The sequence below is a fragment of the Lathyrus oleraceus genome, chromosome 1 (assembly GCF_024323335.1).
Source record: "Lathyrus oleraceus cultivar Zhongwan6 chromosome 1, CAAS_Psat_ZW6_1.0, whole genome shotgun sequence".
NCBI lineage: Eukaryota > Viridiplantae > Streptophyta > Magnoliopsida > Fabales > Fabaceae > Lathyrus > Lathyrus oleraceus.
Genome location: NC_066579.1, coordinates 119,695,614 through 119,767,702, shown reverse-complemented (window position 1 = coordinate 119,767,702; position 72,089 = coordinate 119,695,614). Strand labels below are relative to the sequence as shown.

The following is a 72,089-nucleotide window of genomic DNA, read 5'->3' as shown; positions in this document are numbered from 1 at the left end:
TACGACACATGCTTGCTTCTTGCATGCCCACGACACTAGTGCATTCCCGAGAATGTGACAAGTACCACTTGTGCTTTTCCTATCGGTCTTACATCCTGCATAATCAGCGTCAGAATAACCAATCAAGGAACATATACTACCTTTTGGATACCATAGTCCGACGTTCGTTGTTCCTTTGAGATACTTCATAATCCTCTTCACAGCGGTGAGATGCGATTCCTTCGGATTTGCTTGAAAGTATGCACACAAACATACACTAAACATAATGTCAGGACGGCTTGCCGTCAAATATAGTAATGAACCAATCATACCTCGATATTTTGTGATATCTATTGAAACTCCGGATTCATCTTGATCAACGTACGTTCCGGATCCCATAGGATTGGACATCACTTTGCAACTATCCATATCGAATCTTTTCAACAATTCCTTGCAATACTTGGATTGGTTGATGAAGATTCCATCCTTTGTTTGCTTGATTTGTAGTCCAAGAAAATAGTTCAATTTTCCCATCATGGACATCTCGAGTTCTCCTTGCATCATAAGTGAAAACTCTTCGCAAAGATCTTTGTTCGTTGAACCGAAGACGATGTCGTCGACATAGACTTGAACCAATAAGGTGTTACCTTTGATCTTCTTTATGAACAAAGTCTTGTCAACCTTTCCTTTTACAAATCCCTTTTCACATAAAAAGTTGCTGAGATGGTCATACCACGCTCTTGGTGTTTGCTTTAAGCCATATAGTGCTTTCTTCAACTTGTAAACATGTGAAGGATTCTTGAAGTCTTCAAAACCCGGAGGTTGTTTGACGTAGACTTCTTCATTGATGTAGCCATTCAGGAAAGCGCTTTTGACATCCATCTGAAACAATTGAAAATTCATAGAACAAGCATAAGCAAGTAATAATCGAATTGCTTCTAACCTTGCTACCGGAGCGAACGTCTCATCAAAATCGATTCCTTCCTCTTGGTTGTATCCTTGTGCGACCAATCTTGCTTTGTTACGAACTATGATCCCATTCTCATCAAGTTTGTTCTTGAACACCCATCTTGTTCCTATGATGTGCTTGTTGTTCGGTCTTGGTACAAGACTCCAAACTTGATTCCTTTTGAATTGGTTGAGTTCTTCTTGCATTGCGACTATCCATTGATCTTCGCCTAAGGCTTCATCGACTTTGGTTGGTTCTATTTGAGATACAAAAGCCATGTTGAGACAAGCATCCTTGAGATTTAGTCGTGTTGCAACACCTTGGCTAATATCACCAATAACTTTATCGATCGGGTGATCTCTATGAGTTCTCCATTCTTTCGGTAGATCATGATGTTCTTCAATGATTGGTGAGTCATCTCCTTGTGGTATTGGTTGATAATTTGGAACTTCCTTTTGTTGTTGTGACATATCTATTATATCATCATCATCAACAACAATAATGTTATCCTCTTTCGAGGGGTTAGTTTCATCAAAAGATACATGCATTTATTCTTCAATAGAAAGAGTTCTTTTATTGAAAATTCTAAATGCCTTACTAGATAGGGAGTAGCCAAGGAAGATACCTTCGTTGGATTTCTCATCGAACTTACCAAGGTTGTCCTTATCATTGTTGAGGACAAAACATTTGTACCCAAAGATGTGAAAGAAAGATATATTGGGCTTCCTTCCTTTGAATAGCTCATACGGAGTCTTTTTGAGAATCGGCCGAATGTTGACACGGTTGCTTACTAAACATGTTGTGCTAACTGCATCCGCCCAAAAATATTTAGGAAGGTTGGAGTCACTGAGCATTGTTCTTGCGAGCTCCACCAAAGATCTATTCTTTCTTTCTACGACACCGTTTTGTTGTGGTGTTCATGGTGCGGAGAAGTTGTGGGAAATTCCGTGCTCTTCGCAAAATTCTTCAAAGAATGTGTTTTGGAATTCTCCACCGTGGTCACTTCTTATGGAGGTTATTGTGAGGGACTTCTCATTTTGAATTTGTTTCGCATACTTCTTGAAAGCCTTGAAAGCATCGCTTTTCTGCACTAGAAACAATGTCCACGTATATCTAGAGAAATCATCAACAATAACTAAAGCGTAAACATTACCTCCGAAGCTTTTCGTTCTTGATGGACCGAAGAGATCCATGTGTAAGAGTTGAAGTGGCCTAGACGTAGATACAACATTCTTGGATTTGAAAGTTGACTTGGTTAGCTTTCCCTTTTCACATGCGCCACAAAGCTTATCCTTGATGAACTTAATCTTTGGAAGACCAACAACTAGATCATGCTTTATCAACTTGTTCATGTGCTCCATGTGAATGTGAGCAAATCTTTTATGCCATAGCCAAGCCTTGTTGTTGTTCGCCATTAAGCATTTTACCTTCAAGGAAGAGTCATCAAATGAAATCATAAAAATATTATTAAACCTTTTACCTTTTAGCAAAATGTCATGGGTGACTTCATGTTTTATTAAACATTCATCCTTTGTGAAGTTGATTCGGAACCCTTTGTCACACAATTGACTTATGCTAAGTAGGTTGTGCTTTAGGCCTTCAACATAAAGGACATCTTCGATGATGGTAAAAGGAGTTGCTCCAATGGTTCCTAATCCAAGGATATTTCCTTTATTGTCATCACCGTATGTAACATATCCTTTGGCCTTTAAAGATAGATGTGAAAATTTGTTGACATCGCCCGTCATATACTTTGAACAACCGCTATCAAGATACCATTGATTCGAAGTTGTCTTCAAGCATACCTACAAAACCAAATCAAGTTTTGTTAGGTACCCAAATTGCTTTGGGTCCTTGGTAGTTAGTGCCCTTTTTACCCCACACATAATTCCCTTTTGCAATGCCAAAGTTTCGCACATAACAAGCATTAGGTGTGTGTCCTTTGATTCCAAATAAAAACAAGTAGGTTGAAAATGACTTCTATATCTAGGAACATAATTCTTCTTCTTAGCAATCATTTTCTTTTTATGACTTTGATGCACACTTTTAGAATTGTTTACTTTCTCTTTAACAACTTGTTCACTTGCTTTAACAAAAATGGTCTCATTTGTGCTTGGTTTGGAAACCTTAGAATATCCTAATCCACTTTTATCATTAGAATACCTTTGGTGCTTAAGAATTTCCTCCAAGCCAATTTGAACTTTTTCATATCTTTCTAAAACTCTTTTAAGTTGAACAATTTGGAAAGATAAAGACTCACAATTCTTACATACAAGACTTTGTTTTTCATCCATCAACTTTTGTTTTTCACTTTCAATATATTTTTCCAAAGCAATATTTTTTTCTTCTAAGGATGAAATTTGTTTCTTTTGGGATGAAATACTTTTATACAACGTCTTGCATTCTTTTAAAAGTTCATCTATTACATCTTGTGTGTCATTGTCATAAACTGAAAAGTTTCTACTAACCTCATCGATTTCTTCATCGGAGTGATGTGAAGCCATAAGAGCCATGTTCGCACATTCATCGCTTTCCAACTCCGAAGATGAACTTATCTCATTATCGTCCCAAGCAACATAGGCCTTCTTCTTCTTGAATTCCTTCTTTCCTTTGAATCCTCCTTTCTTTGCAAGTTTTGGGAAATCCGGCTTTATGTGACCTTGCTTTCCACATTCATAGCAAGTGACGTCTTGCATTGATGTGGATGCTTCCTTTTTCCTGAAATGTTTATTCTTTTTAGGAAGAGGAATTTTGATTTTATTAAAAAAATTACCAAGCTTCTTCACAAGAAGCATAAAGTTCTCATCTTCGGACGTCTCATCATCTTTGTCATTTTTTGAATCAACCTTCAAGGCAATTCCCTTGGACTCCTTTTCTTGACTTTCGTGTTTCTCGAGCCTTCCAAGTTCCAATTCATGTTCTTGAAGTTTGCCAAATAGAGACGCGGATGTCATCGTTGAGAGACTCTTCTTTTCCGAAATAGCGGTCACCTTCGGTTGCCATTCTCTTGTCAAAGATCTTAGGACTTTCAGGTTGAGATCATCGTTTGTGAAGGTTTTACCGAGAGCAATCAAGTGATTTGTTAGATGGACGAATCTCTTTTGTAAGGCAACTATAGATTCACCGGGCTGCATGCGGAACATCTCGTATTCTTGACTTAGAGTGTTTAGCCTCGATCTCTTCACTTCGGTGGTTCCTTCATGTGTTTCTACCAAGGTGTCCCAAATCTCCTTTGCCGATTTACATTGAGATATACGAAAGAACTCGTTCATACTAAGAGCGCTTTGGAGTATGTTGATTGCCTTCTTCTCATTTAGAATATTTTTCCTATCATCTTCATCATATGTGTTTTTTAACTTTGCGGTACCAACTCCATTCACCACATTCACCGGTTTGTGTGGATCTTCTACAACTGCTTCCCATATACCTTCTCCTTGGGCCTCAAGATGTGCCTTCATTCTAGTTTTCCAGAAATCGAAATATTCTCTGGAGAAGAGTGGGGGCTTGTTTCTACTTCCACCATCTTTGAAAACCGGGTTTATGCTTGCCGAATCCATGCTGGATCTCTAGGAACAAGTTACTTATAACTTGCTCTGATGCCAATTGTAAGTTGTAGATGCGCCTAAGAGGGGGGGTGAATTAGGTGGTAAAAATTTCTTCGATCTTGTTTCCGGTTTTTGGTTATTTTTCGTTAAAGTGCGAAAAAATAAATTGCGGAAAGTAAAAAGACACCGGAATTTATAGTGGTTCCCTTCACACTCCGAAGGTACTCCACTCCCCTTTCATCTCGAAAGAGATTTCACTATAGTTAGAATTATTGTACAACCTACTCACACCAATGGTGATGCTTACTATCTAACCTATAGATAATCAAGTGTGCAAGAACAATCCTCTTGCAACACCAACCCTTGTATCCAACAATCCTGGATCACAAGTCAAACAGAAATAAATCTTCTTTGATGATTTGAATAAAGTGTAATACTATCAATCTTCTCTTGATTGATCTTCTCCTTGGATAAATAATTCACTCAAAGAATAATATATAAATGTTCAACAAGAAATGGAATAAGATGAAACAAGAATGTTAAAAAGTTTCTTCTCAAAAATTGGTTATGAACACTTTTATGAGAAATTGACAAATATAAAAGAGTGATTATCTTGAGTTTTTTATGAAAGTTCTTGGAGGTGTTTTTTCATTTTAAGAAAACCAGAATTTATATTGATCAAAACACCTTTTCAAAGAGGTATAATTTTCTTCATAAAAATTAGTGAAAAGGTATAAGTATTTGAAAACATTTTTCATGAAAAGAGGCCAAGAAAAACCAAAACGAACAGTGTTAACCGGTTAACCAAATGGGTTAACCGGTTAACGCATATAACGTTAACTTGAGAAGTTCAAAAACAGGGCCGTTAACCGGTTAACCCATATGGTTAACCGGTTAACACTGTTGAAACATAGAAAAATATTTTAAGAAAAATATGTTTTTCATTTCAACATGTTAACAAATGGTTAGGTTAAATATGGAAATGCAAAACATGATTGTTGAACACTTGTATACTAATTTAAGAGTGAATTAGATATACCTTAGAAGTGATTCAACACATGTGCAAAGATGTTGGCTTGATAATGAAGCTTGAACCAAATGTTGCTTATGCATATGTGGCTTGATTAACTTGATGCTTTGCATTCTCTTGAAGCTCTTATCTTTTTGCGTTGATACATGTTGTCTTCATCAAAATTCTTTTGGATTGAAGCATGCTTCTACAATATTCAGAATGTAGAAGACTCAAATAAATCATTTAAGTTTTAGACTTTAGAAATTAATTAGTTTTGTGTTGGTTTTTATGTTTTCCGATCCGGTTGGGATTATAACTTAATTCCTTGTTTCCTTATATCTAGTAGCAGTCGTACTACTGTTCATTACCTAATTCAACATTCATGAAATTTGCTTTGCTTTGTAATTTTCATGGAGAACTAATCCCTAAGGAGAATTCTGCTGATTTATGGGTTCCACCGCTTTGAGGTTATAATAATGTCAATTCAAATTCTATTCCTTTCAATTTTATTATGTGATTCTTGCATGCTTCATTCGATTTTCATATAGTATATTGATTTAATTTGATTGTGTGTGATCCTTAACTATAATCACGTTAGCATAGCTTTTTCGTTGTCGTGTTTGATTAAGTCGTGTTTGCTTAATTCGTGAGAGCTTAAATCCATTTGCTTAATTCGGATAATAGGCACTTACATCACACAATACCAATTGCGCTTGTCAATGAGTTTTGTAATAGAATAGGAATAGATAATCCTCTTAGGAGATTGGAATTGTAATAGCCAATGATAAGTCGGAACCCAAATCAGTAGGATTGACCATTTTAGCTTATTTGGAATCAATTATTTGTTATCGTTTCCTTAATCTTACCTAAACCCCCATTGTTCTTTCAGTTGGTAAAACTCAATATAAGAGTCCTTGTGATACGACACTCGAGTGTCGCTTCCCTAAACTACAGTTTTTAATTACTCGTTTTTTACTCGTGTACGATAGCGAATCAAATTGGCGTCGTTGTCGGGGACTCTTGTCGAATTTAACCATTATTAGATTCATAAGTGTTGTGTTTCAGTGTTCTTGCCCTAGTGTTCTTGCGTTCTGGACTTTTCATATTTTAGCGTTTAAAAAATCGGTTTTTAGGAAAATCGTCTCAAATTAGTCTGATTTTTTACCGATTCATTAGAAAAAAAATCATTTTTCTATTTTTTATGATTTTTTTTCTTTTGTTTTCATAGTTTCAGAAAATTCCGAAAAAAAAATCTCAAAATTCTTATTTGACTTAATTAGATTAAATTTCGTGTTTTTGTATTTTTTTTTCTTTTTTTTAATTATTTTTTTGTATTCCAATTGTTTTTGCTTAATAGAGACATTGTCTGTATTTTCTTTGTTGTTGCTACATTGTTGAATTAGTTCTGTGTTTTCTCATTTTTTGTTGATTCTGATTTTGAGTTTAACATGGCTGATCAAAGAACTCTTAGAGAACTTTCTGCCCCTGATGTGAATCATAATGCTTTATGTATTGAATATCCGTATTGTTGTACCTTTCAAATTGAAATCTGGTTTAATACACTTGTTGCCAAAGTTTAAAGATCTTACAGGTGAGGATCCGCATAAGCATTTGAAGGAATTCTAGTTTGTGTGTTCTAAACCTTTGAGACCTGAAGGAATCACAAAGGATCACATCAAGCTGAGAGCATTCCCGTTCTCACTACATGGTGCTGCAAAAGATTGGTTATATTGTCTTGAGCCTAATTCTATCACAAGCTGGAATAAACTAAAAAGAGTGTTCCTAGAAAGATTTTTCCCTGCCTCAAGAGTTGTTAAATCAGAAAAGATATATGTGGTATTAGATAGGTTGAGATGGAGTCATTTGTCGAATATTGAGGGAGATTCAAGCAGTTAGTGTCGAGTTATCCTCAACACTGGATTTCTGAATAATTTCTAGTTCAGTACTTTTATGAAGGGTTGTTACCTATTGACAGAAATATCTTGGATGCTTCTAGTGGAAGAGCCCTTGTTCATAAGACCCCACCTGAAGCTAAGACCCTAATCGAAAACATGTCACTCAACTCACAACAATTCACAACTAGAAGCAACAATATGGTTCTAATAAAAGGAGTGTATGAAATCCAAGCTTCTTTTTCCAACAAGGCTTTAGAAACCAGGATTGATGAGCTTACTTCATTGGTGAAAAAATTAGTAGTAGGAAAAACTCAATCTAAAAGATTATGTGGCATTTTCACCTCCCCTGAACACCCAACATATACTTGCCTTGAAAAAGGGTGTAAATTCTGACTTGCCTCAAGCATGCGTAGCAAACATCTACAACCCTCAAAGCGACAACTAGTACAGGTACAACAACACTCCTGACCTATCCACTAACATGTACCATCCCAACTGGAGAAACCATCCAAACCTTCAGTGTGGTAATCCATCCATATAACAACCTAGTCAACAACAGTTGGTGCTACCGCTACCACCACCACAAAACACCCTACAAGTAACCACCTATGCACCTCTCGGACCTTTACTAGAGGATCTTGTCAAGCAAATAGTTGTAAATAATCTCCAATTTTAGCAGCGAACATATTCTAGTATTCAAAACTTGCAGACATAGATTGGATAGCTTATCACTTCAATGAATGTCATGCAGCAAGCTCAAGGATCAAACCAACTACCTGCCCAAACAGTAGTGAATCCAAAAGGCCCTAATATGAGTGTAATTTCTTTAAGATATGGAAAAAGTTTTAAACCATCCCTAACACCATAAAAAATTACAAAGTTGTTGATCTCATACTTGATCCCATACCTAAACATGATTCTGATGTTGTGATAGAAGCTAAAAAAGAGAAAGAGTATGTAGCACCAATTCCTTTCCCATAGAGAGTAGTGAAAAATAAAAAGTTGGATGAGGAAGATAAGGATAAAGAGATATTGGACATATTCAGAAAGGTGGTGGTGAACATTACGCTTCTTAATATGATTAAGCAAATCCCAAAATATGCCAAGTTTCTTAAAGACTTATGCACTCACAAGAGGAGATTGAAAGGAAATGAGATAGTTACTATAGGAAGAAATGTTTCAGCCTTCATTCAGCCCACACCTGTATCTAAAAAAGTCATAACTGAGCAAAATGTCTCAGCTCTCACTCAGGCCATGCCACAAAAGTGCACAGATCTTGGAACTTTTGTTATTCCATGCACCATTGGGGATAGTAAATTCAAAAATTGCATGCTGGATTTAGGAGCTTCTATTAATTTTATGCCTACTTATGTTTATAATAATCTTGATCTTCGTCCTTTGCAGAGTACAGGTTTAACCATTCAGTTGGCAAACAGGAGAAATGTCTGCCCTGTTGGAGTAGTAGAAGATGTACTTGTTCAAGTTAATGACTTGATTTTTCCTGGAGATTTCTACATTTTGGACATGGAAGGAGATACTAAGTCAAATAAGGCACCCATCATTTTAGGCAGGCCATTCATGAACACAACAAAAACAAAAATTGAGGTTGATGATGGAATAATGTCCATGGAGTTTGGTGATATCATTGCTAAATTTAACATATTTAATGCTATGAAACATCCCATGGAGGAAAATTATGTTTTTCATATTGAATTTGTTTCTGAGTTTGTTGATCATACTTATCCTGACTTATTTTCAGTTGATTTCCCATCATTGTCTGACTTTGATGATACTTACTATTGTGGTTCATGTACTGACACTAACCTTTGTTCTATTTGTGCTGAGATTTTGGTTGTCTTGTAGGTTGACATTTTTCCTACAAATGAAGTTGTAGATGAAGCTCTCGACATCAGGGCTGCCTCAACAGAAACCTTCCATTGAACAACTACCTTTTTTAGAACCTAAACCACTTCCTGAGGATTTATATTATTCATCGAAGCTTGGATTTGAGCAGAAAGAGAAATTATTGCAGGAACATAAGAAGGGAATTGGATGGACCTTAGTTAACACTCGTGATATTATCCCATCCATGCGTATGCATAAGATTTCACTTGAAGAGGGAACAAAAGTAGTCAGGCATCCCCTTAATCCTTTGATTCTTGATATTGTGAAAATGAGATGGCTTTCACGTCCTCATTCGACACTTTTACTTTTTAAAGATCCTTCTTTGATCCTGGAATAAAAGACGAATGCACTACTAAAATTTCAAGAACAATGGACATTGCCCAAAGCTACTCCATGAGAGTCTCACTTTAGAAGAAGATATTTAAGAAGAGCTCTCTTTGGGAAAGGCTTCTTATGCGATCATCTATCTGCCTTGACTCCTCGAGTGTGTCCTTTTCTATCTCTCCTCTCTCTTATTTTATATTTATGTTCTTTCATTAAGGACAATGTGTGTCGTAAGTATGTGGGGGAGGGGGGATCATTTACTTGTGTGTTTTCTTGTTTTCATTTACTTACTTGTTTTTTTTTTAATTGCATGATTTTTCATTGGTTTTTTGGGTTGCAAGTGTTGTGTGAGTAATTTCTCTCTTTTATTGATTAAAGACTTATGGTGTTATGTGATTGATTTGCTTGCATTCTTAGTATGTTAAGTGGGACTAAATTTTGAATTGTGTGTCATTTGTAGTTGATCAATACCCTTTTGTGAGATTTTGAGCCGAATAATGGATAATATTAAAAAATCCATCTTTTGTTTCTTGTGTGTTTCACCCATGTTTATTAGTCTCTAGAACTTGAATTGACTCTTGTTGAAGCTTTTGTTTACTTGTGCACACTGATATGATAAAGGAAACTTGTTTTTGTTTTATTTGTTTTTTAGTCATTTAGCCAAAAAGTCAACCCTGAATATATCATCCCTTGTTTGAAAACCCCTTGAGCCTATTATCCCATTATTTGTTTAAAACTCATTACAAGCCGAAAAGTGAACAATACTGTTATCACTTTATTCAAAGGGTTGAAGAAGTATTGTTTAGAGTTGTGTGGGGTTGAACTATTATAGTTGTGTTACTTCAAAAGTTGGAAGAAAAGAAAAAATATAGAAAGAAAAGAAAAGAAGAAGAAAATAGAAAAAAAAAGGAAAAATAAAAGAAGGATGACAATACATATTCCTTATGAAAAAATAATAAAATGAGAAAACAAAAGAAAAATAGTTGCAAGGTTGTTTATTGAAAATGAATGAAGTTTTTGATAGTTCAACTTCTGTGGTTTCTTTCTATTTTCTTTTTACCCTTTGAATTTTAGCCTAGTACCCCTTATGATCTATCTCACCCTTACCTTAGCCAAGTTACAACTTGAATAAAAAGTCATTTTGATCTTTGTATGCATGTATTTCAATTTGGATATTAGATTCTTTTCAAGCTTATGGTAGTACTAATTTTTATGATGTTCTTCGAGTGTAAACAGTAACCTAAACACCTGAGAGTTGATTGAATTTTATCATTTGAGGATATTTCTGCTTATGATGTACTCTTTGGTAAACTGTCTTCTTACTTTCTTTGAATGTCATTGAATTTTAATCACTAACACCATGTCTATTGAAGCTTGGAATGAGGATTATACTTACACCCTAGTGATTTTGAAAGTCTTTGAATTTGCATGCTCTGTTCTGTTTCTATTTTTCTGTTTTGAATTTTAACTTTAGAATTTTCCTCGGAGTGCAAAAGTCAAGTGTAAGGGAATTTGATCAGTGCATTTTCATGCATATTCTTTTACTATTATGTTGCAAAAATTCTAGAGTGTATTTTGTTATTTCTATTATTTTAGTGTCTTTCCTTAGCTTAGTTTATTGTTACATTTATTTTAATTTCGTATGGTATTTTCTGAATAAATAGTTATTTACATTCTCTCGCTTCGTATGTCATAACTTGGGCTACGAGAATTAGATTGACGCGATATAATAGGCTTTGGAAAGCTGAGAGGATAAGATAAAAGTTTCATGTTTAAGTCAGAGGCAGATTTGGAGTGTAGAAGACTCGAATAAATCGTTTAAGATTCAGACTTTAGAAATTAATTAGTTTTGAGCCAGTTTTGGGCCGGTTTTTATGTTTTCAGGCCCGGTTGGGATTAGAACCTAATTCTTGTTTCCATACATCTAGTAGAAGCCACGCTATTGTTTATTACCAAATTCACTATTCACAAAATTTTCTTTGCTTTGTAATATGGAGAACTAACCCCTAAGGTAAGTTCTGTTGATTTACGGGTTCCACCGCTTTGAGGTTATAATAATTTCAATCCAAATTTTATTCCTTTCAATTTTATCATGTGATTATTGCATGCTTAATTCGATTTTCATAGAGTATATTGATTTAATTCGACTGTGTATGATCCTTAACTATAATCACGTTAGTGTAGCTTTTCCGTTATCGTGTTTGATTAAGTTGCATTTGCTTAATTTGTGAGGGCCTAAATCTGTTTGCTTAATTTAGATAATAGGAACTTACATCACACAATACCAATTACGATTATCAATGAGTTTTGTAATCGAATAGGAATAGATAATCCGCTTAGGAGATTGGAATTATAATAGTTAGTGATAAGTCGGAACCCAAAGCAGTAGGATTAGTCATTTTAGCTTGTTCGAATTCAATTATTTGTTATCGTTTCCTTAATCAAACCTAAACCCCAATTGTTCTTTCAGTTGGTAAAATTCAATACAAGAGTCCTTGTGATACTATATTTGAGTGTCGCTTCCCTAAACTATAGTTTTTAATACTCATTTTTGATCTGTGTGCAACAACGGATCACCCCGAAACCTAGATGGTTGAAGAGTCTATACATGTAAAATTTGATTACAAAGGGCCTGACCATGATACGTCAGAGCTTATTGAAGGTATTGCAGATTTATAAGTTTCTGAAGAAAATTTAAATGCTGGATCTTTAGAAGTTAGTATCATAAGAGTCAAAGAGTCAGCTGTTGTTGTACCAGAAGTTGATCATGTATCTGAAGCTCTTCTAGAAGTGAGGATTCAGAAGAATCCCAAGATGTTTCAGAAATGTCTACACAAGCCAAGAAGTCCTTCAAATATAAAGATTCTCATTCAAAAGATCTAATCATTAGAAATAAGAGTGATCCCTTAAGAACTAGATCGACTTTCAAAAATGATAACGACATGCTAGGGTTTATTTCCCTAATTGAGCCAACTTATGTGGATGAGGCTTTATTGAATTATGGATGGATAGTGGCCATGCAAGAAGAATTGAATTAGTTCCAGAGGAATAATTTTTGGGATTTAGTTCCAAGACCATATCAAAAGAACATTATTGGAACAAAGTGGGTGTTCAAAAATAAGCTAAGTGAACAAGGAGAAGCGCTAAGCAATAAAGCTTGATTGGTAGCTCAAGGTTATAGTCAATATGATGGTATAGATTTCTCTAAAACCTTTGCTACAGTAGCAAGGTTATAGGTAATCAGACTTCTTCTCTCTTATGTTGTCAATCATAATATTATTCTTTATCAAATAGATGTTAAGAGTGCCTTTCTGAACTGAGTTATTTATGAAGAAGTATATGTCAAACAACCTCCTAGATTTGAGGATTCATTCCACCCAGACTATGTGTTTAAATTAAAGAAATCACTTTATGGACTCAAACAAGCTCCTAGAGCTTGGTATGAGAGACTAAGTAACTTCCTTATGGAAAATGGTTTTGAAAAGGGGCGAGTTGACACAACACTGTTTAGAAAGACTCTGAACAAGGAAATCTTAATTATTCAAGTTTATGTTGATGACATAATTTTTGGTTCCACTAATGCCTCTCTATGTCAAGAGTTCTTTAAGACTAAGCATGTTGAATTCGAGTTAAGTGTGAGTGCAACTTCCGTTAGATGTGTTTTGTATGATGTCAAAAATAGGATACTTTAGCATTAATGTATATTGGACGATATGCTCTGATTCTCTATGTGCATCTTAGAATTAAGAAGTATACAAGTATTTGGAAACAATTTGGTAAAGGTCGCATGCATCAAACATGCATGAAAAATAGCATTTCAGGTCGACACATGCAATTACAGGTCGACCTATGGAAATTGTCTTTTGGATATAGATCGACACATGCATTCTATAGGTCGACACGTATGCTGCAGTATTAAAGCATGTAGCTTTTATCTCATGTGTTGACTCTTCGGGTCGAAACATAGGGAGCGCATAACAGTTATAGGTCGACACATGACTTTAGACAGGTCGACCTATGCATCGAACAAGTCGACAGATGACTTTTATAGGTCGACCTATCTGATGTATTTTTTCAAAAAATCATATTTTTCTCAAGTCCTTTGCGTTCCTTTTTTTCCTAAATAACCGATGCATATAAATACTTCATACATGAATCATATTCTAGTAAGGTTTATAGAGTGAGTAAAACCTACATGAATCCAGGATTTCAAAGCATTCACATCATCTTTAACTCCATCTATGCATACACACAATCAAACTACACATAATTATTTTTTGATTGGGTGTCATCTAGATTAGGGTTGATAACGTCCAATTAGGTTTGTTGTACCGAGAATATTGGGTTACAACTTTGAGGGATTCAAATTAGAAAAACCGAGTTGGGGTTTTCCTTCAAGATCGTTTAGGATTTGGAGGTTTTTGACAAGATTGTGCAATTCGGATCTGATCGAGAGAAAGCCTTGAGATAAGGGGTGCCTTGCAAGGGAGTAACATGAGATGGTGGATCGTGTAGGCAAATCTTGGGTTTCAACAAGTGTGCGCTTGGGATTAATTCAACCGGGTGAAAGCCTTGGGACAAAGAGTGCCTTACAAGGAAGTAGAAAGAACAGGTGAATTGAAGCGGCATTGTTGGTTACTTAATCAATCTTTGATCAAGGGTTTTAGAGGTGGTATAGTCAACATCAAACTTAGGGTTTGTAGAGTTCGATTTCTTCATCTCTTGTATACACACATTTTGCAAAGTAATATTTATTATAATATCTCAATTTCGAATTCGAATTGAGTGCAGACGTACCCATAGCGAGGTCGATTGGGGAACTGCCTAAACAAATCATTGTGTACTCTCTCTCTCTCTCTCTCTCTCTCTCTCTCTATATATATATATATATATATATATATATATATATATATATATATATATATATATATTTATCTCTTTTATTTTGTGGTTTGCAAATTGTCGATTGCATTGATCATTCGATCAATATTGTTTGGATCATAATTTTGAATGCATTTTGAAATTTATGTTGTTGTGTAGATCATAAACCATTTAGTTGTGATTGGATTTCTAAGAACAACAAACCCTACATAAAGTTCCAAACATTGTTGATCGTACACTAAGTGTTCGACAAATTACTTAACTTAAGTTTTTGTGTGTTTTGATCATTGGAGATAGACTTTTCCTATTGTATTGTATTCAACTAGTTGTGATTAGCTAATATTGATTGACTTGCGACATTGTTGGTTACTTGATCAATCTTTGATCAATGGTTTTGGAGGTGGTAGAGTCAACATCAAACTTAGGATTTGTAGAGTTGAGTTCTTCATCTCTTGTACATATTTTGCAAACTAAGATTTATTATAATATCTCAATTTGAATTCGAATTAAGGGCAGACGTACCCATAACGAGGTCGATTCGGGAACTGCCTAAACAAATCCTTGTGTACTCTCTCTCTCTCTCTCTCTCTCTCTCTCTCTCTCTCTCTCTCTCTTATTTTATGGTTTGAAAATTGTCGATTTCATTGACCATTGAATCAATATTATTTTGATCATAATTTTGAATGCATTTTGAAATTTTTGTTGTTGTGTAGATCACAAACCATTTGGTTGTGATTGAATTTCTAATAACAACAAACCCCACATAAAGTTCCAAACATTGTTGATCGCATACTAAGTGTTCGACAAATTGCTTGACTTAAGTTTTTGTGTGTTTTGATGATTGGAGATAGACTTTTCCTAATGTATTGTATTCAACTAGTTGTTATTAGTTAATGTTGATTGACTTGTGGATTATTATCATTACGTTGACACCTCTATGCATATTTGAGCTTTTCGATTTTATGTTCAGTTAGACGATTTTTGATCCGATAAATTTTTGAAACTTTCTTTTGCGCTATAAACGTTTTCCAAAACCAATTTTGGTTCAAATTTTAACTTGTGATCTATTCACCCCCTCTAGATCTTGGCCTATCGTCTAACAAGTGGTATCAATGTCTCTGGTTGATTTCGTGCTTAAGATTTGCTTATTAGATCATGGCTACCGAACCTAAAGGGGCGTATAATAGAGCACCTATTTTTACTGTGAGAATTATGGCTATTGGAAAGCTTGTATGTGTATCCATATCAACTTCGTTGATAAGGGTGTATGAGGCGCCATCATCAATGGCCCTAACAAAGTTACAATAACCAATGGTGAAGGCGTCATCGTACCAAAACCAGAAGGTCAATGGAATGATAATGATAGAAAGTTGTGGTCATATGATTGGAAGTCACAAAATATTCTCATATCCGTTTTAGGTGTTGATGAGTATTATCGTGTTTCCGATTGTGAAACCGTCAAAGCTATGTGGGACACATTAGAAGTTGCCCATGAGGGAACTAATAAGGTCAAACTCGCTAGAATCAACATATTGAATCAATAGTTTGAACTCTTTCGTATGAAGCAGGGTGAAACCATTGGTGACATGTAGAAGAGATTCACACATCTTATTAACCGGTTGAATGCTCTAGGTAAGCCTATTTCAAATGGTATTGCTAATAATAAGGTTTTGAGATGTCTTAGCAGGGAATGGAAACCCAAGGTCACCGCTATTAAAGAGGCGAATGATTTTAAAGTACTTGATCTCACTACTTTGTTTGGCAAATTGGAAGAACATGAGAAAGAACTCCCTTTCTTAGAAAAACATGAAAAATGGTATGAAAAGAAGATGAAGAAGGAGAAAGGTAAAGACAATAAGGAAGAAAGGAAGTCTATTTCTCTAAAGACTTCAAGCTTAAAGCCCTGAAATAATGAGCAAAGTGATTGTGAAGAAAGGGATGACAAGAACTCCAATGATGATGATTTTGGGTTATTTGTTCAAAAATACCAAAGGTATATAAGGAAGAACCGAGTCAAGCACTCCGAAAGGAACTTAGCCAAATTTAGAAAGGAATCCAAGTCCTCAAAAGATGATGAGAATAGGCAAGGTAAATTGAGAAGATCTTCTTATAATTATGATGAAGTTGGTCACTATAGACCGGAATGTCCCATGATTAAGAAAGACAAGAAGAAAGGGCATGACAAGAAGTCTATAAGAGTATATATTGCTTGTGAGAGTGCAAGTGATTCCTCAAGCGATGAAAGATTTACTTCGAGTGTAGAATCAGCCTGAATTTGTCTTATGGAAAATGGAAGGAAGAAGAAAAATGTAAGTATTTCTAAACTTGATCTTACTAGTGATTTATATTATTCTAAATTACAAGATGCTTTTGATAATCTTCATAGAGAGGCATTGAATGATTTTAAGAAGTTAGCTTCACATGAAAAGATATTTTTACAATTAGAAACTAAGGTCTTAGAATTGGAAAAGAAATTGGAAGAAATTAAAATATCTATGCTAGATGTTCAAAAGGACAAGATTGAGGATGAAAAAACTTCTATGTTTAGTTGTGAAACTTATCATCATTGGCAAGAAGAAATAAATGTTCTTCGAGTCAAATTAGACAATGCCTTACAACCAAATATTGCATTTGCCATTGATCCATCTACGTTTGGAAGGTCTTTGAACCTTTCACAATAAAAAGCATAAAATTTCAAAAAGGGTTCAAATGGAAAAAGCACATCTCATCATAACGTATCTTGTCATTATTGTTACAAGAAATTTCATACCATTGAGAATGTAAATTTATGAAAGTTGTTGTTCCTAAAGGAGCTTCTCAATGGTTTCCTAAATGTAACCTTGATTTCACTCACTCCCAAGGACCCAATGAAAATTGGGTACCTATTTCCTTTGTTTAATTCTACAGGTTGAATGTCTTGACTCTACGAAAAAGATATGGTATCTTGATAGTGGATGTTTGAGACATATGATGGGTGACATATCTCTATTCATTGACTTTGTGTCAAAGAAGAAGGGGGTTGTCACTTATGGAGATGACAATAAAGGAGCTATACTTGGAAAAGGTTGTGTAGGTAATCCCTCATCTACTATTATCTCCGATGTTATGCTAGTTGGTGATCTTAAACATAACCTTCTTAGCATTAGTCAACTTTGTGACAAGGGATTTAAAGTTACTTTTACAAACACTTGTTGATTTATTTGAACATAATGAGAAGAAGGATTATATTTTTAAAGGCTTGTAGGTTAATAATACATATATGTTTAACTTAGATGATGTATCCTTGGTTGGAACTAAGTGTCTTACTATCATGAGTGAAAAATCTTGGTTATGGCATAGACTCTTAGCTCATATCAACTTTGATTTACTAAACAAAGTAACCTCAAAAGATTTAGTAATTGGTCTACCAAAAATGAAGTTCACAAAAGACCATCTATGTGAAGTGTGTCAAATGGGGAAGCAAACGAAGGTCTCATTTAAATCGAAAAATATAGTTTCAACCTCAAGACCGATTAAGCTTCTTCATATGGATCTTTTTGGTCCCTCAAGGACCAAAAGCATAGGTGGTAACTATTATGTCTTTGTGATTGTTGATGATTACTCTAGATTTTGTTGGGTTATGTTTTTGTTTAGTAAGGATGAGACCTATCTGACTTTCAAACAATTTGCTAGATGGTTTCAAAATAAGATGAACTTGAAAATTGTTTTCATCTGAAGTGATCATGGAGGAGAATTTGAAAACCTCCTCTTTGAGAAGTATTGTGAAAAATATGGCATTGAGCATAACTTTTCCGCTCCTAGAACTCCACAACAAAATGGGGTTGTGGAGCGTAAAAACCGTATTTTAGAGGAGTTGGCGAGGACTATGCTTAATGAAGGTAATTTACCAAAGTATTTATGGGCCGATGCCATTAGCACAGTGTGTTATATCTTGAATAAGATTCTAATACGTCTTATTCTAGATAAAACACCCTATGAACTACTTAAAGGTAGAAAGCCTAATGTTTCTCATTTTCACGTTTTTGGATGTAAATGTTTCATTTTAAACAATGGAAAGGATAATCTTGGCAAGTTCAATTCGAAAGCTGATGAGGGTATCTTCTTGGATACTCACAATCTAGTCAAGCTTATAGGGTTTATAACAAAAGGCTACTTATTATTGAAGAGTCAGTTCACGTTACTTTTGATGAGTTTTTTTCCAAAAAATGTTGGGAAAGATGTTTCTTTTCATGATGTACGTGTATCTTTACAAGATATTCTCAAGGAACCCGATGATGGAATTGATCAACCTAAAGCGGTGGAAAATAAGAGAGTTGAAGATGATGATTATAAAGAGCAGAAGGTGGAAAGTCTAGCGGCAGTGGATGACCTTCCTTTAAGTTGGAGAAAATCCAAAAATTATCCTATTGACAACATCCTTGGAGACATTACTAAAGGTGTGGCAACACGTTCCAAGATAAGTAAATGTTGTTATCACTTTGCATTTGTTTCACAGGTTAAACCTAAAAATGCTAAAGATGCATTACTTGATGAGCATTGACTTATGGCCATGCAAGATGAACTAAACCAATTTAAAAGGAATGGCATTTGGGACCTTGTCCCTCGTCCAAGACATCATCAAGTAATTGGCACAAGATGGGTTTCTAAATGGTTATATTAATGAAGAGGTACATGTAGCTCAACCTTCCGATTTTAAAAATCACGATTTGAGATGTCTAAAATCCACAACTCTCTTCGAATGTTGAAAAATAGTTCGGTCGCAAGTGGTTTTGTAAAAATATCCGCAAGTTGATTTTTACTATCAACATGCTCAAATACGACGTCGCCTTTCTCAACATGATCACGTAGGAAGTGGTAATGAATCTCAATATTCTTAGTGTATGAATTTAGCATAGGGTTTTTGGTTAGATTAATGACACTAGTGTTATCACATTTGCAACCGGCAAAATTGGAATCAGTATAACCAATCAAATTACAATCATTTCCCTTGGAATACTAAAGCCCATACTTAGAAGTACCATGAAGACACCTAAGAATGTGTTTAACAGCTTTTAAATGTGATTCTTTAGGAGCCGATTGATAACATGCACACATACAGACGCTAAACATAATATTTGATCTAGATGCAGTGAGATATAGAAGAGAACCAATCATACCTCTATACTTTTTCACATCAACATCCTTACCATTTTCATTTCTTTCCAAGTTACCGTTTGTAGGCATCAGAGTGTCAATCGATTTTGCATCTTCCATGCCAAATAACTTTAGCAAGTCATTGTAATACTTGGTTTGACAAATGAATATGCCTTCATCGATTTTCTTGATTTGAAGACCTAGGAAGTAATTCAACTCCCCCATTAGGCTCATCTCAAACTCACCCTGCATAAGCTTAGAAAACTCTTTGAGAAGTTGCATATTAGTTGAACCCAAAATGATATCATCGACATAAACTTGAATAAAAAGAGTATCATTTCCATGGCGCTTAATAAAAAGATATTGGTTTATTGGTTTATGTGTGATTTAAGATACTTCTCATGGATTGCGATTGGATTGATTTTGTGGTTTGAAAATTGTTGATTGTATTGCTCATTTGATCAATATTATTTGGATCATAATTTTGGATGTGTTTTGAAATTCGTGTGGTTGTGTAGATCACATACCATTTGGTTGTGATTAGATTTCTAAGAACAACAAACCCTACATAAAGTTCCAAACATTGTTGATCGCACACTAAGTGTTTGATAAATTGCTTGACTTAAGTTTTTTGTGTTTTGATCATTGGAGATAGACTTTTTCCTATTGTATTGTATTCAACTAGTTGTTATTAGTTGTTGTTGATTGACTTGTGGATTATTATCACTGCATTGACACTTCTACGCATCTTCGAGCTTTTTGATAGTAGGTTCGGTTAAATGATTTTTGATCCGGGAAATTTTTTAAACTCGCTTTCGCGCTATACACTTTTTCAAAACCAATTTTGGTTCAAATTTTAACTTGTGATCTATTCACCCCCTCTAGATCTTGGTATATCGCCTAACAATGAGCATAATGGGAGAACTAAAATTCTTCCTGGGAATCCAAATCAATCAAAGCAAGGTTTGCATTGATGTTCACCAGTCAAAATGTACAAAGGAGCTTCTGAAGAAGTTTAATCTTGAAGACTGTAAGATTATGACGACTCCTATGCATCCTACCTGTAGCCTGAAGAAGGAGGAAATCATGTCTAAAGTGGATCAAAAGCTTTTCATAAGTATGATCGGATCCTTGCTTTACTTAACAACTTATAGGCCTGATATTTTATTCAGCGTCTACTTGTGTGCAAGATTTCAATCTGATCCTAGAGAAACTTATTTAACTGTTGTTAAGAGAATCCTTAGGTATCTAAAAGGAATTGCAAATCTGGGACTTCTCTATAACAAATCCTTGGAGTATAAGCTGATTGGATTCTGTAATGCTGATTATACTAGGGATAGAATTGAAAGAAAGTCCACTAGTGGAAATTGTCAATTCATATGTGAAAACCTAATATCATGGGATAACAAGAGACAGGAAACTATTGCTCTTTATAGCAGAAGCAGAATACATCTTTATTGCTAGGTGTTGCACACAGCTATTCTAAATGCAATATCAGTTAGAGGATTATCAGATTTGTGGAAACAATATCCCTATCTTTTATGATAATACTGTTGCAATATGTCTAACAAAGAATCCAGTGCAACACTCTAGGACAAAGCACGTTGATATTAAACATCACTTCATAAAAGACTATGTTTAGAAGGGAATTATAGATATTAAGTTCATTGATATTGATCATCAATGGGATAACATATTTATAAAATCCCTAACCATTGAAAGGTTTGATGAAATCAAAAAGAATATGAACATGGTCTATATTGAGGAATAATGCTTGTATCTAATCAGAGTATCAAAGTTTGATGTTGCTCAAAAGTAGCTTAAATCAGAGTCTAGGAATCTTCCTCTGACAAAGCGTGGCTTCTGAAAATCATTAGACTCTGAGACTCTATAGGTGGATTAATTGATTCAGATTGCATTCACTTTGTTGATTCTAAGTGTTGGCAGCAATTTTGGTAAAACAAAGAGTGTTCACAAGATGTCATGTGTGATGTCTTAACATGAGATATCCTATGTACCTGCTGGAGTTGAAGAACATGTGCATGCAGGATTGTTTCAGAATGCCACTTACAATGCTAAGGCTTCTGATATTGGATGTACCTGCTGGAGCTTATGTGGAAGACATATGCTACAGGATTGTTTCAGATGACATACACAATGTCATGGTAACTGATATGGTTGTACCTGCTATAAAAGGAAACTGGATTATGCAGGATTTTTCCAGATGTCAGACCCGATGTCATGACATCCTGTACACAGAACATTCAGTGTGAATGTCTGGTGTTTTGTGATTGCACAATTGGTGGCAATCATTGGTTGATTGAAGATATGGCTAGCTGGCGCATTCTTTCAGGGATATCAACCAGATTTGTTTATTTTCCAATGAGATCTTTACAGCTGATATGAAAAGATTTGATTGGAAAATATATCTAGGGTTTTCAAGGTGTCCAATACTTCTATAAAAAGGGACTCAGAAAACCTGATTGTACACACAACCAATACTGAGCGAAATTTAGAGAGAGAGCTAGGGTTTGTGTCTGTAGGTCATTCAAGTCATCCATTGATGATTGAATTGGACTGATTTGTCTTCTTGATCAAAGCTTTGAAGCAAGATCAAGAGTGTGTCTTCTTGATTGAAACTGTGAAGTAAAATCAAGAATATTGTAATTGAAAAGTATTTTCTTTTCACAAGGGATTGTTGTTTAAAATCACGGGTGTGTGATTGTAAGGGAAGTGAGTGGGTTCTCATATCTAAGAGTGCTTAGGTAGAAATTGTACGGGTAGAGATTAGGTGAGAAAGACTGTAACTTGGTGAAGTGTACGGATAGTCTTTGAACTAATTCTATTTTAGTGGATTTCCTTCCTGGCTTGGTAGCCCCCAGACGTAGGTGAGTTGCACCGAACTGGGTTAACAATTGCTTGTGTTATTTGCTTTACCATTCTGTTTCTGTTTATCCATTGTTTTTAACCAGATATCAGTGTCGTGACATTACCTTCGACATCTTATATCTGATACCAGAATTTCAATTGGTATCAGAGCAGGCATCCTGCTCTGGTTCTGGGTGAGATCTAGGGGAAATACTTTCTGGTACAATGGAAAGAGATGGAGGATTTGTTCATAGGCCACCAATCCTGGATGGTTCTAACTATGACTATTGGAAACCTAGAATGGTAGCGTTCTTAAAATCCCTTGATAACAAGGCTTGGAAAGCTGTCTTGACAGGATGGGTGCACCCTGTAGTCACTAAAGAAGGAGAAGCCACTACTGAAAAGAAGTCTGAAGAACAATGGTCCAAGGAGGAGGAGGATCTTGCTCTTGGAAACTCTAAAGCCTTGAATGCAATATTCAATGGTGTAGACAAGAATATTTTCAGGCTGGTAAATAACTGTGAAGTGGCCAAAGAAGCTTGGGACATTCTCAAGACCACTCATGAAGGCACCTCTAGGGTAAAGATGTCTAGACTTCAGCTGCTCACCTCCAAGTTTGAAAACTTAAGGATGAAAGAAGATGAAAACATTCATGAATTCCACATGAGTATCCTTGAGATAGCCAATGCCTCAGGAGCCCTGGGAGAGAAGATGACAGATGAAAAGTTGGTGAGAAAAATACTTAGGTCACTCCCTAAGAGATTTGCAATGAAGGTGACTGCCATAGAAGAGTCTCAAGACATCTCTAACATGAGGGTAGATGAGTTAATTGGCTCCCTCCAAACCTTTGAGATGGGATTGATTGAGGGAACTGAAAAGAAAACTAAGAGCATTGCCTTTGTTTCCAACACAGAAGAGGAAAACAGTCAAGATGTGGATAAAGAGTGGGCCAATGAAGTTGCTATGCTGGGGAGACAGTTTAACAGATTGTTAAAGAAAATGGATGTCAGATCCAAGGCAAATGTCAAGAACATCGCGTCTGACATCAGTAAATCCAACAATGCTGGAAGAAAAGCAAGAGCAGATGAGAAGCCCAAAGAAGGAAAAGAGGTTCAGTGCTATGAATGTGATGGGTATGGACACATCAGGTCTGAATGTGGGACCTACCTTAAGAAACAGAAGATGAGTCTTGCTGCCACATGGTCTGATGAGAGTGATACTGAGGAGGCTGCAAATCTTGTGACTGCTTTGACAGGAAGATGGGAATCTGATGAAGAGTCAAGTGATGGTGAAGTAACCTTTGAGGAATTGGCCTCTACCTACATAGAGCTGTGTCAGAAAAGTGTTGAACTGAACAAGCAGTCTTTAAATCAAGAAAAAGACATAACTCAACTTGAGAATGAGAAGGTAGAATTCTTGGAAATCATCTCCAAATTGAAAACAGAAGTTGTGGCTCTAAAGGTCAAACTAGATGAAGATCAACAAGTTGAGAGCCAGAAGATAGTCTAACTGGAGAAAGAAAAAGCAGAACATGTGGAAACTATCCTCAAGCTAAAGACTGAAGTTGTGCTCTTAAACTCAAAACTAGAAGAGACAACCAAGTATGTAAGGATGCTGAACAATGGATCTGACTCCTTAGACAAGATTCTTCAAACTGGACAAAGCACAGGAGTCAAATCTGGATTAGGGTTCCATAAAACCAAGGCTGAAAGTAGCTACACTGGCTGCAAACCTCGAGCTAAACCTAAATGCAGCAATAGTAAGAGCAGTTCCAAGATGTCACATCATATGTCACACCATCAGAAGAAAGAACAGCAAAAATACAAACACCTAAGATGGAGATGTCATTACTGTGGGAAATTTGGACACTCAAGGGCCTTCTGCTATAAGCTGTATGGTTACCCTACCCACCTTCATCAACAACAGCAGAAGAGAAAACAGCAGTATGGCAAGCACCAAAGATGGAGATGTCATTACTATGGGAAAGCTGGACACTCCAAGTCTTCCTGTTATAAGCTGTATGGTTATCCTAGCCATGGTCATCAACAGATCCACTATCAACCCAGACCCAAACATCACAGGCCTATCAACAAGAAGCAATGGGTTCCTAAGACTAGTGTCACAAGTCTAATGGCTCTCAAAGAAGAATGGTATTTTGATAATGGATGCTCTAGACACATGACTGGGAACTCAGACTTGATTACTGACCTTCACCCTCATGACTTAAGCTATGTAACCTTTGGTGATGGAGTTAAAGGTGAAATAAAGGGGATAGGTAAGCTTAAGTGTCCCGGAGCTCCTAAACTTGACAATATTCTACTGGTCAAGGGCTTGACTTCAAATCTAATAAGCATCAGTCAGCTAGGGGATCAAGGTCTGAATATCATCTTCACTAAAACTGAATGTCTGATTGTGAACAAAGACAGTGAAGTAATTATGAAAGGAGTCAGGACCAACAACAACTGCTACATATGGAGCTCTCAAATGGATAACCCCTCTGAGATGAGTACAGTTGCAAGAAGGATCATCAAGGGAAAGGAAAAGTGTCAGATAAGAGTGCTAACACCTAACCTCAAGGAAGAAAAGGTCATGATGGCACAAACGCCTGAACACATGACTGGTGGTATGAAGTCTGAAGTTAGTAAGAGCTTTGCTGGAACTGAGACACAAGGAACTATGTCAGTTGAAAACAACAATGCTCAACCAGGGTGGATGAAATTGCTGAGAATTATCTACAATGTCACACTCAGTGCTATGACATTGTATTATGACAACCTGACTGCAAAGGACCTGTATGAGAAAATATGGCAATTAATGTGGAGTGGAAAAGGCAAGAAAAATATTGTCTGCCACATGAATAATGAATCATCTCCTAGTATTGGAAATAGCATCAATTTCATATGCACTCTCTGCCTGAACACAATTTCTTCCATCCTCATTAAACTTCTCAAAGAACCTCTGCTAGGGCAAAGAAAGTTTTCTCAAAAGTTCAACAACATGTCTCAACATCCGACAGCATCTAGAACTTCCTCCATAGAATTTTTAGAAAAGGAGCTGATAGACGCAACCCCTCTGCGTATGATACCAGGTGACTTTTCATGCTCCCCGTCCATGGCTAGAGCTAAGCAAGGCAACACTCCTGAAGAATCGCCTGATAAAGAGGACATGCACTCTACTGATCGCATCATAAGAAACCTAGCTACTAGGATACTGAATGAAGAGCATGGAGTTAAGGACATTTTTACCCCTCTGTCCAGAAGGAACCCCTCACCTGAGGTGGAAACCCGAGCTAAGAAAGATGGTGACTCATCTAAAACAGAAAAGGAAGTAGCTGCTGAGGGACTATGTTCTCTTGGAAGAAACTTACCTAGTATGTCCCGTAACACTGCTCAAGACATTGAGGAAGAAGGGTCTGAGGAAGAAGATGACATGTTGGTCAATCTAGTGAAAACAAGTGTAGTTGATAGATTGAGAAAAAGGAAGAGTATGGCTGAGATAAGGACAGGTAGGAAGGAGAAAAGGGTTGCTGGTATAGCTCCCTCCAAGACTTGGAGTAAAGTAGAGGTCAGGAAGATGAAGGAGAATGAGAGTTCTGAATCTGATGAGGATGTCGAATATGATGTCTCATACATTTCCCCTGTTAAAAGGAAGCCTGTAAAGAAGTCTCCAAACAAAGTGGTTGTTGTTCATCTTGACAATATCTCGTTTCACGTGGAAGGTGGTGCTGCCAAATGGAAGTTTGTGACTCAAAGAAAGGTAGCAGTTGAAAGAGAATTGGGAAAAGAAGCAAGTGAAGTAAAGGAAGTCATGGAGATAATTAAGACAGCTGGTCTTATGAAAACTGTGACTGCTCTGCCTCAGTGCTATGAGGGGTTGGTCAAAGAATTCATTGTGAACATTCCTGAGGAGCTATCTGAAAGTAGCAGCAGGGAGGGCTGCAAAGTTTTTATTAGGGGTAAGTGTGTGAAACTTTCACCTACTATTATCAACAAGTTCCTAGGGAGAGGAACTGATGAAGGAGTAGATCTAGAGACCACAGACAATGAGGTCTGTAGAATTATTACAGCTGGCCAAGTTAAGGAATGGCCTAGTAGGAAACACCTATTAGCTAGTAAGCTCACTGTGAAATATGCCATTCTGCATAAGATTGGTTCAGCAAATTGGGTACCTACTAATCACATATCTACCATTTCCATTGCTCTTGGGAAGATCATTCATGCCATTGGAACTAAGATCAACTACAATTTTGGAAAGTTTGTGTTTGATCAAACCATCAAACATGCCTCCACCAATGCTGTAAAGTTGCCCATTGCATTCCCATCTATCATCTGTGGCATCATCCTGAGTCAACAACCAGGAATCCTGAGTACAAGTGATATTCCAAGCCGGAGAAAGACCCCTCTATCAGTTCACTATAAGCTTTTTGAGGGTAGTCATGTCAATGATGTCATGACATCTGCCAGAAGGGAACCTGCATCTCAAGGGAGCCTAATTAAGCAATTGAAAGATACCTGCAAGAAATTAGAGGAAGGTATGAGGATGGCCAAGGCAAGAAAAGAAGCTTTGGAAGCTCTTATCTGTAGCCTCGAAAAGGAGGAGTTAGAGAAAGCTGGAAAGGACTTAAATACAAGATCCCAATCCAGTTCTGAAAATTCAGAAGACTTTGAAGGTGTATCTGAAGATGAAGATGAAGGTGAAGGTGATTCTTCTTCTTCTGATTAATTGTCCCTGGCTATATTGAAGACTTGGAGGGGTGCTGGAAGGTGTGGTGGAAGCTGGGCTGCTGTTTGGAAGGTTGTTGTCTTGTTTGTTTTTGTATTTTGTGGCAGTCCTCTTGATGCCTGTTATGTAATATTTAGGGCTCTTAATGAGTTCCTTGGATTTGTTCATTATCTCAGTTGTCTGCTGTGTATAATGATGTTGTGTACTTCCTGAATTTTGTTTTAACATGCTTAATGTTATAACATATCTTTTAACTTTCTCTGCTAGACTAATAGACATTTATTTTGTCTGATTGGTCACCTTTGGTCAATTTTGACTAAAAAGGGGGAGAAGTGCTTGATATGGAAGTTGGATGTGGCTGATCAGAAGGACAGTTATTATTGATATGGTGCACAGGTGCTGATGGTGCACAGGTGTTGATGTTGTAGCAGATGTCAGTATGACATTCTGGCTGATACAGGTGCTGGAGTTTTCAGTAGTTGTTTTTGATGAATGCACAGATTTAGGGGGAGAAGAAGTACCCTGGTGTATTGTGCATTTGTGTGTCTTACTAGTTGCATCCATAACTAGTAATTCTGTTGATTGTTGCACAGTTTTAGGGGGAGGAGAAGTACCCTTGTGCATCTGTGTATTACTAGTAGCCATAGCTAGTAACTGTTTTTTGCTTCTGCTGCTGATTAAACTACTGTTATGTGGTTTAACTGCTGATAGTTTACCTTGTGAACAAAAAGGACAGATATATGTTTTAGCCAAAATTTGCCAAAGGGGGAGTTTGTTAATTCTAAGTGTTGGCAGCAATTTTGGTAAAACAAAGAGTGTTCACAAGATGTCATGTGTGATGTCTTAACATGAGATATCCTATGTACCTGCTGGAGTTGAAGAACATGTGCATGCATGATTGTTTCAGAATGCCACTTACAATGCTAAGGCTTCTGATATTGGATGTACCTGCTGGAGCTTATGTGGAAGACATATGTTGCAGGATTGTTTCAGATGACATACACAATGTCATGGTAACTGATATGGTTGTACCTTCTATAAAAGGAAACTGGATTATGCAGGATTTTTCCAGATGTCAGACCCGATGTCATGACATCCTGTACAGAGAACATTCAGTGTGAATGTTTGGTGTTTTGTGATTGCACAATTGGTGGCAATCATTGGTTGATTGAAGATATGGCTAGCTGGCGCATTCTTTCAGGGATATCAACCAGATTTGTTTATTTTCCAAGGAGATCTTTACAGCTAATATGAAAAGATTTGATTGGAAAATATATCTAGGGTTTTCAAGGTGTCCAATACTTCTATAAAAAGGGACTCAGAAAACCTGATTGTACACACAACCAATACTGAGCGAAATTTAGAGAGAGAGCTAGGGTTTGTGTCTGTAGGTCATTCAAGTCATCCATTGATGATTGAATTGGACTGATTTGTCTTCTTGATCAAAGCTTTGAAGCAAGATCAAGAGTGTGTCTTCTTGATTGAAACTGTGAAGTAAAATCAAGAATATTGTAATTGAAAAGTATTTTATTTTCACAAGGGATTGTTGTTTAAAATCATGGGTGTGTGATTGTAAGGGAAGTGAGTGGGTTCTCATATCTAAGAGTGCTTAGGTAGAAATTGCACGGGTAGAGATTAGGTGAGAAAGACTGTAACTTGGTGAAGTGTACGGATAGTCTTTGAACTAATTCTATTTTAGTGGATTTCCTTCCTGGCTTGGTAGCCCCCGGACGTAGGTGAGTTGCACCGAACTGGGTTAACAATTGCTTGTGTTATTTGCTTTACCATTCTGTTTCTGTTTATCCATTGTTTTTAACCAAATATCAGTGTCGTGACATTACCTTCGACATCTTATATCTGATACCAGAATTTCACACTTGTTTGATGATTATCGTGCACAATAGATGTTTGGGTAAAGACTATTGGGTAATGATGTGCAACTTCTTGATTTTTATGATATTACCCCTCCTTCATCAACTCGTGTTGGTTTACTTATTTTTTCTTGTGTTTATTGATTTGCTTTCTAAAGATATTCCTTGAGTGGTCTTAAAGCAAAGGTAGTTGTCTTGAATATTTCTAACAAATCATTTTCTATATATTTAGAACCTTATTTTTTCTGTTTTGCATCCTTCTTTTCTTTCTTGCATACTTCCCTCTCTAAGATGGCATATAGATCTAAATCTGGAATGAAAAATCAATTAGCCGTTATCATTGAAGGACAAGTTAATTTTGAAGAAACGATGGCTCTTGGCTTTGATCTTCAAAGCATTGTCTCCCAAAATGTTTGGGATAATTTCTTTGATATGCTTTATGACCTACTTACTCTAACCTAATCAAGGATTTTTGGGTAAATGCCTCAGTCCAAAATCTAAATCTAGAATTTGTTATCCTTTCTAATGTATCTGGTGTTTCCATCACCATCACACCCATCATTATTGCTAATGTAATACATTATGAGGAAGAAGGTGTGGTTCTGGATATGCTTATTTGGGAGTATTATTTGTCTCCTCATCTTATCTTTGAAGATCTCTTAGACTTATCCAAAGTTTCTAGTCTCAATTCCGAGGCATTAGTCTGGTATCATTTCTTGATCTCAAACTTCATGCTAAAGAACAAAGATATGACTTCTTTGGACATTAATGAACAAGCTTTTTTATTACTTTTCAACTCAGATATAAAAATTAACCTCCCTCAATTTATGTTTGAGTATCTGAAAATGACTCTCGCTTCCTTTCAAGAGGGAAATTCATATTACATTCCTTATAGAAGGGTTCTTTCTGAATTCTTCATTCAACAAGGAGTTAATATAACTATTAATGAGGTTAAATCAAAGGTCTGGGAAGATAAGTCAACGCTTACAGAAGCTTTGAAAATTGTTGACCCGTTTAAGGCCAAGGTGGTCTCTATTGATGAATCTTCTTCTTCTACTTAGTTTTTGTTGTTTGTTTAATATATTTTATGTTTTATCTCTATAATTATTTTAAATAAAGCATTATTTATTTGATCTTTTTTTTTACTGTCTGACTCTTAAGCATAAATATTTTTTTTATCAAAATCAAAGGCAGTGTGACTAAAGGCATAGAAATGGAAACTTTATTATTAAGAACTTACAAAGATCAGTTCCTAAAACACTATTACAATAGTCTTTAGGATAAATCTTCATGGTCTTCTGTTTCCTTGTAAGTTTCAAGAAAGGGCTTATAGTCTTTATCCCACTCCTCATCTGATGAAACCTCCCTAATTTTTTCAATAACTCCACCAGATGTGCCTTCTGCTGGAGTTATCTTCTGAGCTTTTTCCAACTCCGTAGCCTTTTCCTTCTTCTTTTTTCTCTTCACGGGCCTCATTTCTCATTAGATTGTGGATCTCTTTTTCAAAATCTCACTTATCTACTTTTAATGTCCTCTTTTTACCCATTCTTGTGAGTTGTGTGATTTGATGTTAACCTTGTATTATTTTTATAAGGATTTTTGGTTACCATGTCTTCTATCTTGAAGATCGTGTCTTTGAGTCTTGTGCATCTAAACCTACTATTTCTTGGAATTTATGTTATCACATACTATCTTTGACCATCTTGAAATATGTGTTTCGAATGCTTATCACTCATCAATATCTCTATTTATTTTTTTATTGATAATAAAAGGGGGAGAAAGTTATGGGAATATTTAAGAAGGTTAAAAGTATTTTTTAATGCTTTTAATTAATCATGAACCCTAAATCACTCAATTATTTTGATATTAATTCCTTCTGAATGAATTTAATATCACTGAGCTTAAATGACTAATTTTAATTAAACAAAGTCAAGGATTTAAGGAAAAGCTTATAAACCTTACCATAATAAACGGTCAGTCTAAAGATAGAGCCTACAAACCTCAACCTAAGACCTGTCAAACTCAGGGGGAACTTACAAACCTTAAATCCTGATGTTAGAATTTGTTTATTAAAATTATAGGACTAAATTAACATATATAAGGAGTTAAGAAGAGCTTACAAACCTCGTCTTAATGGACTATAAGACTTAGGGGGAGCTTACAAACATTACCTTAATGTATTGTCTAATTTAGGATTAAATTATCATATATGTGACATAAGTTGATTGGTCACATAAATGTTTTACATTCAAGGTATATAAAAATGAAAGATTTGGAAGAAGATATTATTGAAGTAACTAAATATCATATTATCAAAAAAGAAGGAGTTATACTTCAATATAACATGGAGATTATATAATTTTGAATAGATATAAGTTATGATTTTCTCCATATATGTACTTTTTAATTTGTATTAGAGAGATTATAAAATTTATGCAAATTCAAGTTAGTTTACTTGTGGTTCTTATTGATCATAATAAAATATTAATATATGATAATGAGAATTGTAGAATTTATAATATTTGAATTGAAGACAAAAAATTTATATTGAAAAAATATTATGAATATTACTTGTATTGTTTTATAATTATATATTTTAGGAGAATCTATCTTAGGCTTTAACGCAAAAAAAATGTGCTTCCTAAAGACGGCTTGAGCCAACACTTATCAATAAAAGTGCTTCCTAATTAAATGTAACTTGAGCTAAATAAATTTGGTGTGTAATATATATATATATATATATATATATATATATATATATATATATATATATATATATATATATATATATATATATATATATATATATATATATATATATATATATATATATATATATATATATATATATATATATATATATATATATATATATATATATATATATATATATATATATATATATATATATATATATATATATATATATATATATGCTTATTAGAATAAAGTGTCGTCTAATGATAACTTATGTCATCGTTTTAAACAAAAAACGCTATCTAAAATATACTTAAGTCATCGCTTTTAACAAAAAACATTGCTTAAAGTGCACTTAAGCCAACGCTTTTAAATGAAAATGTTGCTTAAAATGCACTTAAGCTAACACTTGTAACGTAAAGTGTTTCCTAAAGTGGACTTAAGTCGGCTCTTTTAACAAAAAATGATGTCTAAAGTGAACTTAAGTCAGCGCTTTTACATTAAAAAAAATTGTTGTCTGTACCTATAACAACACTAGAATAAACAACGCTTAAAAGCTCTACCTAAGGTAAAGAAAGCGTAACCAAAGGTATTATTTGGCATAGTGAGAATCATAATTGTAATGCCATGAATGCGACTCAATTTGACCATATTCCCATGTCATATACTCAACGATATCCTTACTTGGTCCATAGAGGTTTGGTTACAACTAGGTATCTACCTCCTCCTCCAAATCCTCCTCTAACATGGTTTAAGCCCAACGCCCACTGTGAGTTCCATAAGGGAGCTGCAGATCATGATCTAGAAGGTTATTTTGCACTAAAGGTTACAATATAAGACTTGATTAGAGGAGAGATTTTGTCTTTCAAGGATGTTGGTGCCAACATCGACAATAATACTTTTCCAGGACAGGGAAAGTGAAGATCGGGTCAGGGTATGACAGGTCACCTCCTAAAGCCAATGGATCAAAAAGGAAAGCTCATCCTCAATGTTGATTAGTCACTAGGCCATGTTTTCTTTCTATTTGAAATTTCCTTGTTTGTATAGTGTTATTTTCTTTCAAACTTGTTCTTGTTTTATTAATATTAATGAAATAAGCATATCGCATATTTTGAATCAATCCATTTGTATTCATATATGCATATATTGATGCTTTCCTTTTTCAAAATGGAAAATATATATCAAGGTTTATCCCATTCATCTTTCTTTACCAAACTTTTGCTTAAGCAAAGATCGGATGGAGGATGATAACAACAAAATACCTAAGTTGTTGAACGATATACTTCCAAATAAAACTTTACTGACGATGTAAGGCTTTGTTTCAATTCTCAGACAATGGAGAAAGAAAGAGGTTAATCCCTAATCAACCCCTTTAGGCCTAGCAGTTGGTGTTTCTTTCTGTACAGAAAAAACTCATAATCTTAACCTGGGGCATGGTTGTTCTTAGTTAATTCGGATGTGCATTCAAGTTCAAGAGAATTATTTTGTACACTTTTCAATAAAAAAATCAAGCACGATCTTTACTTCGCACACGTCAAAGAAGTGTCAGAGAAACCATGAAATCACATTGGTTGTTCTCATCAATCAAGACAGTCACTATCTTTCCAGATAAAAAATAGAAAGTCCGCTAAGTCAAAACCTAAAAAGGTGACTTAGGAAGAAATTAGGGCATCTCGGTGAACTGAAAACTTCAAAAAAATAGTCCAGACAAAAAGTAGGGATAAAAAACCATCAATCAAAAGAGGTCAATAAAAATCTCAGCGAAGACGACATGAGTTGACCATCATATGAAAAATCAAAAGGGTCACCAAAATTCTAAAACAAAATATTGCTACTATCAAAAAGGGAGAAGTGATTGCCATCTCAAAAATCCACTGGCTTTTGAGCCATCATCATCAGTGCAATTCCAAATCTCTTGGAACTTGAATGCATATGTTGAATTAATTAAACGTATGACTAGATATCATCATCGATAATAGGTTGGGTTAAAATTAAATTTTTGAGCCTTATATCCTTTGTTTCAAAAACTGTGAACCAAACCACATTACAACCTCCAAAAGACCTAACTGAAGCTAGGTTTATTTTGAAAGCATAATACAATAAAGTTGCGTAAATTGACTCCAAAGAGATTTGCTAATCATTTGTTTTGGTATCATACATTCACATTATCATTCACTTTAAGTGTCTAAACCAATATTGTGTTTTGACTAGTGATCCATTTGATGTATATCAATAATATTATTCCAATAATGATTCTAATTTCAAAAATTACATGAGCATCACATTAAAATTATCATTTTTGAATGAACATATTTATTTTAAAGTAAGCACTTATCATCAAGGAAGTTCAAACAATTGAGAAACTTGATCAGTGATCATATCAGGGGCATATCACAGTCAGAATCCCGTTGTTAAGAGAAAATCAATTGAAAATTCATCGATCAGGGAAAACCATACCAAGAATTGATTAACCAAGAGAAAATATCTTCAAGACTCAGGTTGGGGCAAGCATTTCAAGCACACAGTAAAGCAGTCATTTCAAGAATCAGTCAATCTGGGGCAATCTACTTCAAGAAATCCCCAAGCAAAGCTCATCAGTCCTTCTTAAAGGGATCATCGGCCTGATACAATTGACAAGTATGATAAAAATTTGTTTAGAATGTCTTCTGAAGGCGGAGTTGGCAGAGTTCCTAGTGTTGTGGAATCAAAGTTCCAACCTTACCTCACAGAAAGTCTAACCCAGTTTGTCATAAGTATTTGCATTGCATGCACTTGCATATATCATGCAAGATTTAATATCATGCATAACTGGAAGAATATTCTGTGCTCATTTGCATTTTCTGAGGTCGTGTTGTCATCAATATCTTACCCTGTGGTCAAAGTCCAACCTTCTGGCACCTATGAAAAACAGATATTTATTTGTCCAGGTTCAGTTTGTCTTTGCTTATTCGTTTAGGTCTCCTTTTGCATTCAATACTTTTCTGAATGTTTTTGACACCTTGTCAGAATGAGTTTCCTTTCCATTCAATGCTTTTCTGAATGTCTCCAATGTTTCCCCAGAGTTTGGACTCCATTTCCATCCAACGCTTTTATGGATGTTTCTAATGTATTTGCCAAAGTTATCACATTCAATGCTTTTCTTAATGGCTCTGATATATCTTCAGTTTGGATTCCTTTTCCATCCAATGCTTTTCTGGATGTTTCAGACGTATTTTCCAAAGTATTCACATTCAATGTTATTTTGAATGGATATAATGTATCTTCAGTTTGAACTCTTTTTCCATCCAATGCTTTTTTGGATGTTTCTGATGTATTTTCCATAATTTCTACATTCAATGCTTTCCTGAATGTCTCTCATGTATCTTCAAATTGTTTCCTTTTCCCTAGTGAAGTCTCTGTTACTTTTCTAGATGTTTTCGATGTGTTTCCCGGGGTTTGCTACATTAAATGTTTTCCTGAATGTCTCAGATATATCTTCAAATTGATTTCTTTTGCATCTAATGATTTTCTGGATGTCCCTAATATCTTTCTAGGGTTTGTCCCTTCTATTCCAAGTTTGCTGGATATTCCTTGTCATTCTGACAGATCTCCAAGACATATCGTGTTTCCCCAACAAGTCTTTTCACCTTACTTCATTTAGTATCCAATAAAAATTTCCATTACAAGTCGTTTCCATATTCCCACAAAGTTTATTTCTCATATCATATTCCCGGTAAAAATAAAAGGAGTCCTTCATACATTCATAGCATCTCATATCATTTCATATCATCAAGGGGAAAATTTTGAGTCCTTTGGTATTTGGTTGTCTCCTACCATGATCATATGAAGAGTGGTCTTCTTCATATCCTCAGGTTCAAGCTAATTAAATAGGGGGAACTGTCATACCCTAATTTTGTGAGTTTTTTTTTAAATTCATCTGATACATGACAATTTTTCAAGTTTTGCATTTTTATCCATATGCATTTCCATCATCAAATAATGTCAACCAAAAGTCAACATTTCACGTATTTTGAAATTTGACTAAAAGTTCATGCATCATTGAACATTATCACGCATCATAATAAAAGCCAAAGGAGAGTCAACATTTCACATATTAAAGAATTTGACTAAATTTGCATTTTTTATTATGCATTTAAAAAAAATCATTATCATTTAACTTATCATCATAATATTCATTTGAATTTTATTAATCATTTTCATACAACGTAAAATAAAAATTAATGTTTTTAGAAGACCTAAAATATCTCTCATATATTACATCATTATTCCATGCAAATATTACATCATAATTCACTATTTAATTAATTAAATTTCTAGAAGGAAATCACATTATTCTCACCTATTTTTAGAAATCCTAAACTACCCTTTTAGAACCTATAAATAAAATCATTCTCATTCACAAATCTCATCAATAATCACTCACGAGAACAAGCCAAAACTTTGCACACATTTCTCTCTAATTTTCAAATTTATTTTTATTTTTCTTTATTTAGGTAGGCTTTAATGTTTATTGTTTATTTAATTTTCTTTGCATTATTATTCTTGCTACACTTAATTAGTATCTTAATCATCCCCGTTTTGCATGGAAACTTCATTGATTCAAAATCAAAAGTTCAAAGTGTTCTTGAACCTCCATGAGCAAAAATGATTAAATGTGATTTAATTTTTCATTTTTTTCGTTGCTTATTTTTTAATTATGATATTTCCATGATATTTGTAAGAGCGGGTAAATGAATTTTCATTATTCATTTACTTAATTTTATGAAAACTTGAGTAAGTTATGGCCAAAATAAGGATGGATGTTGTTATTGTTCTTGAAGACAAACTCATATTAAATCCTGATCATTTAATTCATCATGCTCCTTCTTTGTCTTTTTTCCAGCTTTTTTTGTTTGGTGGCTGGTGGGCACAACGCCCATTTGGGCTTATGCCATCATTTTCTTGTGCTCTTTGCACCTTGTTTGACCTAACACCCCTTTTTCATTTTATTTCTTTTTCTTATTTTTATTAAATGCTTTGTCATTTTATTTTTTGATCTCGGTTTTTTTTTCACGCACTTGTTAATTTCAATTGCTCATATATTAAAATATCAAAAAAAAAAATTGATTTATTTTATTTTACTCTTGTATTGATAATGAACCCCCTCTATTTTTATGTCATTTATTCTCACGCATGTATTGATACTTCATCCTCACCCCTTCTATTTTTTATGTTTTACTTTTTTATCTTTTATTTCCTTTAATTGCTCACACATTATATATTAATAGTGTATCCCTATCCATTTTATTATTTCCTTTTTTTGGTTATATTTTCTTTAGCTTTGATCAACTATTTTATTGATAGTGTGTCCCAATCTCCTTTATTTTTATTGCTTTAGTTTGTTTTATTATTTCTTTAACTAATGCATGATTGTTAATACAATAAAATAAGTGACGATTAAAAATAAATCTCTTCAAAATAAAACGCTTGATCAATATTAAGTAATTTTCAAAGCATTTCGTCACTCCCTCGTGAGTTTCAAACCATTTCAAAATAATTTTCACAATTCGCTCCACAACGCTAATCAAACGCTTGACCCAACATTAAGCATTTTTATCAATCAAATTTAAAACGACTAACTCATACTTTAACTATTTCAAAAAACAATCAAAAGAAAAAGGTTACCTGGGTGTAATGTCTAGTAATAGCCCCGAGTATTAGGCTCGAGTGGTAATCACATGTAAGTCATAAATACTTGTCTTATGCCAAGTTTCAAATGCGTCTTCTTTTCTCAATAAATCGAAATAAAAATACTACATGGGTGTAATGTCCAGTCATAGTCCCGAATACTAAGCTCAAGTCATAATAGCTTGCAAGCTCGAGTGTTTGTATTTCGCTTAAAACACTCGTAAGTATTCCAAACCCTTTCATACTAAAATAGATTAAAACAACTACACGGGTGTAATGTCCAGTCATAGTCTCGAGTATTAGGCCCAAGTGATAATCGTTTATAAGTCATAAATACTCATCTTCCAAACCTAAAACAAATTTCAACACACTCAAACCCTTTCGCCTTTTGATTTCAGTTCAAAACCTTTTCAAAATGAAAGACGCTCTGCGATGATACACGTAGCGCTTCCCTATGAGAATATCAAACGTTTTCCGCTCGAATGCGACAATGGTATAAATCTGTGTTGATCTAGATTAAGTCGTTTGTTCTTGAAGTGATGCAAATGTTCAATTATCCATGTTTTGGACATCAATGTTTTATGTTCGACCACAACATGACAAATTTTTCTAAAATCGACTAACACACAAACATTTGCTACTCAGAACTACGTAGCCTTGAGTTCTCCATCGCACATGGAGATATGTAGGAATGAGACCCGTAATCTCGTCTGGTACATTAATAAAAAACTTTTTGCGGCCCCTTACCTTTTTCTCTTTAATCTTTTACCACTCGAAGAAAATGATTAACGATAGCTAACATTTAATCGCAAATCTAACTAAAGGATCCTGTTGAGTACAACGAACATAATGGGTGTTAATACCTTCCCCTTGTGTAATCAACTTCTGAACCTGAATTTGGTTGTGACGACCATCTTCTATTTCTTTTAAGGGTTTTATAGATATTTTCCCTTTTCTTTTTTGAATAAATAAAGTTCGTTGGCGATTTTGTTCGAACATCAATTTTTTCTCGCGAGCAAGCACCCCACGATGATTCACGTTTTTCGAGATGTGATATGAGGCACTATGAATCTTCAAAACTTTCACCCCTTGTATCCCTCAAAAGTGAGGTTTGAGTCTCCTTAAATAAAAATGAAATTTTGGGCTTTTTCAATGAGCAATTGATATGATTTCGTCCAGAATAAATGCATATTATGTTGGATATGATCTTCTCCATAAAAGTCTCCAATAAAAGATATGATTTGTTATTAATTCGAATTCAAATTTAAATCTCCATTTAATTTGATTTCATCTTCAATAGTTGTCAAACAAAACACACAAATGCTTTGTTATACAAACTATAACAAATCTAATTAAATCTTAATCAGAATTTGCATAACAAACAACATCCATATGGCTTGCTGTCAAGGACACACGTTGAACTGCACATGTTGGAACATTGTGTTCCACATGTTACAACTGTACTTCCAAATCAATTTTTCTCCTTGACTTGCAGATCTTCTATTGAGGAGTGAATCTTGGTTAGACAAATAACTTGCAATACCAAATGTCGTAGCTAATAATAACATATGTCTTGATGATGGGGACCATATTGTAGCGGTAAATTCATGAACATTAAGCTATGAGTAAACTTAACATCAATAAAACTAGAGTCCTCACCCCGCTTTTATTGTTTCCAAAGGAAAAGGGAAAAGTACGAACAAAACCCAAAGATAAGAATTTTTCAAATCAAAACTAATAAAATGTCAAAGATTATAGGTAAGGGGGTTGGTTACACAGAGGGAAGGTGTTAGCACCCAAAGTGTCCTAGGTACTCCTAGCGAGCCCTTTTTTATGTGTGTATGTGTTTTGGTATAAAATGATGTTTGCAATAAATAGAGTGGGATGAGAAAAGAATTCATTAATTATACTTTTGTATTTGACAAGACCTTCGGACTTGTACCTACGTACCAACATAAAAATGAGGAATCAAAACCTCGTAGTTCGTGGTATCAATTTCAAAGTGAGTGAATTGCTTTTAACAATTTTTTTTTAAAAAAAGGCACAAAGGGCATACAAGAGTTAGAATGAGTGTTAGTTCTTTTTGTCTTTTGAAATTTTAATTCAATATGGTTAAGTTCATTTACAATTTTGATTTAAGAAAAGAGTTTAAAAATGCAATGGCATAAGGCCAAAGTTTCTAATTTACAAATAAAGAGCCTAAGTTTAGAAATCACAAGCAAAGAAGATTTTGAAAAGGGGGAGATATTTGAAATTTAATAAATGGGAGGAGATGAAGACACTAATCCTAAGCAAAAATTTAAAAGTTAAGAGTTGAAAAGATCTGACCAATGGGATACAATCCAATAGACAAGAATGTCATATAGAAACCCACTTTCCTTTGGACTTTAGAGTCAAGCAATATCAATAAACAAGTAGCAATATGAAGAGTAAGGCATCAAATAAAGATATCCACATCCAAGCAAGCAACTTCATAGTCTTCTTCTTAATCTTCCCATGTATCAGATGAACTACTCCTTGATTGGCTCAGAATAAGACATTAGACACAGGTTCAAAGTAACATTTGCATCAAGACCATGTAGCAGATGATTTCATGTGGATCTCAATACTTGTATCAGATGAAAGCTCAAATCACAATAACTTGGTTTCAGAAATGTTGGCATTGGCCAAGTCCTTTTGCATATGGAATGTTGCCTAATTCTAAGTCCAAAGCTCAAATCAAATCCAACAGTCCACACAAACATTGCTTAGGTTTTTTTTTTGTTTATTAGGTATTTTAAGGTCCTAAGACCACAAACACAAACAAGATACACAAACAAATATATACAATCACAATATATGGCTCAAGTGAGCAAAGTGAAAATGGCATAAACATAAATAAGTTAAATGATACGTAAATGAAAAATGGAATGGTAAATGGCTTGAATTTAAATTGCATAAAGTAAATGACTTGAAATTAAAAGCAAGAATAAATAAAAGTTAATCAAATGTTAGTTTATTAGATGTTAGTGAAGTTTTGCTTTTCAATTGATTAAGTCATTATTTGGAGAACACTTAACCCTTTATTCATAAGCATGGATCCTTGAACCAAGACATCTTCCAAGGGAAGGAAAAAAGGCCAAGTTTACACACAATACCATGAAAAGGGGGATACTTACAATCTCACTTACTAGAATGCCATGCCTTTGGGTCACAATTTAGCGTTATGTTAAGCAATCGTAATTGGACTTATATAGAAGTCACAACTATCTGAGGTTGAACAATAGAAATCTTGGTGTTAATGCATGTTAGAGACATGGTATAATGAACCATACTCCTAAAACATGCCACACACAAAAAGAAAATGATCAAATGATGGACCTAATCTCATCCATACTTGTATTGGTTCATCTAACATGAAGTTACCGATGAGCCAATTAGTCTTAGGATATTGAGACTTCATTGGTCAATGAAAGGGATATGATAGAATGTAATTGAAAATGAAGAGGGAGGGGAGATGAGACAAACACAAATTGATCATGGGAGGAATTTTATCAAATTAAAATCATTCATTTATTTTGGGAGATGAAATGTACATTTCATCAATTCCCCTAAATCCAATGATTGTAATCCAACAAAAGTCAAATCAACCTTGACCAAGGCCCAAACACATAGTCAAACTTCACAAGTCAATAAAAATGGCTCAACATGATTTCTACACAATTAATCAATTAAAAATCAAATTAAAATGCATTTAAATTAAATTACGTTTGGTCAAAACCTAAAACCTCTTCAAAACACCAAATGAATGGCCAAGAGATTTATCCTAGGTCAAACAAGGTCAAAGGACCTTAGACAAAAAATGTCATAATTTTTGAAAAGTCAGAAGTATTTTTAAACAATTAAAAATATGCACAAAAACAATTAAATCATGAAAAATATCAAAATTAATCCAAAAAATAATTTTAATTCAGAAAATGAAAGAGGAAAATAATTGATTTTTTTTGTGAAAGTCCCATATTTTTTTTATTATAAATGAAATTGATATGAATTAATTAAAAATAATGGATTAAATGAAATAATCAGAAATTCAAAAAAAGGAGAGCCATCTGATCTCCCTCATTAATTGAGGTGGTAGATCAGATGGTTGGAAACGCATGCTCCACATGTTCTCAAGTCAATGCGTGTACGCGCATGGTAATCAGAAGCAACACATGAGATTAAAACAATTCAAATAGATCAGATGACCTGGATTGATCCAGCGTACAACCGGAGCCCTAGCTCCGGTCATCTTCTCCGGCGAGGACCACCGGACTGGTCCAACTCAAACCTCATGAAAAATAAAAAGTGAGTACACTAATTTGAAGGAAAAATGCTCAGGAGCACGAATCTAGCCTCAATTTTGTCCAATTCCAAGTATATAAAAAGATACAGGGATTTGAATTTTAAGGATCATGAACTGAGTTGCTTCGATTTGACCTCAAAGCAACTCAATCTTCTTGCCTACATTTGTCATACCCCAAAATTCGTCATACCCTTCACATTGATCATATAGGTCATTAACCCCGAACATTTGCATATCATTTTTATCCATTCATTTCATTTGAATAAGCATGGTTCAACAAGAGGCGGCACGTGACTTGAATTCATGTGTTTCTTGGTGCACTGATGCATTTGTTCAGTCATTTCATTCAACCATGGTTTAATACGATTTACAAGTCTTGTGATCATTTGGGTCCGTTGGTTCACTGCATGTCGTTATCCGGTTCATATTTTCATCATTGCATCATAATCTTTTTTCCCGATTGATTTTAGTTTCAAATTTATTTTTGAAGTTCAAATTGATTTTAATTCAAAATCGATTTTGGATATTCAATTTGATTTTTGAGATTTAGATTAATTTTGGAAGTTATTTCATCTTTTATTTTAAATTAATTTTAGAAATTTCGATTGAATTTAAACCATTCCTTACTAACAAGTCATGCTTGTCAATAATAGAACTTAAGCACATTCATCCTTTTTTTATGTTAAAAAAATCCATTTTTTGTTAGGCCCAATTGTAAGCCCATGATCCACTTTGGTTATCTAATAACTATCCCTGTACAAACCAAATCTCCACACCAATTTTAATCCAAATTTGTATTCCATGTCCATATCCATTTTTCATTTACAAATTCAATAGCCATTTCTAAATCCAAGTTTTCTTTTCATTTTTTGACCCATAGCCATTTAACCAAATTTCAGTTTTAACCAATAACCATTTAAATCCATTTTTATCCAGCTAATCTAGTTTTTCATTTCTTAATTGAACATATAAATTGGCCAATTCATTAAAACATGTAACCAAGCGCAGCACAGTAGAAATGCATTGGAAGTGAAAATGAACGACATGAATGTAAACGCACGTGCCACAACTACAACTTCCAAACGAACTAAGCAAAACGCTGCAAGTACAAAACACAGTCCAAAACGCCAAAAGTCAAACAACAAAGCAATTGAAAAGCTGTCGAGCCAAATTCAAGTTGCAGCCAACGGTACAAAAACGCTGCAAGCTGCATACCAAGCAGAAATAACAAACGCGAGCCAATGCACTAAACAAAGTCGCTGCTACAACGTGAACGACAATAACGACCCAAAACGATGACGGTGAAAAAAATAAGAAACTAAAAATGCAGTGAAACGCAAAATGCAAAACGCAAGCTGCTACACTCTTCCAAATTGCAGCTCATTCACAAGCCAAAATCCAAAGTAGTGGCAAACGACAACAAGAAGCTCATTTACAACGCATAAGCCAAGAAAGAAGCTTCCAAACAACACCACCCAATTCGCACATGAAAACGCAGCTAATAGAATTTGAAAGCGGCATGAACGACGAGAGAATTCCAAAATGCAGATTGAACTCACTAATATAAATACGCAAATCAGAAAATTTCCGGGATTCTTCTTCTTTTTCTCCATTTTTTCTTTTCCCTCCCTTTCTCTCTCCTGCTAACCGTGACTTGGTTCTCTGCCGAACCTCCATTTCCATCACCTTCAATTGGCTTCAAACAAAAGCTAAAGATTCTGCTTATTTTCAGTTATCACTGCAATATAGAAAAAACCTGTAAAACCACCAAACCAGATCTCAATCTTCAACGGAAAATTCCAAAGCGAATACGTCGAAAAATTCAAAGAAACGGAACTAGAGAAGAAGATCGACGGATTAAAGAGTCACCTGAATTTCCAATCTGATGTTACCAACGAATCCGCCTCCGCCGTCGCTGGTAGGCTCTCTCTTCCCTTCGTGTTGTTGTTTCGACTCTTGCTTCATTCCGCTTGCTGTTTCGACGTTCGTTTCACGCCGTCGGAGAGTCGCGCATTAGCAGTTATGTTCGGTTTAGGAGGAGAAGCGTTCGGCTAAGAGAGACGCCAGAGGTGATAGTGAGGGCGAGGAATTTGGATCGCCGTCGCCGGTGACGAACCGGCGCGACTATGCTTTTGAAGCGTTACCGAGAGGGAACGTGAGGGAGAGCTTTTGGAACACCACACTGCTTCTTGTTCTATGTACTTCGGGCCCAACCACTTTAGTTAGGCCCAATCTAAGTCAATTTTCCAAAAATTTTATCCTGTACCCCTACAGTTAGCCCCATACCCCTACAAAATTTTAAAAATTCTCATTCTACCCTTAATTGGTTTTAACCAATTTACCATTTCATTTTTACCATTCAGTTGAAATTTTCAGAAATTACACTTTCACACCCCTCGCATCGGAACTCCTGCAAAATGACTTCCGGTATGTATTTTTCCCAAACCGAAAGACTTAAAGAATGACTTCCGAAACACACAAAAAAGCAAACCGGAACACTTCATGAAAGAGTTCCGGTTCAATTAAAAAGAATTACAAAACCGGAACACTTCTTGAAAGAGTTCCGGTGAACAAATTTTACATACCGGAACTCTTTGAAAAAGTGTTCCGGTATGTATTATATGTGTTCCGGAAGTCTTTCAAGAAGTCTTCCGGTTCGCTATTTTTTTTTTAATTTTTTTAATTTTTTTAATTTTTTTTAATTTTTTTTTATTTTGCCGGAATGGAAAATCTTCCCCAAATATGTGTAGATACTACTTATGCGTTTATGACGACGGAAAAATTTGGTACACGAGAAGAGGTTATCAGATGGATTAAAGAGGTTGGAATCAACAATAAAGTAACTGTTATTATTAGTCGTTCAGATACTGAAACGGGGAAGAGAGAGAGAAGTAACAAAATAATATTTGGTTGTGATAAAGGTGGGAAACACAAGATTAGTGATAGTGGTACCCAAAGTGCGTCGAAGAAATGTGGATGTCCATTTAAAATCAGGTCGACTCCGGCGAAAGATGGATCTGGTTGGAAGATTGATGTAAAATGTGGGTTACATAATCATGGTTTACCGAATAGATTAGAAGGTCATTCATTTATTGGTAGGTTGACCACAGATGAGAAGCAACATGTCGCTGATTTGGCAAAGAGACATGTAGCACCTAGACACATATTGCTTTCCTTGCAAGACAATTATCCTGAGAATGTCACTCGGATTACGCAAGTATACAAGCATAAGAGTGTGATACAAAAAGAGATAAGAGGTCCTAGGAGTGAGATACAACATCTGTTTAAGCTTATTGAGGATGCAGGATATGTGTATTGGAGTAGAAAAAGGATGACTCGGAAGTGGTGAGAGAGATATTTTGGGCACATCCTGATTCAGTTAAGTTGTTGAATATATTTCTGATTGTGTTAGTTATGGATAGCACCTACAAGACAAACAAATATAGACAACCTTTGTTTGAAATTGTTGGCATGAAATCGACCGAGTTGACTTTTGCTGTTGGATTTACGTATATGGAGTCTGAGCAAACAGAGAATTTTTGCTGGGTATTGGAGAAATTAAAAGAGTTGTTTGTGAAGAAAGACATGTGTCCACAAGTGATTTTGACAGATAGAGATCTTGCTTTGATGAAAGCAATTGAAGTTGTGTTTCCCAGCTCGATTAATTTGCTATGTAGATTTCACATTAACAAAAACGTTGGTGCCAAATGCAAACAACATGTGGTGAATGACCTAATCATATTAGGTCATACATTGAAGATGGTGCCAAATGCAAACATTGGTGATCAAATTATCAAAGAAGAAACCACAATTCATTCTTCAATTTCCTAATCATATTAGGTCATACATTGAAGATGTAGTTAATGTTGAATCAGATGGTAATTGTGGATTTAGAGTCATTGCATCATTGCATGGATATGGTGAGGATGGTTGGCCAATGGTTCGTAGAGAGTTGGGGTTGGAATTAATAGACAAGGATAAATCAACTCTGTATGACAAGTTATTTTCTAATCGGTTGTCAGTAGTGAGAGAATCTTTGATGATAGAATCCTTTGGTTCACAGCCACCTGAAAAATGGATGAGTCTACCAGATATGGGTTACTTGATAACGAATCACTATAATGTTGTACTTGTCTGTTTAGGCAATCCGTGCATGACTTTCTTTCCGATGACAAGTTCATATTCACCAAATGTCTCTATTTATTGCATTGGTTTTGTTAACCACAATCATTGGGTTCAGGTACGTATTTATATGCCTAAATACAAACATTATTTCAGTTAATATTTTATGTTATATGACTTAATCTTTTAATTATTTTACTTTATCAGGTTAACATGAAAGAGGGGTTTCCATTGCCACCGGTCACATTAGATTGGAAAAAAATTTCTTCTCATATAGCAACTACTTGGATGTTAGGATTTGCAGGACGTATGCAACATTGGCAATTACTTACACCTGTATTAGCATGATTATGTACTCAAAACATAAATATGTAATCAAAACATGAATTTTATATTAATATGTCTATTATATTCAAAGCTTAATACATAAAATCAATGTGAACGAGAAATATGCAAAGCTTCAAATAAATAAGAAAACTGTGGATCTTCCTCTTCGGCATTAACCTGTCTCAGATAGCGATGAATCAATGTAGATACATGAGCCCAATCAGGATCAGATGGCCCGACGTCATATACAGAAACTGGTACCTCTCTAGGAGCGTCACAATGGGGAGGGACCAACCGTGGATGGGAAACACAATAATACCACTCCAGATAACCGTCTACTGCATCAGATGGAGTGGTGGCCACGGTAGATGAACCGATCACAGCGATAATACTCTGATGGTAACTGATCCAATCAACATCAATATCCGTCGCCATCATACAATCCAGAGGTGGGGATGGAACATATTGCCTATACCCGAACTGACATAAACATCTATCAGGCAAGTATGGGACAACTGTTTCACCCCACTTCAAACAGCCCCTGTAAAGACATATCTCATCAAATACACACCATGCTCTATGATCCTCAAATGGTCGCCATATGACGTCGGCAGGTGTCAGCTCGTCCAAAATAGGTCGTAAATCATCGACCTTCAGGACTCCCTGCCTATACAACCATCTCATCGCTCGGGGAAGACCACAGTTATCAGCAGGTTTCCAATTCTCCCCTTTTTTTCCAACAGTTGGAAAGTACTCGTGAATCCAACACTGTTACAAAATACAAACATAATAAATAAAACAAATTAAGTTAACATATTTTATAAAATGAATCCAACACTTAATTAACATAATTAAATTATATACCTGTAGGAGAGTAGGATATCCACCGAGCTATTTGCAACTGTACATGGACGCATCTCCAAGATATCGGTAAATGGTAACTAGTGCAGCTGCTCGCCAACTATATCCTGAACATCCATCCAAGTCCCTAAACAGGAGGAGGTATCGTGCCTCTACAAATGTAAAGGTCTTATCAGCAAATATGGTGGAACCCACCAACATCAATAGATATGCTCTAGTCGCATATGCCCAGCTGGAAGCAGCTCTATGATGTACGAATAAATCATATAACCACTCCAACTTGTAATACGACCCCCTGCAACTACGAACATGTGACTGTGCCTGACCCTGTGACACTCCTAGGTAGTGAACAGCAAGTTCAACAGCTAGCTCTTCAGTCACATCGTGAGGACTCCAGAAGATACCCCTGATGGGCAAGTGAAGTAGACATGCGACATCATCTAAAGTAATGTTCATTTCACCAAACGGCATGTGAAATAAAGATGTCTCTAGATGCCATCTTTCCACAAATGTAGAGACAAGATTTGTGTCTATCTTGTTCAGACTTGTTCTCTGTAGTGAAGATAAACCAGATCTAGATACCCAACTCTCCATCTGTGGTGGAAGATCCAATGGAACCCTAGAAGTCAACTTCAGTCCATGTCCGACAACCTTCAACTCTTTCTTTGGACCTCTTTCCTAAAAACAATTAAAACACATATTAGAAAACAAATTATAAAATATTCAACTATTATTCATTTTCAAATATAGCCCGTTTACTTACCTCACCGAACCATATATGTCGAGCAACATGATGCTCGTACTTCACCAAAAGAGACGTATCGTACGACCCTCCTAGATATCCAGCTGGCTCAGCTGCAGCTGCAGATGAAGATGCACCCCGGTCTAACGTGCGGACTGGAATTCGGCCATCTGCACCTCGTCTTCGAACCACTGCAAAAAAAATGTTTAAAAAAATAATTAAAATTAAAAAAAAAATTACGTACCGGAACACTTCAAAGAAGAGTTCCGGTTAGTAAAAAACAAAAAAGCCTTCCGGAACACTTTCTTAAAGAGTTCCGGTATACATCATCCAAACCGGAAGTCTTTAAGAAAGACTTCCGGTATACAACTATACAAACCGGAAGACTTTCTAAAAGACTTCTGGTTCAGTGCCCCTTAAAGGCAACAAACCGAACTCTTTAGAGAAGTGTTACGGTATACAATTAATGAACCGAAAGACTTACTCTGAGTGTTCCGGTTTACAATGCAAAAAAGCCAAATATTTGTCTTCTCCGAAAGTCTTCAACGAAAATGGTAAAAAAAATTTTGAAATAGAAAATATACCCTATTTATATGAGGGCATTTTGGTTAAAAAAATTTAAATGTAGGGGTATGGGTACAATTGTAGGGGTACAGGGTAAAATTTTCCAATTTTCCTTTCAGCACCCCTGCGAATGGGCCTGCACCCCCGGTTATAGACCAAGGGCCGTTTCCACCGTTCTTGTTTCTTAATTAGTGTTAATAGATAATGGTAATTAGGATTAGTTTAGGCTGATTTTAGAGTAATTAGATTAATATTAGGATTAAGGTTAGATTCAGGTTTAGGATTAGCATATTTTTAGAATATTAATTTTGATCATTGTTAGATATTGTTAGAATATTACTTTTAGAATTTTTGATAATATTGTAGGTTTTGTTTTGATTAATTTTTGGAGATTTGATTAATATTTTAGAATTTAATCTTTCTTAATTTGCTTTAGAATTTAATTTGATAATTGTTTCTATTTTAGAATTTCATTTGATCTTAATTTTGTTTGTGATTTGTTTTGAATCCTAGAATTTTCATTTAATGTTGATTTTAGAATTGATGGGTTTAAAGTTTAATTTTTGATAATTATTTAGATTTGATAATGGCTTAGATTTACTATTTTGTTAATAGTTTAGAATTAATGTTTTGTTATTTGTCTTGGATTTAATTCTCTTGTAATTTCTTCTTTGAGCTAACATCTAACATCTAACAATTAACATCTAATTCATTTTATTTCCGATTCTAACTCTTTACTTTTCCGTACCTAACATCTAACATTCAATTTTTGTCATTTACTCACTTTGCTTTATTTTGCTTTATATTCCATATTGTACATTCTTCATTCTAAAATGAACTTAAAAATGGATTAGACTTAAAAAATGCAAAAAATAAGATAATTCCTATGCATGGAGAGAACGATGGACAATGGACTTAGAAATTGTTGTTAGGACCCCTTGCAAAAGGCCTTGGACAAATATTCAACCCGAACATGGATGGAGCATTCAAGACTCAAGACAAATTGTATTCTTTTATGCGCTTTCTAGTTTATGACACAATTGCACACACATGGCTCTCTCTTGGGCTACCTGACAATAAGACCTTTTATTTCCTGCACTCCCTTGTACTTTACATGACCCCCCTCCCCTTTCGGATGTATGCTTTTACTTGCTTTCTTTTTTATTTCTTTATAGCTAATCCTTAGGCATCAAGAGCGATCACTCTTTCACAACCAATAATCAAACCCTTAAACCAACGTCAAGCGGTATTTTTCAAATCAAACTCAATAAGCAAACCCTTGATCCAACGTCAAGCGGTATTTTTCAAATCAAACTCAATAAGCAAACCCTTGATCCAACGTCAAGCGGTATTTTCTTGAATCAAACTCAAAAACACAATAAATGTCGATTAGGATTGTGCGCCACGATCCTTAAGTGGTAAAGAAGGGACAAGAATGGAGCTTTCCTACACTCGTTCTGAGTGCTTCGAACATAATACACTTGACTTGGTAGTTCGAGGTATTCACCTTTATCCATAGTCTTTAGTACAATCTGAAATCAATAACATTTTCTCAAAACTTAAAAACAATTCAACACATTCAAACCTTTTATTTGAGCCTTAGGGCGACATAATCGAAAACCCTTCTTCAAAGTAATAAAATCAACCAAACAAACAAACCTTTTAAACCCACGAACTATGGGGCTCTGATTTCTCACTTCAACAAGTGGGCATACGTAGGCACGAGGACCCAATCCTTGGCGAGCACACTAATTTAAAATCCACCTCCACTCCGCAAACCTTTGGCAAGCAAACATTCGATAAACAACATCCACTTAAGCGCAAACATCCTAGATGGTTCCCATAGAGTACCATGGATGTGAGGGGTGTTAATACCTTCCCCTTGCATAACCGACTTCCGAACCTGTTCGTGGTTGCGATGACCATTCTTTGGGGTTTTCTCGATATTTTCCCTTTCCTTTGGAATAAATAAAAACCGATGGCGACTCTGTATTTTTCGCGTAGCGACAACATTGATAGGACTTCAAACAACCAAAAATCAACAAAACTGGCGAAGAATTGAAGGAGAATCGAAGAGATGAAAATTCTGAAAAATCACCTTCAATGGAGCTTCAGATTGGCACAATCTTGCTTTCAATTATGCTTGACCTTGCTTCAGATGCTTGATGGAAGTGAAATGGATCAAAGAAAGTGATGGACTCTTGGAGTTTCAATCTCAAAACAGTTGGAGATTTGAAACTCGGTTTTCAAAGAAAATCTTCAAGCTTATCCTTCAACGGTGAGGGTTTGAGGTTGCAGGTTCAAAGCTTGGGCATGAGGTCCTTAATTCTGAGCAATGAGGGTCTTATTTATAGGCTATGAGATTGATTTTTGCACACTTCCAAATTTGACAAGTTTTGAAATTCTCCTTTGCATGGTTGCATGGGCGTGTGTTAGGCCCATGATATGATGTGTTCTGATCCATTAATGAATGTACACCATGCTGAAATCATGTTAGAAGTCCATGCAAATGTGTATGAAAAATGGAAGTTGAAATTATCTAAATGGTCCTTTAACTTACACCCATGCATAAGTCCCCCATACTTTGGCCAAATGAGATGATCTTGGACTTTTTGGAAAGGTGAGATCAAAGGGGAAAACTTTCATGTTGAACACATTTTTATTTGAAGTTTGGATCATGATGAATTTTGAGGTGGAAATTTGGAAAATCAAACATATTTGAAAATTTTCTAAGTCCCAAGTCAAATGTTCACTTCTTCCACCTTGAATAACTTTTTTTATAAACTTCAAATGAGAAACGTTCCTTCATCAAAGTTGTAGCTCTTTCAAACGTCTTCAATTTGGTCACATATTTGACCTCATTTAGATTTGGCATGAAGGAGTTATGCATTTTAGAAGTTGAGGAAAATCACTTGTTCAATGGTAATGGTCCAAAGTGACCTATAATGTTTCCTCTTGGCACATGCATTTGCAAGTTAAATTTTCACTCCCTTCAAACATAAAAGTTGAAGTAGACATCTTGAATTTGATCATGTAATTTGAATGGCTTTCATCTCATAAAATGTGAGCAATCTTGGGAAGTTGTCCTTCAAACTAGGGTTCAAACAAAATGACCTATAATCTTTCACCATAAAACATGACTTTCCAAGCAAAACTAGCTCTAGACTTCAACATGAACGTTGTTTGGAATGTCAGTTTGAGTAACTTTTCTCTTGGAATAATTTTCATATGACAAAAATTGTAGGAGATAGGGTCTTGGGAACCCCAGTTTTGACCAGTTGATTTCCTCTGGTCAACCAACATGAACCATCTTGCTAGCTTGACATTCTCTTAACTTTTGGGACTCATGGAGGATCATATATGTGTAGGATGATGTAATATGAAGTATCCCTTGAAATATTTGATCAATTGTTGAAGAAATTTGCTGAAGAAGTCACATAAGATACCCAGATGAATTAGGGTTTCCAAGGCAAACAAATTCCAAACTCTTGATGATTTCTTGATCAAAATAACATTTGAAGATCATGAGGATCCATATATGATGCTTAGAGTCAATGTGAACCAATTCTTTATTGCACACCTTGCATTGAAGGTCTCAAACCCTAGATATGAGCTTGATAGAGCATATATGAACACACACACACTACCTACAAAAGTAGCAAACTATACATTGACATATTTTTGGTTAGTAAAATAAAGAAAAATGGAGTATGATACAATCAAATATGCTTGATGATATCTCCCAATGCAAACCCAATGAATGAGGGGTAAGGAGGATGCCAAATTGTGATCCCAATGCTAATGCATATGATGAGATACCATGAGGGATCTTAGGGTCAAAATTGGGGTCTTACACATATGTTGTACCATACATGTTAGAACATCGTGTTCCAGATGTTACACATGGCATCCAAAACAACTATTCTTCATATAAGTCTTCTTTGTAGAGTAGTTCTTGGACTAAATCTTCCTTGAAGGTACATTCAATCAAATTTTCTTTGACTAAAACAAATCCAAATCGTTTCTAGTTGATTTTGGATTATCAACACAACTTCTTCTAAAAAGCAAAGCTCTGGATCATCTGAAAAAGTCAACACCTCAACACTTCTAAAGGACATCAAAAGATAATCAGAACCAAAACCTTAAGCATATTGCTTAACTAGTTTTATCAAGCATTTTAGCCAACAACTCTTACAACTAGTCATGTCAAACACTTTAGCCAAACAGATCTTGCATAACTGGTTCTGTCAAGCACTTTAGTCAATCAACTCTTCTTGGCAACAACTCATATGATGGAACATCTTGTCTACATGCTGCCTAAAATATATCTTGTACATATGTTATTTTCCTAATGCAGCTAATCTAAAAGGAACAACAAGAGGTATGATGAATCATTGCATTGAAGACGTATCATAAAAGTTTCAGAATTTTAAAAAAGTGTAAGGTGTAATCGGTTTCATAAAAAGCTCAATCGATTGCATTTTTGAAATGCTTTGAAAAATGAACGTTGTAGACTATGCAACCGGTTGCATAATTTATTCAACCGATTACACTTTTGAAAAATATCTTAAAAAGAATTGGACAAATTCAAAATGAAATCAATTGTACCTTTTGTGCAACTAGTTGCATCAAGTGTAAAATTTTGGATAGAGGCAAAATGAAATTGGTTTCACTATTTATGCAACTGGTTGCTTCACTAGAAAACGTGATTTTTTCACTTTGAAACTTCATGAAATGAAAGTGTATGTAAAAGGAATTTTTGGAAAACTTTAGTGCATAATGAGATGAATTTTCTTGAACATATAAATATTATATAAACATTTGAATTTCCATTAAAGTACCTTGACCAAACATCCAATCTTTTTAATTCCAAAGCTCATGCAACTTGATACTTTGATTCCAATCTTTTTCTTCTTTGATATTTCTTCTAAGATAGGCTTTTGTCTTCATCAAAGCCAAGCTAAGAAGGATGAACACATCTTTTTCACAAACTCCCAATTTTTGATGATGACAAAACCTTTTGATGGGAAGTTTTTGCATAACACTTGATACACTTGATTTCTCTCCCTATCTTGGATATGCCCTATCTTAAATATCTCCCCCTTTTTTTTACAATATACGGTTCGTCTTTGGTATTCTGAAAAATAAAAAAAACAATCATCTCTCTCCTCCCTTTTTTTTACACTATTTAAAAAAAAGAGTGAAATAAAAGGAGTATAATAATATAAGACAGATGATATAAAGATACATAATTACTTATTTTCTTCAAAAAACTATCATATGAAGTCAAAGTTGATATCAATGTTGATGCTTCTTCAAAACATCTTTCATTCAATGAAACTTTTAAAACTACCATATCATATGGTCTTATATCTTGAAAGATCAATCTTGATTTGAGAATACTAGCATATGATCTCTAAGCACCTACAAAAAATTAATAGTACTTAGGTTAGATCCCTTTCTCACCCATACATACTCATCATAAGGAATACCATAATTTCTTATGTATAAAGCATTAGAAGTATGACCTTTTGCATTACAATAAAAACAAGTAGGTCTATAAATATGATTCCTTTTATTGACATAAAAGTTATTTCTATCATAAGACTTTTTATGATAATTTACAACATGTTCTTCTTTGATTCATTATTGTTGAATTTACTAGTAGCTTTTACAAAGAAAGTTTGACTTGTAATAGGTTTATCAAAATTAGAAAAGCCAAGTTCATATTTATTATTTGAAAATATTTGACTACTCAATACATTCTCCAAGTCAATTTCCCTTTTTCATATTTGGCATTGACATGGTTTAATTAAAAAAAAATTGACTCAAAAGATGAACATTTATTGCATGTTGAATTTTTGATTAAATCTAACTCCACTTTTGTGATATTAGTCTCACTTTATAGATTTAAAATAGTTTTCTTTTATTTTGGAAACTTTCTATAAAGTTTCAAAAATTCATAATGTAATTCATTGAAAGCACTTTGTAATTCATCATATGAAGTTCTATCACCAATTTCATAATCATTAACCTCGTGTTGTTCATCACTTGAATAATGCAATGCCATTAATATTTTGTTTGCACGATCTTCATGTGTGACTTTTAAGGTATCCCAACTCTTTTTTTGTTTGTTTTACAATGAGATATACAAAATAATTCATCCATACCTAGGGCTGATTGAAACATGTTTTTTGCCTTCTTGTCATAGAGAACTTTTTTCTTACCATCTTCATCCCAAACACTTTTGATCTTGGATGTACCAATGCCATTGATAAAATTTGTTGGAAATAACAAATAATTTTATACAACATCCCAAATATCATCGTCTTGTGCCTCAAGATATGATCTCATGCGAATTTTCCAAAAATTGTAATATTCTCCAACAAAGCAAGAAGGCTTGTTGTTACTATCACCATCTCTAAAAACCGGATTTGCAAAAGCCATTTATGGATCTTTAGGAACATATCACCTACGAACCTACTCTGATGTCAAATGTAAGTATTGAATGCAATCTAAGCGAGATAGAGAGAGAAAGATATATATATATATATATATATATATATATATATATATATATATATATATATATATATATATATATATATATATATATATATATATATATATATATATATATATATAGAGAGAGAGAGAGAGAGAGAGAGAGAGAGAGAGAGAGAGAGAGAGAGAGAGAGAGAGAGAGAGAGAGAGAGAGAGAGAGAAAGAATGGTGGTGAATTATATTTTCTGGTATTTTAGACTTTTTAAGCGATGGTTTTTATGTTCTTATTTTTCTAGAAATAAGTGTATGACCTTTGAATGAAAATGTATAATTTAAATGCAGAAAAATAAAGAACACATGATGTTTACTAGTTCCCCTTTTCAATCAAGGCACGTCTAGTCCTCTCACACCCTGTGAGAGATTTTCACTATTGTTAAATCATTATACAAGTCTGACACCAAGACTCATCCTACAATCTTCTAACAATAACAAAGAAGAAAACCACTTCTTTGATTTCACAAACACCAAATCTATGATGGACTTTGAATCACCCCGGTACAAAGGACCTTTTACAACAATCATCAACATTTTGATGATCACAAAAACTAGAAAATACACCACTTTCTATTTACAAAATAAGTCACCTCACACTTGGTGATCAAATACAACATTTGAACAAATATGAATATATGATAAGAGTTTTTGCACTTGAATCATTTTCTATATAGAGATTGATATTTCCTTCCAATGAATAATTCAAATATAATACATTTAGATATCTCATAAACTTTTCTTACTGATATGAAAGTTATGCAAAAAAAAGTTTCATGTAAAACAAATTTGAATTTATGTAAAAAATTGAGTGGAAAAGATTATTTAAAATCCGAATTTTCCTCCTTTAAATAGAATATGAAATACCTCTTTAAACAATGACAATGTTTAATGAAAATGGTCATGATTCATGTAGCAATGAATTGGAAAATGTATGATGAATCATTGCATTGAGAGGTATCATAAAATTTTCCAAATTTTCAAAAAGCGACAGGTGTAATCGGTTGCATAAAAAGCTCAACCGGTTGCACTTTTGAAAATGCTTTGAAAAATGAACGTTGCAGGCTATGCAGCCGGTTGCACAGTTTATTCAACCGATTGCACTTTTTCCAAATGCCTTAAAAAGACTTGGACAAAGCCAAAATGCAACCAGTTGTACCTTTTATGCAACCAGTTGCACTTTTACCAAATTCCTTTAAAAGACATAGACATAGCTAAAATACAACAAGTTGTACCTTTTATGCAACTGGTTGCATCAAGTGCAAAAAATGTAGACATAGGCAAAATGCAATCAGTTGCACTATTTATGCAACTGATTACATCCATAGAAGGCATGATTTTTTTCACTTTGAAACTTCATGAAATGAAAGTGTATGCATTATGAATGTTTGGAAAATTTTAGTGCATAATAAGATGAAGTTTCTTAAGCATCTAAAGATTATATAAACATTTGAATTTCCATTAAAGTGCCTTGACCAAACGTCCAATCATTTTAATTTCAAAGCTCATGTAACTTGATACTTTGATTCCAATCTTTCTTTTTCGTTTCTTTGATCTTTATTCTAAGATAAACTTTTATCTTCATCAGAACCAAACTAAGAATGATGAATACATCTTCACAAAGAGTTTCAGTCGTCCAATTTCAACTTAAACTTTAATACCAAAGAGGAGGACAAACAAAGATTATCATTAAAAGATTCAACCCCTCATCATTAGTAAGTTTTATAATTTATATATTATAAAAGCTCCAAATCCCTTAAGGATTAATGATTAATTCCCTTAAATTAGATTCCTATAGACGATTCTACCATAAAGATGTGATTTAGGTAACTATTTGCTTCAGTTTCTTAAAAAATGAATTGTTCTTCCTATTAATAAAACAACGAGATCATAATTATCTTCGCTATTTAACACATTCTTTTTACAACTTTTAAAAAAATTCTTATTCATTAGTTTAATAAATTAATCAATTAAAATGATAATTTAAATATCACTTTCTTAAAAAAAAATATATTATTTTTTATTTATCACTTACATAGGTTAAGATAGTATTAATTACACTTTCTTCAAAATTACCCTTAAATAATTATTATATATAGAGAAAAATAAAATAAATGTAATAAATAATTAATGATATTGTAGATAAAACAATACTTATTATTTAGAAAATAAATAAAAAATATGTAAAAAGTAAAAAAAAAAACACTTGAAAAGAAAGGGAATGAATAGTAAATTAAATTAACTTTATTTAAAATAAATAAAAAAACTTTAGAGGGGAAAAACCCAATCAAAGTAAAATCTAGTGTCACACGCACAAGCCGATTCGCCGTCATCCAGCTCTGCCAAAATCAGCAGCACCGCTGCATCTTTCTCGTTCTCTCCCCCTCTTCCTTTAGCTTCCTGTGTCAGGTAAACCTCATACACTCTCTTTCATTTTTTTAATTTCTATTCATTTCTGAATTCCTGTTATCGTAACTCTTTTTATTTTTTATGGTCTATGGACAGTTATAGATTCCATTATTGTTTGTGTTTTTGTTAATTTTGTTGGTAAAAAAAAATCATTTTTAGGGTTTTGGTTAAATCCAAAATTGTGGGTATTGCATGGGGATTACAGATTTTTCAGGTGCAACTGATTGTTCTGCTTGAATTGTTTCTCTTGATAGTGTTTCATGTGGTTTTGATGTTTCTTGAGTTAGCTATTCTTTTGGTATATGCTTTGATTTTGCAAACAAGGTGTTTGTTGAAATGTCACAATGAGTTTGGTTGTCTTGGTTTTTAGCTGAACATGTTTCTAATGATATTAACATACTTGCAAGTTGATATTATTTGTTTAGAATTCATGATTTCTTGTTACCATGAGTAAAAGTTCATATGAATAAGTTTGCCTTTAAGGTGGTTCAAGGATTGATTTAGTATGCATTTAGATGTGTATGTAACATGTCCTTAATTTTAGTTTGTGGAAGTTTGTGCTTTTTCAAAAATTGAGACGTTAGTAACTGTGATACAAAATTATGGAGATTGATGCTATAAAGATTAGTAAATAATTCACACTCATTGACCCAAAGTCCTAGATACGTGGAAGGGAAGCAGCGAAGATGAGCACCGGCAAGAAAACTGGTCCTCCCAAACATCAGAACAAGATTGCATGGAAACCTAACGCTGGTGTCAAGATCAATGAAACTGTATTTCTTTTTCTTCTTCCAAAGTCACCCTTTTTTTTCTAATATAATGTTTTAAATATATACACACATAATCACTCACCTATAACACAGGAAGTTGGAGGACGATTTAGACCTTTATCTGAGATAACTGGAGTGTGCCCTCGCTGTAAGGAACAAATTGATTGGAAACGGCGTTATGGAAAATACAAGCCTCTTCATGAACCTGCTAAGTGGTACTATATGGCTTTTTTTCCTTCTTCTTTTTGTTATATTTACATTAATAAACTTTTGTTCACATTTTTTGGCATTTTTTTATTGATTGATTAGTTAATTAGGTTGGCTTTTTTGTTGTTTGGTTTCTTGCAGTCAAAGATGTTCAAAGCGTGCTGTTCGTCAAGCTTACCATAATTTATGTTTTGGTTAGTGGTATTATTTATCTATACTTAATTTGTTTGATTTTTCTTATTAGTTTGGGGCTTTGCTTGGTTGTTATTTGCTTAATTATTAGTTGAATATGGAAAATAGATTGAATCTTTGGGAGCATGGAGTTGGAAAGAAAAAAGGGTATGAGTTCAATTAGTTGGAGTTTGTGAGTTTTATAACGAAACATGTGTTTGTGAAGATCTGCAGAATTAATTTACGTTTGGTTTAGCTTTTGCACAACTCAAATCGCTTCCCAATGCAATTTTGACTGTGATTTACAGAAGCTACAAACTGTTGGTTCCACTTAGGCATGAGTTTGACCTTCAAACCACCATGAAAACAAACAGCCTATTAGTATTTAGTGTGATATGGAAGAAAATAATTGATTTTTGGGAGTGTGGAAGTGGAAAGAGAAATAGTGCGTGAGTTCAATTAGTTGGAGCTTGTGAGTGTAAACCAAGATTTGAACAATCAACACAAAGATTCTAACAATTAACGCAATGGTGTCGTAAGATGGTGAAAATATGATTGGGCCTCTAGACAAATCTTGTTCAGGGTTGAAGGTCTGTGAGTGAGTAGTTATTAAACTTAAAGTGTCTAAGCTTAGATGAAATTATTAAAAAACTGAAAGTGGAATTTCCTTTGTGATTATGTGTACGCTACTGACTGGATTTTATGTTAATGTAGCTTGTGCTAAGGAGCATCGTGTTTGTGCAAAGTGTTGTTGCCGTGTGGAGCGTATAGTTGGAAGGTTGTCTTTCACATTTTATTTTTGATAATAGCTGTCTTTTACATTTGATGAAAGATTCACCAATTCAGTTTGTTTGTAAGATTAAGTTTTATTATGCAAAATAATGAACAAGAGTTGGCATTTCCTGACCCAAACACTCAACAAAGGAAAAGATAAATCATTTTTGATATGGTATGAAACTTATGAAAAGATGAATCTTGGTTGATATGAATTTTTGTTTCTTGTAGGGACTCTTCAGAAGTTGAGGCTGAGCAAAAGATGCTTGAGGAGGTTAATTTTTGTTTTCCACCCACTTTTTCACATCTTTTATTGCCTTTCTTTTGAATGTCAGACTTGATCATCTCTGCGTAGTAGAAACTCGAAATAATACTGATATTTTTGTTTCAGGCCATTAAGAATGCTAGCGAGAGAGAAAGGAGATCCCTATTGCGTGCTGTAAGATACTAATATCAACCCTTTTTTTTTACAGCATATCCAGCCTCTCTTCTCTCCTAACTTTTTCAATCTAATCATGACGATTCTTGAAATAAAACATACCAAGTTTGACATAATGTCCTGTTCGGTAAACATGCATGTTTCTGATCATTCTTTCTACTTTTACTATCAGATGAACAACAAAGGTAAATCTAAAAGTTCAAAAGAATCTTTGGCAGATACAAATGATAACAAAGTAGGGCAATTGTTTCCAAATTCATCCCTGGAAGATTATGCCAAAAAGAATGGAGTTGTCGGGAAACATGATGATGGTAAAATTTGTGATAGCAAACATGATAATGATGATGAAAGTGAAGAGGAAGTTAATGATGACGAAGATGATAATGATAGTGCGAATGAAGAACGCGACGACGATGACAGTGACAAAGATGAGAGCGACCATGATCAAATGAATGCCAAGAAGGAATGATTAAGGATAATTGAGTATGTCTTTTTTGACAGCGACAAAGATGAAAATGTTGCCAAGGAATGATTAAGGATATTTGAGTATGTCATTTTTGCAGAAATTACATTGTAGGAATACCGACATCTTTGTAGCCTGTGTTTCCCATATTTATTACTAGATTTTGGGTGAATTTTGTTTGTGTGGAATACAAATTTTGAATTTTATCATTGTTCTGTCAATCAAAAGTAACAAAAATAGATATTAAGCATCTTCCGTGAGTTACAATGAATAGATTTGTATGAAAATATGTTACAGTCTTAAGTGTTTTTAACTTTTGAAGTAATAATGATAGATGATATATTATTGATTTTCAACTTAAGCAAACACTAATTGATTCCTGATCTTTTCTTCTGAGCATGACTACGATTTATTATCAAAGTAAGTAGCTGCATTTTCAGCTACATGGATTCACTCAAAGGTTGTGATATGTTTTAAATTTGATTAAGTTTAACGTTTTTGAGGAGATTAATATTCAGAAGGGTCTTGAAACAAGGAGATTCCTTAGCCCCCTTTGTTTTTCTTCTGGTGATAGAGTCTTACCCCTTAGCCCCCTTTGTTTTTCTTTTACCCCTTAGCCCCCTTTGTTTTTCTTCTGATGATAGAGTCTTAGTGCTTCGATAAAAAATCTTATTTCAATTAAGGTGTTTGAAGGCTTTAAGTAGGGTTCAGATGGGTCTGCGGTGTCTCATCTTCCGTATCTTGATGACACTTTGTTAGTTAAGGTCATATCTATTTATAATTTTTTGACTATCAAAGTGGTTCTCAGGAGTTTTGAATTTGTTTCGGGTCTCAATAAATTTTGTCAAGAGTAGTCTGTTTGGGGTTAATGTGAGTAGGCCTTTCCAGGACCTGACAGAAGGGTTTCTTCATTGTAAGTTGAGTTCTCTCCCTTTCAAGTATTTAGGGTTTCCTAAGGGTGTGAATCTGAAAAAGGAAGGGACTTAGGATTTTCTTATTAAACTAGTCTCGAAAAGATTAGCCTCTTTTGGAGGAATAGATTTGTGAACCTTGATGGTAGGGTGTACTTCTGAATTTAGTGTTAAAAATTCAATTCTTGTGTTCTTTTTGTCTTTCATGAAGATGCTAATCTCGGGTTTGCAAAGACGTTTTCTCTGGAGGGCTCGAAAGGAGGAACGAAGGTTGCGTGGGCTATGTGGGATAATGTGTGTAAGGCCAAAAAGACAAGTGATTTAAGGGTGAAAGATCTTAGATGTGTAAATCTGACCTTGTTAAGTGGAGGTGGAGGATTCTTTTTGACTTGCCTTCGCTTTGAGTTAATGTTACCAATGCGAGGTATGGTTCTTAGGGTTTTGACTTCCCTTTGGAAGGCAAGGTGGGAAGACTTCATAGGGTGTCTCGTTAGTGGAAAGACTTCTCTCTCATTTGATCTCCGCAGGATCAGAAGTCTGTCTGGTTTGCCTCATCGTGTGTTAAGTTTGTCGAGGAAGGCCACAAGACCAGGTTTTGGCATGATGTTTGGGTGGGGAATTTCTCTTTGTGTGTGTTTTTTAGAGATTTTTTCTCACCTCAGAGCATAAATGTCAGGTGGTGGGCTCTTTGGGTTTTTGGATAGGGATGTTTGAGTCTAGAGTTTCAGGTAGAGGCGGTCTTTTCGTGTTTGGGAGGAGGAGTTCTTTGTCGATTTGCTCGATCTTATTTCGGAAGTTGTTAGGCGTGATCGGGTAGATGTTTGGGTGTGGAATCCAGATCCCTCTAGATTTTTTTGGTTAAGTCGGCTTATGCTATCCTTTTTGCTTTGGTTGGGGTCAGGTAAAGTAGGTCAGAAAGGGTCTTGCGAGGGCTTACTAGGGTTTGGAAGAGTTAGACACTTGCTAAAGTGGTTGTATTCTCTAGACAGTTGATCCGTAATAGGTTGTCGACTAGGAAGAATCTCCTAAGACGTCAGATTCTCTTTGACTCTAGTAATGTGGGGTGTGTATGGGCAGGGGGAGTCGACTGGTCATCTCTTTATGTTGTGTGAGGTTGCTTCAGCCATCTGATATATAATCAGTCTTAAGGGGTGTGTCTTGTGTGTGGGGTAGGGGGAATCAACTGATCAGGGCCTTTACTTCAATCGATTTTAGGGGTGTTTGAGTTGTTTCAGAGTTTGGGTCATGGAAAAAAGACATATTTAGCCTTGGTCTCGATTTGACACTCTATGATTTGGACCATTTGAAAAATGTTAAACAAAGTTATTTTTAATCGAGAAAGTTTGACAGTTACTCACTAGATGTCCTCGATTATCAACTTGGCTTGGAAGTGAGTTCATGTTCATGCTTGGGACTTGCTGTGTCTCTAGTTTACTGAGAGCGACACCCGCTCAAGTGACTAGACACTTAAGATGTGTTGGATGGTCAGTTGTCTTCCTTTGATTTGCGTTTTATGCATACGGTCATGCTTTCCTTCCTCCAACTTGCTTTCTCTGGAGTTCTGGTGTGTCTGCTGCTTTTAGGTTGCTCAGGGGATTAGTCTATTTGGTATGTGTTTTATCTTTTCTAACGTTTGTTGTTTTTCTTTTGGTGTTATCTTTTGTCCTTGGCTTTGTGAGACTTGCTTCTCTTAAGCACTTTTGGTGCTCTTGTACTTTTTGTGACCTTGTTTCTTTTATAGTAATATATCATTTATGTTTGGCTATTCAATAAAAGTTTAACGTTTTTTAAGGAAATTTTTTAGAATATTGTTACTTATCAGGAATTAGAGTATTCACTCGATTTTTATTGAGTGAAGTAGATTGAGAATGGATTGCCATCTATGTTTCTTTTAAATAGAGTATTACTATTTATAAAATAAATTACAGATAGTATAAAACCCAGTGTAGATAGGGACTTATGCTGTCATTCAGATCTATAAAAACTCTCACATTCGTCTATTTAGGTACAGTTAAGAAATAAAACCAAAAACAAACATGTGTAAAATTTTTATATACGTATGTCTAGTCTCATACTTCCCACTGTACAATATCCATACCTATGTTAGAAAAGAATACACCTAATGTAATTATCTAAAAAAATGAAAAATTCCATATCTATCCATCCAACGAGTATTTCCTGAAGAATCAGTTAGAATGGCTGCCTGCTTAAATTTCAGCAGCAGATTCCTTAATCTAATCCATATCTACTATTCCACAAAAGGAACTCAATTGAAGCATTTCCAGATTACTAACCAGCTGCTTCTTCATCTTTTTTTACGCATAGGCGCTCTGAGTCAATGACAATGAAATACTGTTAAAAATGAGCTACAAATATTCTACATAGATAAAATCATAATAAGCAAACAAGATTATGAACAAAGACAGTAACTAATCAGAGAACAAGAGTTCTTACTCAGATATTCATAAGCCAATACCATTGAAGTACCCCATGCTGACGTGCTGATCAATCTTGGACAAAATCCTCTATATACACCTTTCCAACCGTCCTCCCTAATCAAATCTTTAACTACTTGTTTAACAGAGATTTTCTTTCCATGTCCTGTCACCTGTAGCACAAGCCATTGAGTCAGAAAAAACTTAGGAGTCGGTTGATGCGCTAAATAATAGAAGAGCATGCAGAGAAAGGGAAAGAAAGAAGAAAACATCTAAGCCGGTGCAGTTGGCTCAAAATAGAAAATAGGTATCAAATAAATCATGTTTCAGAAAGAAAAAGGCGCAAAACAGATAACTTGGCACTTGGATTAAATGATTACATTGTCATCACTAAAGCAAGAGAAAGAACATTGTCAACAAGGCTATGAATACCTGTAACCGTGTCTTGATTGTATCAAGTGGAGTTGTAATGCACGAGGCAGTAGCACCAGCAATGAGACCCCCTCCTGCCTGAACTAAAACAATCTTTGCCAGACTAGGAGTAGCTTCCTCAGATTTGACATCATCTTCCAAGAATCTGCCAAAGCAACCAGTGAAGATAATTATTCTCCTTAACATTAATGGTTTTCCTAATTATGCAGAAATAAGATCTTATCTTTTGTATGCATGTGATGAAGTGAAATTTTATTGCTCTGTTAATGATAAAATCAACCATTTAAAAAAACTCATCTCGGGCAAAACTGGTTCAAGCTCTTGATAAGTTTTCTCTAATTGTTTTTCCAACTTTCCTCAGTTCAACACAGGTGCAAATTCATGAATTTCAAGCAGTGTAACTATATCCTTTGAGGATGAACAATCCATTACATGATCTGGCCAGGCTAAAATTAAAAATCTGTATCAAAATTTTGGCAGTTTTGGAACTATGCTATAATAAGATTTACATTACATATATCATGCATAATACGATTTACATATATCCTGAATATCATTATCAAGCATATCATTTAATAAACCTTAGTGGTGAATGGAGTACACAGTTATACATGCTCTGTCAACACACAAATGCTAATAATGGCATAATAACCTGAGTGTCTAAATTTAGATAACTGGTAAAAGAAAATTATGCCAGGTTTCTGATATTGATTTTCTAATCATTTGATAGTAGATAAAGTACATAAACTAGAGAAAAAAATAATACAAAAGTGACCTCCATAAGAAGCGTTGACTTGAGCCGTAAGTTGCCCACCATACAGCACTAGATGGTGAATAAGTTATAACAGATAGAGTAAACCCTCTGTATAATCCCCTGAAGCCCTCGGACCTTATCAACTTCCGAGCAACATCCAAACCACCACTATACTGGGCATGGCCTGAGTATCCTTGCACCATCAACTTTTGGCTAATCTGAAGGTAATAAGCATATAAGAATCGGTGAATGCTATAACATTTTGATAAGGAAGAAGATAAGAGAATAAGAAAATATGATATTAAACTCATGGAGTTTTATGATGCGATAGAAAAACAAAGCACTATATTAATTGAGACTTGTAATAAAGGCATACATGCTCAGCAGCTCAAATTACACGGTTGGATAATATTACCACATCAATTGGAGTATACACAACTTGTGACACAACCGCCGATAACATGCCTGCAATGCCATTCGCTATTGCAGCCTGACTAGTTTCAGACAGTTTAAACGGTTTAACCATCTTGAAGGAAGCTTCCTTCGTGGTCTCTAAGAAAGTGAGAAATACGATTCTGGCAGGTATTGTTCCAGTGAGGACGGTGGCAAACCCTTTATACAAACCACGGATACCATCTTTCTTAAGCAATCCTTTCACAACAGAAGATGCACTTCTCTCTGCAGTATCCTTCGAAGCAACCTGCATCCTAGTCTTCACAACAGAGACAGGGTAGAGTAACACAGTAACACCAGAAAATAGTCCAGCTCCCCCTGCATAGAATTTCATTATATCTAGCCTACAGAAACAAACAGCTAAACTTAATAAGAATAAGGAGCTTCACAATACTATAAAAAATGTCAATTGGTAATTACAATATTAATCCACACCAAGTTCTAGCTTCCATACAAGATATGAAAATATAAGAATACACAAATTTAGTATTTAAACTTTTGACTGTGATCAAAGTTACAATTACCTCATTATCTATGGTATTATAGAAAAGTACCAAAACAAAATGCTGCTGATTGCACATACCTATCATATAACCAATGTTTTAAAAAGCCGAATCAGACACCAAACCGTAAAGACATTCAGCGCATCGTTCAACTACTTCAAACTACTTGAGCCGATACAAAAACACAATCGAATTACTGAAATAACCAAACCGATTTGGCTCAATTTTTAAAACACCGCTTAAAAACTTCACATTTTCCGCCATAATTGCGGTTGCACATACCACAATTTAACCTAGAATATTGAATAAATCTTAAACAAAAATACATCTTCTTAATGCGCAAAAAATCAATACTTAATTATTACTACTACATATATCAGTTCATAAGCATTATGAAAAAGTGATTATTACAACTAATTACAACTTTTTCTTTCGTTTCTTTGACATATTTGGAAAATCTTTGATCATATAAGAGTTCATGAAACAAATATAACAGAAAAGAGAATTGAATTAAGAAAATTGAATAAAAAGATTGAAAGAAAGAAAACAAAAATCGGAAATGAAGAAAGGAAGTAGCATAATACCTATCCCAGTTAATCTCAGGAGCAGCCATTGAAGAAGAGAGTTGAGAATCTGCAGAAAACAGTTTTTGAATTTCTTGTTACTGTAAGAAGAGTGAAAGAGAGATTTTTTTGTTAATTATTTTGCTTTTGGACTGCATTAAGTTTTTTTTCATTATTGTTTCAGTTCTGTTTTAGTCGATTAGTGGATCCTAAAATTTTGGAGCAAGTTTAGTCGGTTACCCCACGTCCTAATGTGGTGGTGGTTAGTTTTACTTTTGTAAACACCATAAGTGTTTTGGCTGTTATGAATAAAAGTATCACTTATTTATACTGAAGAATAAGAAGAAAGAAAAATCGATTAATGATTGGTTACTCTTGTTTGTTATTTATTTTTGGAGCAAAAACAAGCTCTTTTATAGGGTCTCAAAAATACTTTATTTTATATTTTTATATATTTTTTAAATATTAAAATTACAATTTCTAAGTACACAACAAGTATATATATAAAATGAAATCAGCTAAGTAATTTGTTTAGTAAGTTTTAGATTTTAACTAACTTTCAATTACCTCATAACCGTTTTGAACTAAACTTACTAACTTGGGTTATGTAACTATCAGATAGAATGTTTGCACAATATTTGAGTTTATGTAGTGAATTCCTATATATAATTTTGCTTCCCCTAAGCTTATAAAATATTTAATGATCCAAGATCATTTATTTTGAAAGGATAGTTCATAATGCTTTTGATTCCTAGGAACTCCTTTAAATATTTAATGACATTAATTCATTACATAATCTTTTTTTAGTAAATTCTATATTATATTTAGATGACAATAACATTGTCGTGCATCCAATAGTTACAACCTGGATCACATCTTGTTGGATCACCATTTCAGATGAAGTGACCATCTATTTTATCAATGTAGATGAGTTTCCCCTCTCTTGTAACAACATAGACATGATATCAGTCTTCTTTTAGAATTAGTTGAATCATCATTGTATGGAAGATCGGAGACATTGAGCTCAACCACTCGTCTGGCCTCTTCAAAATCGTCTAGAGGTCTTGTCAATGGATCTTCTGAAAGTAGCCTTTTGGGATTGGATAGGTCTTTTGCCAACATGGAGTCTCTCGTAGTTGGTTATCCATTCAAGGGGAATTAACTGAGTTAATTCTTCCCTGGTGATCCTTCTCGGAATCTGAACTATAGATGGTATGTCTTCTTCTCTGTTGGTGACAACCAAAAGTGAATTAGAAGAGCAACTTGAGAGATACAAATATATCGAGTGATTTTGCAAGCGGTATATTATCTGGTGATGGAGGGTGGCTGACATGGCTTATAACACTTGGTCAGATCTAGTGATCTGGACATGTACTTTTAGTCTCGTGGATAAAGTATTACATTGAGACTTACGTTATAGTTTGGAAAAATGGTGAGGACAACACTTTCTGCATGAAGTGTGATTAGAATAGTTCCTATCACATTGATTTCATAATGGAGGTAGCTTGAGTCCAGTAGAGCTATTTTGCAAAAGACAAGTTGGTTCTTCCTTCCATGAAGAGAAAGTATGAGTCTGACAACCCCAAAGTCTAAAGCAGTATATCCTTCAGTCTTCTAGTGATTTATGAGATACTGGAGAATCTCCAGATCTACGTACTGCTCCTGGTTCGTAGCTCTTAGGCTACATTGGCCTAGTCTAGATGACTGGACGTATTCTTAAGAGCCAAGTAAAATAGATAGATGATTTCTCAAGAGCCTCTCATGAAAGAAAACCCAAGCCTGATGAAAACTTTTTCTTTGACCCTCCCGATTTTCCTACATATTTTAAACAATCATAAAGACTTTCTCCTTTCTACCCTGCCTATGTTTCATCACCACCAGATCAGGTTAGATACATACCTACAACTTACAGGCAAAAATCTGCTAGAACTACCACTCCCTCAACCTCCAAGACAAAACGCAAAGCTTCCTATTTGAGCGCTTCATCCTCAGACTGTCAGGATGTCCCTGAAACACCTCCTTCAAAAATCCAAAAGGAAGAAGAAACTCCTGATAAAGGTTTTCAAGCCATGGCGACCACTAGAAATTATGAATCTCCCAGAAAAAATTATCCTCTTGCTGAATCATCAGCACAAAAGGGAGACGAGTCCTCAACGTATGGTGACAACAACTATGATCAAGATACATCTAATGATGGAAAACCAAGATCTTTTTCATCGAAATCAGAATCTAAAGACAACTATATCCTAAGACTCTTCATGGAAAATATAAAAGAGGAAGAATCCTTTTTTGAGGAAGAGTCCCCCGAAGAAACTCTAGCCCCTGAAAGGACTAAACCAAATGGCGGTCCTTGGTTCACTTTTAAGGATATGCCACCCAACCGATGGAGAAAGAGACTACTTGAATTTGGAGCTTGGCTTGACATCCAGATGATGAAAACAAGTGCAAATAGTTATAAGATCATTGAAGAATTTTGCTGTAGAATGATAGGCACGATGAAAGAATGGTATCACAATCTTGGAACTCTCAAACAAGATGAGTTACATCATCTAGAAACTAGAAATAATATTCTTGGTGTGCTTCACCGTGAATTTATCGGTGATATGGAGATATTTGATAGGAAAAACATACAAGAACTCTTTGAGATGAAGTGTTATTCTCTAAAAACAAAGGACCTCAACAAACACTATCATAGAATGGAACAAAGATATTATGTCCGTAATGGATACAATGACTCTAGTCTCAAGAATACATATGTATCCTCTCTACCACAAGAACTCCAGCCAGAGATTCATAAGATATTAGCCGCAACTCAAAAGGATATTAAAACCATGAGTCTTGGCCAAATTCACTAGGTGACGTTAGAAGCACTTGAAAAGATTTGTAGTTTTCATCATCAATTTTCAGAGGTTATAGAACAAAATTCAAAATTCACCCATGCATGTAGAAAGCCCTACCTGGAGATTAAGTGTAAAGACAAAAGGTGTAGCTGTGCAATAAAAAAGAAGCATCATCAATAAAAATATACCAAATCTCATAGGACCTTCAAGGGAAAGAAAAAGAAGACTATGAAGTTCTTTAGAAAGAAAACCTTTCAGAGCAAAGGGGAAAAACCAGAGATGCTTTATTTATGGGAAGAAGGGACATTTCTCTAAAGAATGTCCTAATAATACCTATAAAGCCGCAAAACTGATTAACACTCTTCAGCCCCTAGAAGGAGACTTAGAATCTTTGTATTATGAATAAAGCTTTGCTAATGAAGAAATAATCTTTGCCCTTCAAGACTCTTCATCTGATGAAAAATCATTTTCGAAGTCAAAAGATGATAGATATCTCCCTGTTTACTCCTTCAAAGAGATAGGAAGTTCTCTTCATACTCCACGCCTCTCTTGTGTTGAAGTTCATGTCCTCGCAACAAAGTTTTCATGCCCGGAGAAAGTTATAGCTTATATGGACACTAGGGCCCATATTACAATGATGAATCCTAGCATTCTCCCAGCAGAATCATGGGTAACACATGTTGCATACATTGTAGCAACATATGGGAAATTTTTGAAGACAAATTTAATGACTAAAGAGAAAATAGGAATTAAATTCTTCCTAGACTGCATCGTCAGGACCAGGGTCATTGGCAGTAATCTTTCAAACAAATATATTGTAGTAGGATTGAATGTCTATTCAGCAGCAAGCAGACTTCAAATTCTCCCCACAGGAATCAAATTCAAAAGAGAATTCAAGCCTTATTTTGGAATATTAAAACTATATTCACTATCTAAAATCCCTGCTGGTTATGAAGAAATCAAGTCCAACCTACTCAAACTCTATGCAGACATCCATGAAAAAATCCTCCATTTAAAACCTCTATGGAAAAATAAATACTTTATTTGTCCAACTTCCTTTTAAGGTCAATGAAGATGTTAATGCAACTAAGGCCACTCATCCAGGAATGAGTCCATCAGATTATACATTAACTAGGGAAGAATGCAACCAGCTGCTCAAGTAAGGTCTGATAGAACCCACCAAATCAGAATGGGCTTGCCAAGCATTTTATGTGGAAAAGAGATCTGAAAAGTTCAGAGGAAAAAAAGGCTAGTAATTGATTACAGACCTCTTAATCATTTTCTCAAAGATGATAAATTTCCTAATCCAAAGGCCTCATCCTTAAATGTTTTCATCAAAGATGCCCAAATCTATTCTAAGTTTGATCTTAAGTCAGGATTTTGGCAATTAGGTATCAACCCCGAGGATCGTTACAAAACGACATATGCATTCCTAACGCCCAGTACCAATGGACCGTGTTACCATTTGGGCTTAAGGTAGCTCCATAACTTTTTCAAAAGGCCATGATAGGAATTTTTGAGCCCATTCTAAGTAGCATCCTCGTCTATATTGGTGATGTGCCACTGTTCTCAAAAGATGAAAAAACCCATAAATAATTATTGGGCCGATTCCTTCAAATAGCCCAACAACATGGAATGATGTTCTCTGAAAAGAAAAGTCAATTGGGCCAAACAGAGATTGATTTTTTAGGGATGAATTTCTCCCAAGGGAAATATAAACCCCAACTCATATTGCTCAAGAACTGTTAAACTTTCCTGATGAAAATCTCACAGTTAAGCAAATTCAGCAATTTCTTGGTATAATTAATTATATCAGAGATTTCCTTCCAAGACTGGCAAAATAGACGAGTCTTCTATCCCAAATGCTAAAGAAAAAACCCCACCATGGGGAACAAATCAAACTGAAGTAGTAAAAGCTTTGAAGAAGATTGCACAAACTCCATCTGCCTTAAAAATCAATGGGAATGGCAAAAGAATTTTGCAGACCGATGCCAGTGATCACTATTGGAGAGCAGTCCTGGTAAAAGAACTTGAAGGGAAAATATACTATTGTGGTCTGCCAGTGGCCAATTTAAAGAAGCTGAAAAACACTATCACACCATCTACAAGGAAACTCTCACTGTAAAAATGGGAATCCAAAAGTTTGACTTCCACCTAAGAGAATACCAGTTTGAAGTCCAGATGGACAATTCATCTTTTCCCAAGATCCTTGAATTCAAAAATAAGATGTCACCAGATCCTCAAACCCTTCGCCTCAAATATTGGTTTTCCAGATATGATTTCTCTGTAAAACATATTAAAGGAACTCAGAATATGATCCCTGATCTACTATCCCGACCTATGAAATCTATCCAGATCATCACAACCAAGCACATTTTCCCTCTGATTTTTATGGTCAAGCCACTATCAACTCATGCATCCACAACCAAGAATCTTCCTTTAGGAATAACAGTCTCATCTTCACCGTCCCAGCTCAAGCAATATGCCAGGAACAATCTCTTTTATCACATGACAAAAATCATAAGGAATAAACTCCCGGATCATACTCCTTATTTCCCTGACACCATTTCTCTTACCAATTTTAATAAACCCAAATGTCAAATTCACAAAAAACCATTTGTGGTATATCTGGTATGCCACCAGTTTGTATTTTATGCCTGTTCTTATTCCCACTGAAGCCATGTATCAACACATAATGAATTCCGAGAACCACAAGTCCTTGATTTGGACTACTCTTGAATGGTATTCTCCATTATAGTGGTGGAGAAATCAATTAAAACCAGTCATAGACGAGGTTAAAGAGAGAAGATTAGCCTTAGAAGCTATTAGCAAACTCAAGACTGTTTTCTTTCTACACATGCCCTATCAGACAAATCCCACAACTAAGTTAATTAATTGTAAGAGTTATATTCACCTATGGGAAACCATTGATGATTATCCTCCAAGTCTAAAAATCACAAGGGAATTAATGGAATATATTAACTACATCAATCTCTATGACCCAAAGAACCTTGATGATAAT

The 72,089-nt window shown here is 34.8% G+C and overlaps 2 protein-coding genes and 1 long non-coding RNA gene across 5 annotated transcripts; 1 reads left to right on the top strand and 2 right to left on the bottom strand.

The window, feature by feature from the left end:
• Positions 1-42,902: 42,902 nt before the first annotated feature.
• LOC127115512 (uncharacterized) lies at positions 42,903-43,867 on the bottom strand. Its single transcript, XR_007800755.1, has 2 exons — positions 43,642-43,867; positions 42,903-43,510 (listed from the first exon to the last, which is right to left on the bottom strand). It is a non-coding gene; the product is annotated as an uncharacterized LOC127115512 (long non-coding RNA).
• Positions 43,868-57,210: 13,343 nt separating this feature from the next.
• On the top strand, positions 57,211-60,385 carry LOC127121034 (uncharacterized). The gene is made up of 8 exons (XM_051051656.1): positions 57,211-57,352; positions 58,009-58,125; positions 58,216-58,337; positions 58,471-58,523; positions 59,215-59,278; positions 59,506-59,548; positions 59,666-59,713; positions 59,886-60,385. The coding sequence occupies exons 2-8, from the start codon at positions 58,039-58,041 to the stop codon at positions 60,180-60,182; spliced, it is 714 nt and encodes a 237-aa protein (XP_050907613.1). The 5' UTR covers positions 57,211-57,352; positions 58,009-58,038; the 3' UTR covers positions 60,183-60,385.
• A 2,721-nt stretch (positions 60,386-63,106) lies between these two features.
• LOC127121010 (uncharacterized) lies at positions 63,107-66,524 on the bottom strand. Of its 3 annotated transcripts, XM_051051641.1 has the most exons (7): positions 66,249-66,513; positions 65,686-65,744; positions 65,124-65,505; positions 64,730-64,926; positions 63,955-64,099; positions 63,542-63,695; positions 63,107-63,417 (listed from the first exon to the last, which is right to left on the bottom strand). In XM_051051641.1, exons 2-7 carry the CDS (start codon positions 65,688-65,690, stop codon positions 63,377-63,379), a joined length of 924 nt encoding a protein of 307 aa, XP_050907598.1. In that variant the 5' UTR covers positions 65,691-65,744; positions 66,249-66,513; the 3' UTR covers positions 63,107-63,376. The 3 variants fall into 3 exon arrangements, with proteins under 3 accessions (XP_050907598.1, XP_050907592.1, XP_050907604.1); XM_051051635.1 differs by lacking the exon at positions 65,686-65,744 and having other exon boundaries at positions 66,249-66,524; XM_051051647.1 differs by lacking the exon at positions 65,686-65,744 and having other exon boundaries at positions 65,124-65,479.
• Positions 66,525-72,089: the final 5,565 nt, after the last annotated feature.

Excerpts from the sequence above, each read along its gene's own strand:
- LOC127121034 (XM_051051656.1), top strand. The coding sequence starts at position 58,039 with ATGAGCACCGGCAAGAAAACTGGTCCTCCCAAACATCAGAACAAGATT. Across the intron at positions 58,126-58,215 it reads GTGTCAAGATCAATGAAACT|GAAGTTGGAGGACGATTTAG; the intron begins GTATTTCTTTTT and ends CCTATAACACAG. Across the intron at positions 58,524-59,214 it reads TTACCATAATTTATGTTTTG|CTTGTGCTAAGGAGCATCGT; the intron begins GTTAGTGGTATT and ends ATGTTAATGTAG.
- LOC127121010 (XM_051051635.1), bottom strand. The coding sequence starts at position 66,277 with ATGGCTGCTCCTGAGATTAACTGGGATAG. Across the intron at positions 65,506-66,248 it reads CCTGAGATTAACTGGGATAG|GCTAGATATAATGAAATTCT; the intron begins GTATTATGCTAC and ends TTGTTTCTGTAG. Across the intron at positions 64,100-64,729 it reads AGTCAACGCTTCTTATGGAG|ATTCTTGGAAGATGATGTCA; the intron begins GTCACTTTTGTA and ends TTGCTTTGGCAG.